The 72089-nt window shown below is 36.4% G+C and overlaps 1 protein-coding gene across 1 annotated transcript; it reads left to right on the top strand.

Moving 5' to 3' along the window:
- Positions 1–26124: 26124 nt before the first annotated feature.
- On the top strand, positions 26125–53846 carry LOC142341636 (uncharacterized). Its single transcript, XM_075392742.1, has 9 exons — positions 26125–26133; positions 31623–31881; positions 31958–32066; positions 32134–32277; positions 37279–37496; positions 44476–44699; positions 44772–44853; positions 45008–45781; positions 53260–53846. The coding sequence occupies exons 2-9, from the start codon at positions 31642–31644 to the stop codon at positions 53701–53703; spliced, it is 2235 nt and encodes a 744-aa protein (XP_075248857.1). The 5' UTR covers positions 26125–26133; positions 31623–31641; the 3' UTR covers positions 53704–53846.
- Positions 53847–72089: the final 18243 nt, after the last annotated feature.

The following is a 72089-nucleotide window of genomic DNA, read 5'->3' as shown; positions in this document are numbered from 1 at the left end:
AGAATGGAAGCTGCTTTGATTGTAACCGATGCATTACTTTCTTAGGGAAGGTAATGCTAGCGAATCAAATAACAGTTTTCTTTTAAAATGCCTTGTGCTAATGACGCGGAAAAAAACATGCAAGAATGTGTATGGATCTGTTATTTTTGTGAAAAAAAAGTATAACAGAAGACAAACAGAAACTGAAGTCGTTCAGCAGGTCTTTGGTTGAAATAGTGATTAATGTTAGGGGGAATACTCAAGAGTTCCTTGAGTATGCGAACTCTCTTCACTCGAACTTACAATTCAATCATAAGATACCCCACGGTAAAGTGAACCTGGCCCTCTTAGATCTGAACATAAACGCAAAAAAGTACAGAAAAATCAGCTTTCATTGGTATCAAAAACAAAATGATTCCCCCATAATTTTATAATTCCGTTGTTGAGCACCATTATAACCTAGGAGAAACGTAATTCAATTGACAATAAATAGGATTTCTAACGGAACCATTGATTGGAGATCTTTTGTTATAGCTCATATTAAAAATCAAGAGGTCCGAAAAAACCAGTGTCCGACTGACCGATTGTCCCATCTTATCGAACGCTGCATTAAAAAATCACAAAAGTGTTCAATACTGAGGAGAAATAACTCAAAACGTTGCAGTCGGACTGAAAAGAATTGGTGTAATATTTAAATCGTTTTCGCAACGAGAAAAACAAGAGCAATCTGAAACCAAAAACTTTTTTGATGAAAACTTAAATCAGATGTGGTATGTAAATATACATGTGATGGATGCAATATAATTGAATATAAATTATTGTGAAATTAATATTAACTGTAATTAATATTTCAAGTCAATTCGTAGAATTAGATGGATATAGTCAATGTCAATTTTTTATACTTTGTAATTTTGTTTCATTCGATTGCGCAGCAAACATTAAGCAAACTTTACAATGAACAAAATTTCAAAACGTTCTTTTTTTTTAAATCAAATTTTGTTTTTAACAAAATTTCCCTTTTTTGCTGCTTTAATCACAGTTAGAATTATAAAGAAAACTCATTTACAGTTTTAAATATTATGAATTGTCCACTTTTTATAAGTGGAACAAGGAATTTTTCCATGAACATCTACAACGGAAAAGGTAATCATGATATATCAAGCTGACCTATTATCCCATTATTCATCTAACAGGCTACGACTGGAACCTCTCAAGAACGTGAAAATGGTCATAATTGAAGTCACAAATGATAGTCAATATAGCGAAAAGCGTATGATGAGGGCCATACAGAGACTCATCTTATGACCGTTCTGACTATGGTGGAGTCCTCTTCAACAGCACGAAATGAATAATTTGTGTTGGCAATTCTCTTAGCTCATTTACTTGTGCGAATTGCATGCTGATAGTCTAGTTAGGCGTAGCCTCTAAAATATTTGCTCGATCACATAATGTGATCAGGGCATTAATTGTTTATCTTTTCGTTGTGGACAAGAAGTCATAAGAATCAGACTACAAATCAGCCCTTCAAGAATTGCATATTAAAAGACCACATGACCAATATAATTGATGCAAAAGTCTTCGGACAGCCACTACAAACCCTCTTTACAAGTAGTTGTGACACTTTACATAATTTCAATATACGAAAGTTCAGTCGTTAAGAAATAGTTTAAGTTTTCACATCTGAGGGAAAAAAATTATTCTTTGAATGTCAAATTTTCTTCAGAAATACACAATCTCCAAATTTTTTAACTTCTGTAAAACAACCCATAAAAAAATTTTTCCAAAAACTTTTTCAAACCAGTTTAAAAAATCTAATCAATATTTTGTTCAATTTTATTCCAGATTTACGTTGGAGCAACACAAAGATTTTAACACATCAGAGGTGACGTTGTAAACTTTATCAACAAGGTCGAGCTGTCTCCTAATCTCTTGATAGCTAGTGAGGACCTCCAACAAATGTCCAACGACGCCCAGTTTTTCAATTCTTTTCTGATCAGGTAAAAATCCTCTGGTGACTTTTGAGAACCCATTTTAGAAAGCTAATAATTAGGAGTTCATGTTCAGATCTAAAACTGCAAAACTTTTTCATGAAAAGCAGCATGTTCATTGGAGCCAGTCACAATTTTGGAAGCTAATCAATCGGAGTTCGTGTGCCGACTGAAAACTGGAAAGTTTTCGTTCATGATAGGTAGAATACCCATCGCAACCAATCAATTTTAGAAAAAATCTAATGAATATACACAAGGCGAATACACAAAGGATCATACAGGCAGTTGCTGACACAGACCACCACTGCTTTGCTGTCTGTGTCCACTACAAGGGTGTTTTGCAATGGTCAATCATGAATAACTCGTTTAAAGTTTTTCATCCGAGGGAAAATATTAACTGTTGAACGTCAAATTTTGTTCAAAATTACATAATCTATAATTTTTTCAAATTTTGCAAAACAACTCATAAAATATGATTCCCAAAAACTTCATCAATTCAGTCAAAAAAAACTTTAATTCAAACTATTAATCGATTTTGTTTCAATTTTCCATTGCAGCGACAAAAATAATCTGTAGCACATCATAAATGACGTTGTCAACCTTATCAACAAAATTGAGTTGTCTCTTATTCTCCAAATAGCTATTGAGAACCTCCAAACAAGTGTGCAATGACGTTCGATTGTCAACTTTCTTCTGATCAAGTAAAAGTCCCCTGGGGGTGTGTGAGAACGCAATTGAGCAATCTTTTAAGTCAGAGTTTTTGTGCCGTTCTAAAAAAGCGCAATTTTCTTTCATGAAAAGAAGGAAGTTTATAGCATGCAATCAATTGAAGACAAAAGCTCTTTAATTGTTTTTCGCAAGGGTTGGAATCCAGTAAAGATGCCATAATTCTGTACATGCAAAGAAAATTTAACTGTAGCTCACGCCTTCCACCGTCCAAAAGGAAAATAGACCCACATGAGACATAATGAACTTCGCAATTCCTTTGCAAATAGTTCGTCTAGCATAATGTCGTGATCAAACCTAATCTTCAGCCGCTGCATTCAACGACAACTGATGATGATGCAAGACTAGATATCAAAAACAACGGACTTCGCAAATCTAGGTTCAGCAGAGTTCTTATTATGTGAAAAATTTCAACTCGCTAGGAAAAAGTTTCCCTGAAAATAGTAGTAGCATAAAAGTATCTTGAATCTATGAAAAAAAGAACAAAAAGGAACAAAGTGTAATTGATGTTGAGAAGGCACCATTTTATCCACTTGATTTTGCAAGCACTGGTGGAGGTCGAGAAGTTGTCTGAACATCCTTAAACAAGAAGATCAGTTTAAAGAATTCAAATGATTAGTTCGATTTTCAAATCCTTCATCCATATCTCCGTCAAAAGCCATTTGCTGACAATTTTGCGTTCACTTTTCAAATCCTTTATCTATTTCTCTGTCCGAAGCCCTTTGCTGACAAAGAAGAGTTGTCTGAACATCCTTAAACATGAAGATCAGTTTAAAGAATTCAAATGATTAGTTCGATTTTCAAATCCTTCATCCATATCTCCGTCCGAAGCCGTTTGCTGACAAATGAGACTTGTCTGAATATCCTTATACCTGAAGATCAGTTTAAAGATTACAAATGATTGGTTCGGTTTGCAAATCCCTTATCCATATCTCTGTCCGAAGCCGTTTGCTGACAAAGGGGAGTTGTCTGAACATCCTTAAACATGAAGATCAGTTTAAAGAATTCAAATGATTAGTTCGATTTTCAAATCCTTCATCCACATCTCCGTCCGAAACCGTTTGCTGACAAATGAGACTTGTCTGAATATCCTTAAACCTGAAGATCAGTTTAAAGATTACAAATGATTGGTTCGGTTTGCAAATCCCTTATCCATATCTCTGTCCGAAGCCGTTTGCTGACAAAGGGGAGTTGTCTGAACATCCTTAAACATGAAGATCAATTTAAAGAATCCAAATGATTGGTTCGATTTTCAAATCCTTTATCCATATCTCTGTCCGGAGACGTTTGCTGACAAATGGGACTTGCCTGAATATCCTTAAACCGGAAGATCAGTTTGAAGAATAAAAAAGATGAGTTCGATTTTCAAATCCCTTATCCATATCTCTGTCCGATGCCGTTTGCTGACAAAGGGGAGTTGTCTGAACATCCTTAAACCTGAAGATCAGTTTAAAAAATACGATTGATTAGTTCAATTTTCAAATCCCTTGTCCATATCTCTGTCAGAAGCCGTTTGCTGACAAAGAGTAGTTGTATGAATATCTCTAAACATGAAGATCAGTTTAAAGATTACAAATGATTGGTTCGGTTTGCAAATCCCTTATCCATATCTCTCTCCGAAGCCCTTTGCTGACAAAGAAGAGTTGTCTGAACATCCTTAAACATGAAGATCAATTTTAAGAATTCAAATGATTAGTTCGATTTTCAAATCCTTTATCCATATCTCCGTCCGGAGCCGTTTGCTGACAAATGGGACTTGCCTGAATATCCTTAAACCGGAAGATCAATTTAAGGAATACGAATGATTAGTTCAATTTTCAAATCCCTTATCCATAACTCTGTCAGAAGCCTTTTGCTGACAAAGAGTAGTTGTCTGAATATCCTTAAACATGAAGATCAGTTTAAAGATTACAAATGATTGGTTCGGTTTACAAATCCCTTATCCATATCTCTCTCCGAAGCCCTTTGCTGACAAAGAAGAGTTGTCTGAACATCCTTAAACATGATGATCAGTTTAAAGAATTCAAATGATTATTTTGATTTTCAAATCCTTCATCCATATCTCAGTCCGAAGCCGTTTGCTGACAAAGGGGACTTGTCTGAATATCCTTAAACCTGAAGATCAGTTTAAAGATTACAAATGATTGGTTCGGTTTGCAAATCCCTTATCCATATCTCTCTCCGAAGCCCTTTGCTGACAAAGAAGAGTTGTCTGAACATCCTTAAACATGAAGATCAATTGTAAGAATTCAAATGATTAGTTCGATTTTCAAATCTTTTATCCATATCTCTGTCCGAAGCCGTTTGCTCACAAATGGGACTTGCCTGAACATCCTTAAACCGGAAGATCAGTTTGAAGAATAAAAATGATGAGTTCGATTTTCAAATCCCTTATCCATATCTCTGTCAGAAGCCGTTTGCTGACAAAGAGTAGTTGTCTGAATATCCTTAAACCTGAAGATCAGTTTAAAGATTACAAATGATTGGTTCGGTTTTCAAATCTTTCATCCATATCTCTGTCCGAAGCCGTTTGCTGACAAATGGGAACTGTCTGAACATCCTTAAACAGGAAGATCAGTTTAAAGAATAAAAATGATGAGTTCGATTTTCAAATCCCTTATCCATATCTCTGTCCGATGCCGTTTGCTGACAAAGGGGAGTTGTCTGAACATCCATAAACCTGAAGATCAGTTTAAGGAATACGAATGATTAGTTCAATTTTCAAATCCCTTATCCATATCTCTGTCAGAAGCCGTTTGCTGACAAAGAGTAGTTGTCTGAATATCCTTAAACCTGAAGATCAGTTTAAAGATTACAAATGATCGGTTCGGTTTTCAAATCCCTTATCAATATCTCTGTCCGAAGCCGTTTGCTGACAAAGGGGAGTTGTCTGAACATCCTTAAACGTGAAGATCAGTTTATAGAATACAAATGATTAGTTCGATTCTCTAATCCCTTATCCATATCTGTCTGAAGCCATACTAAAGCAACCACAAAACATTCATGAAATATAAAAGAAAAAACAGCTTCACATCAAAAAGAGCGAATTGAATAAGAACAAAATTCGCTCACCCAAATAATCTAGTTAAAAAGGAATTTAAAGCTGGTCAAACTCTATGCCGTACTTTGACTTAACGAAAAACACGTTTCGTGGCAGCATTGCGCTTTGCTGTTGTTGGGACCCAGTAAAGATGCCATAATTTTGCCCATGCAATGAAATTCACTGTGCTTTATGCCCTCCACTGATCAAAAGAAGAATATACCAACATGAGACATAAATAACTTCGCAATTCCCTTGCAAATTTGTAAAATAATATCAATCAGGATGTTGTAATAGTACCTTATTTTTGACCGCTGCCATGAACAACAACTGATGATGATGCGAGATGAGATTTCAATGCCAACGGACATCGCAAATCTAGGTTCAGCAAAGTTTGTTTATGTGAAGAATTTCAACTTGCCAGGAAAAAGTTTCCCTGAAAACAGTGGTAGCCTAAAAGTATCTTGAATCTATGAAAAAAAAGAACAAATAGGAACAAAGTGTTATTGATGTTGAGAAAGCAACATTTTATCCACTTGATTTTTCAAGCACTGGTGGTGGTCGATAAGTTGTTTGAACATCCTTAATCATGAAGATCAGTTTAAAGAATTCAAATGATTAGTTCGATTTTCAAATCCTTCATCCATATCTCCGTCAAAAGCCGTTTGCTGACAGTTTTGCGTTCAATTTTCAAATCCCTTATCCATATCTCTGTCCGAAGCCCTTTGCTGACAAAGAAGAGTTGTCTGAACATCCTTAAACATGAAGATCAGTTTAAAGAAATCAAACGATTAGTTCGATTTTCAAATCCTTCATCCATATCTCCGTTGAAAGCCGTTTGCTGACAATTTTGCGTTCAATTTTCAAATCCCTTATCCATATCTCTGTCCGAAGCCGTTTGCTGACAAAGAAGAGTTGTCTGAACATCCTTAAACATGAAGATCAGTTTATAGAATTCAAATGATTAGTTCGATTTTCAAATCGTTCATCCATATCTCTGTCCGATGCCGTTTGCTGACAAAGGGGAGTTGTCTGAACATCCTTAAACCTGAAGATCAGTTGAAATAATACGAATGATCAGTTCAATTTTCAAATCTCTTATTCATATCTCTGTCAGAAGCCGTTTGCTGACAAAGAGTAGTTGTCTGAATATCCTTAAACCTGAAGATCAGTTTAAGGATTACAAACGATTGGTTCGGTTTTCAAATCTCTTATCCATATCTCTGTCCGAAGCCGTTTGCTGACAAAGTGGAGTTGTCTGAACATCCTTAAACGTTAAGATCAGTTTAAAGAATACAAATGATTAGTTCGATTCTCTAATCCCTTATCCATATCTGTCTGAAGTCATACTAAAGCAATAACGAAACAGGTTCTACAAAAATTCCTTAGATAAGAAAATTTTCAACTCGTTGGGAGAAAGTTGCCCTGAAAGCGGTAGCAACGCCTACATTTATCTTGAATCTATCGAAAAAAACAGATATGAACCAAAAGAATTCGATATTGGGAACGCTAAATTTTGTCAACTTGACTTCGTGAGCACTGGTAGAGCTGGCCAATCCACTTCAAAAACGCTTAAAAAGAGGCATCGAAACTCTACGCAAAAAGAGGTCAACTACGCTGACATCATATCATAAATATGGACGAAAATCAGCTTCGCTCTCCTGAGGAGTTCCATCCTCTGAAATCGAGGCTCAAGCAAATTTAAGCGGCGCGAAATTGTTTATGCTTCAAATGGAGCTGTTAATGAAGAAAAACAGGTTGTTTTTTTTTACTCATATTCTGTCACTGTTAGTCGTTGTTGCGCTACTGCTGTCTGTCTGGTTAACCATTTTTGTCAGATGGTGTTCGTTAATAATCTCGTTTTATCGATTTGAACAAAACGAATTGCTTTGATGACGTAGTGCTGAGAGGGTCACGGGGGACTGTATGTTCTATAGGACAAAAAAGTGAATCCGTAGATGAAAAAGGTGAATACATCAGTCAACAAAGTTTTAAAACGCAACCTGTCAGCCCAAAAACCGAATAGAAATTAAAAATCATTGAAAAAATTCGACATCAATGAGGAACACATGAGGCACTTGCAGAGAACGAACCACACTCTTTGATACTGTATCTTATAAAATACTTATAGTCAAACTAAAAGGGTATAGAGTTCGTGGTTCATTACTAAAACTCTGGATCTTTTCCATTTCTGCCCTGCGGTACCTTTTTTGCCACCAGGTATAGAACAGGTGCCATAACACAGTAAACCATCATGTAAAATTATGACACGTGCATCGGGGGGTGCAGACAATATGTTGTGGTGATAAAAAGTCCGCACAGGCATCAGTTGTTGTGTTATAGTAAATTGTGTCGATAAACTTATCAAAATTAATAAATAGTGTGTTTTCATCATTGAAATGATGATAATCCTTATGGTTCCAGCTCCGGAACAAAGAAATGCTGGTGCAATTTTAGAAATAAAAAATTGCCTCTACAAAGAATTTATTATTGGCTGACTGCAAGCAAGAGAGCTGACTTGTGAAAGTTTTAACATTTTCTCTCTGTCTTGGGTCAAAAGTGTGTAATTTTTTCGACCTCTCTAAGATAAACTTAATTTGATAGTTTTTTATTGGTAGTGACGACCTCTAGAATGGAGTTCAGCCATCTCACAAAAATAACAAATTAGTTGCCGATCAAATTGATAGACTTGCCAAACAATTAACAATTTTAGCGAAGCCAGTCCTAGATTCTACTGGGAATGCCAACCAGAATTGGAAACGACGCAAAACTCGAATCAATAAGCAAGCTCAAGCCGGAAAAAAATTACATAAAATCTTGAAATTTTCAAATATCCGACGTGAAATGAAATGAAAACCAAATGTAACGTCAGGGGACAAAATCTACTTGTTTACTGACGGTCTGAGGAACATACAAAACCTCCTCAAGAACAAGGTACTCTTCAAAAAATTCAGTCCAGAAAAACAAGAAGCAAGCAATTTGAATATTATTGCCTGTAACAACAGATGCCTTTGTAAGTTTGGTGCTTTCAACCGGTCGGTGGACCCTTTTAATTAATTTAATATTTTTTGTTGCAGTTTTGTTTTCCGAGAGGACTGTACGGTTCCACGGGAAACAAAGACTCATTCATAACGAAATCGCTCTTTTTTGGCGGCGGGTATTGTAGTTTCTACAAGTCAAGAAGGTGAATCCATAGATAAAGCAAAGAAAAGATTATCCAATTGTAACATTAATAATTCCTTCAAAAAATTTTAACATGCAATCGGTACAAGTCAATGAGAAAAGCATGCAAGACATGCAAAGAACGAATGAAACCCTCCGATAAATTTTTTTTACGAATTGCTGATTGCCAAAGTAAAATGTTTTGAAATTGGTGGTTCATTCCTAAATCTCCGGATCTTTTCCGGTCGTGCGCCCAGTACGTTATGCGCCCCCAATTACTGAACACGAGCCATAAGACAGTAAACCAAGATTTAAAAATATGGCATGTGCGTTGGGGCGTGCAGATAAATTGTTGTGGTGATAAAAAATACCGCACCTGCGTCGGTTGTTTTGTTATAATATATTGCCTGGATAAACTTATTAAACTTAATAAATAGTGTGTTGTCCTGTTTGAAAAGATGATAATCCCTATTGTTCCAGCCCGGAACCAGTGAAAAATGGATGAGATTTTACAACCAAAAGAGTGCCCTTACAATGAATTTACTATTGGCTGAGTGCAATCAAAAGAATTGATTTGTGGAGTTTTTCTTTTTATTACTTTGCCTGGGGCTCCTTTCAGAGGTCTCTACATTTTTCCGCCTCAAAAAAATATTTTGATTTGACGGATTTTTATTGGTGTTAGCAACCTATAGAACGGAGTCCAGCAATCCCACAAAAGTATCAAATCAGGTGCCGATCAAATTGATAGACTTGCCACATACTTAACTACGTTAGCGAAAAAGTCTTAGAATCTACTGGGAATGCCCGCCAGAAATGGAAGTGACAAACAACACGAATCAATAAATATGCTACTGCAAGAAAAAAACAGACAAAAACTGGAAGCTTCAAAGTATCCTAAATAACTTGAAATCGAAACAAAAGGTAAGCTATGGGACCAATACCACATCTTATTATATTTAAAGTCAACATGCTCTAAGGCTAGTCTCAAAGGAATCTTTATAGCTGATCTGGGAATCTGCGGAACTTGTTCAGTTGAGAAATGTTTTTCGAGAGCGATTTCATTTTCTCCTCTGCCGGTACGTTTGTGTACAAAGTTTGACACAGAGGAGTTTTATCTGCTCATCTTCTTCCAGAGTGGTAAATTCTACAGCGTTTCCGACATTTCTTTTATCAAAAAGTACAGCTGGCAAATTTTAATCTTAAAAAGATTCGTAAAATTTCTTTCGATTCGTAAAGAGATTCGTAATTTTCTTGCTCATTCGCGCTTGTTTTTTGTATATTGGTTTGCCCCGACTTATTTGCTCGGGAACAAAAGAACTCATGAAGAATATCTAAAGCAATATATTCATTGGAAATCAACTTTTTTACGCTGCCAAGAAATAAGACAGGATGTAAGTTACCGGCACCCTGATTGAAATCATGTCTGCCACTCTAAAAGATTTTTACGCGGCAATAGCAATTTACGGCTCAACGATGATGCCTCATCACCTTCCGGCAAAAAATCTGAGGATGAATCTTCAAATAGCAAAACCATTTCAAAACCATTGCAAGACCTAATGGAAAACGGTCTGTTGGGGAATTGATAAATACCTGTTAACTGGCTAGATTCCTAATCCCATTCGAATTATCTCTGAAGAAGCGAACGGTGGGATTTTTATTTAAATGGCATATTTGACAAGAAAACAGAACTTGAGGTTTTACGCGATAAAGATCCATAAACACGCAAAGCAAATATAAGTTATCTAATAGGCAATAGGCATCAAAGACTTTGCCATGCCATCAGTCAAAAATTGAAAAACTGAAATTGAAAATGTCTAGTAGCTCTGCCATTAATGTTCATGGAAACCGGGGCCCTTCCAGCTATGAAGCCAACGAAAATTCAATTATTTGTATCATTTGTAAACTTTCTTAACAAATTTGCACAAATTTCGTTAAGAAAGTTTACTGATTTTTAAAAGATTAAAATTTACAAGCTGTAAGATTCAATAAAGTGTGGGTTTTAGTAATGAAAATGACAACAGAATTGAATAAATTAAATGAAACCATGAATGCCAGTCATTTTTTGTCTCAAATGGCGGAAAGTGACAATTTAACAATTAAAACCAACAAACGGATTAATACTAGTTTGCAGCAACTAGTGACACTCGCAAAATTAAAGGAAAAGACTTTTCAGAGGCTCAGGACAGCTTGATCGGCAACCTCCTATTTTATGGACTTGCTAAAGCACATAGAAACAGTAATCTATTTCTGTCAGCTCTGTCGACATCCCATAGCTTCTAAGGAAACCTTAAAAATTATCTGTCCTCCTTTTTCCAGATTTTTCCAGGTGAAACAAAAATGTCGAAATTAAAAACTGCCAGAGCCGTTGTACAATCTACCATTTTGAAGGAATGTGGGCAAATAGTATTCCTCATGGTCGAAATTTGTACACAAACGTACCGGCAGAGGAGACAATGAAATTGCTCTCAAAGAACATTTCTCAACTGAACGAGTTCCGCAGATACCGTTTATACCGAGATCAGCTATAAAGATTCCTTTGAGACTAGCCCCAAAGCATGTTGACTTTAAATATAATAACATGTGGTATCGGCAGTACGGCTTAGTCTTGGGTGCTTCATTGGCAATAATTCTGGCATTTTTCCGGAAAAACACCCTGCGGAAACAGGAGTAAAGAAAAAGAAAGCTCATGAGGAGAATGGAAGCTGCATTGATTGTAACCGATGCATTACTTTCTTAGGGAAGGTGTTGCTAGCGAATCATATAACAGTTTTCTTTTAAGATGCCATGTGCTGATGACGCGGAAAAAAACATGCAAGAATATGTATGGATCTGTTGTTTTTGTGAAAAAAAAAGTACAACAGAAGACAAACAGAAACTGAGGTGTTTCAGCAGTTCTTTGGTTGAAATAGTGATTAATGTTAGGGAAATACTCAAGATTTCCTTGAGTATGCGAACTCTCTTCACAAAAACTTACAATTCAATCATAAGACACCCCGCGGTAAAGTGGACCTGGCCCTCCTAGATCTGAATCTAATCGCAAACAAGGACAGAAAAATCAGCTTTCATTGGTGTCAAAAATAATATGCTACCATCATTTTATAATTCCGTAGTTGAGCACCATTATAACAGAAAAGAAACGTAATTCTTTTGACAATAAATAGGATTTCTAACGCAACCATTAATTGGAGATCTTTTGTTATAGCTCATATGAAAAATCAAGAGGTATGAAAAAACCAGTGTCCAACTGACCGATTTTCCAATCTTTTCAATCGAACGCTGCATTAAATAATCACAAAATTGTTGAATACTGAGGAAATACAACACAAAACGTTGCAGTCGGACTGAAAGGAGCTGGTGTGATATTTAATTTTTTTTAGCAGCGAGAAACAAGAACAAGCTGAAACCAAAAACTTTTTTGATGAAAACTTAAAACAGATGTGGTATGTAAATTTACATGTGATGGATGCAATTCTGGTTATTTAGGCCAAACCAGCTGACATGCTACCATTAGAATGCAAAAACAATAAAAGAAAGATTTTCCGGTGGTACGCGCAACGAATACTTGGGAAAGGAATTGACACCAAAGTATTCATCCAGATGGAAAATATTTACGTTTCAAAATTCAAAACTTTTCTTTGTAAATTCAAAAAAGTTTCAACTTCAACAATGGAAGCATCAGTACGAAGAAGCTTGTGGGTAAAAGCTCACGATAAGGAAATTAAAATAAAATTACTTGAAATTTTAAAAAATTCCGATTCAACAAACTGAATATGGGGTATATTGAATATAAATAAATTATTGTGAAATTAATATTAACTGTAATTGATATTTCAAGTCAATTCGTAGAATTAGATGAATATAGTCAATGTCAATTTTTTATACTTTGTAATTTTGTTTCATTCGATTGCGCAGCAAACATTAAGCAAACTTTACAATGAACAAAATTTCAAAACATTCTTTTTTTTAAAACAAGTTTTGTTTTTAACAAAATTTCCCTTTTTTGCTGCTTTAATCACAGTTAGAATTATAAAAAATCTCATTTACAGTTTTAAATATTATGAATTGTCCGCTTTTTATAAGTGGAACAAGGAATTTTTCCATGAACATCTACAACGGAAAAGGTAATCATGATATATCATTATATCATGCTGACCTATTTTCCCATTATTCATCTAACAGGCTCCGAAGGGAACCTCTCAAGAACGTGAAAATGGTCATAATTGAAGTCACACATGATAGTCAATATAACGAAAAGCGTATGATGAGGGCCATACAGAGACTCATCTTATGACCGTTCTGACTATGGTGGAGTCCTCTTCAACAGCGCGAAATGAATAATTTGAGTTGGCAATTCTCTTTGCTCATTTACTTGTGCGAATTGCATGCTGATAGTCTAGTTAGGCGTAGCCTCTAAAATATTTGCTCGATCACATAATGTGATCAGGGCATTAATTGTTTATCATTTCGTTGTGGACAAGAAGTCATAAGAATCAGACTACAAATCAGCCCTTCAAAAATTGCATAAAAAGACCACATGACCAATATAATTGATGCAAAAGTCTTCGGACAGCCACTGAAAACCCTCTTTACAAGTAGTTGTGACACTTTACATAATTTCAATATACGAATGGTCAGTCGCTAAGAAATAGTTTAAGTTTTCACATCTGAGGGAAAAAATTATTCTTTGAATGTCAAATTTTCTTCAGAAATACACAATCTCCAATTATTTCAACTTCTGTAAAACAACCCATAAAAAATTTTTCCGCAAACTTTTTCAAACCAGTTTAAAAAATCTAATCAAAATTTTGTTCAATTTTATTCTAGATTTACGTTGGAGCAACACAAATATTTTAGCACATCAGAGGTGACGTTGTAAACCTTATCAACAAGGTCGAGCTGTCTCCTTATCTCTTGATAGCTAGTGAGGACCTCCAACAAATGTTCAACGACGCCCAGTTTCTCAATTCTTTTCTGATCAGGTAAAAATCCTCTGGTGACTTTTGAGAACCCATTTTAGAAAGCTAATAATTAGGAGTTCATGTTCAGATCTAAAACTGCAAAACTTTTTCATGAAAGCAGCATGTTCAATGGAACCAGTCACAGTTTAGGAAGGTAATCAATCGGAGTTCGTGTGCCGGTGCGACTGAAAACTGGAAAGTTTTCGTTCATGATAGGTAGAATACCCATCGCAACCAATCAATTTTAGAAAAAAATCTAATGAATATACACAAGGCGAATACACAAGGGATTATACAGACAGGTGCAGACACAGACCACCACTGCTTTGCTGTCTGTGTCCACTACAAGGCTGTTTTGCAATGGTCAATCGCGAATAACTCGTTTGAAGTTTTTCATCCGAGGGAAAATATTAACTGTTGAACGTCAAATTTTGTTCAAAATTATATAATCTATAAATTTTTCAAATTTTGCAAAACCACTCATAAAATATGATTTCCGAAAACGTCATTAATTCAGTAAACAAAAACTCTAATCCAAATTTTAATCGATTTTGTTTCAATTTTCCATTGCAGCGACACAAATAATCTGTAGCACATCATAAATGACGTTGTCAACCTTATCAACAAAATCGAGCTGTCTCTTACTCTCCAAATAGCTATTGAGAACCTCCAAACAATTGTGCAATGACGTTCGATTGTCCCCTTTCTTCTGATCAAGTAAAAAGTCTCCTGGGGGTGTGTGAGAACGCAATTGAGTAATCTTTTAAATCAGAGTTTTTGTGCTGTTCTAAAAAAGCGCAATTTTGTTTCATGAAAGGAAGCAAGTTTATAGCAAGCAATGAATTGAAGACAAAAGCTCTTTAATTGCTTTTCGCAAGGGTTGAAATCCAGTAAAGATGCCATAATTATGTACATGCAAAGAAAATTTAACTGTAGCTCACGCCTTCCACCGTCCAAAAGGAAAATAGACCCACATGAGACATAATGAACTTCGCAATTCCTTTGCAAATAGTTCGGCTAGCATAATGTCGTGATCAAACCTAATCTTCAGCCGCTGCATTCAACGACAACTGATGATGATGCAAGACTAGATATCAATAACAACGGACTTCGCAAATCTAGGTTCAGCAGAGTTCCTATTATGTGAAAAATTTCAACTCGCTAGGAAAAAGTTTCCCTGAAAACAGTAGTAGCATAAAAGTATCTTGAATCTATGAAAAAAGAACAAAAAGGAACAAAGTGTAATTGATGTTGAGAAAGCAACATTTTGTCCACTTGATTTCGCAAGCACTGGTGGAGCTCGCCCATCCGCTTTGAAAACGCTTAAGCAACAGGCATCGAAGCTCGGTGGGCGAAAAGAAGACAACTACGCTGACAACATTTAAAGAGGAGTTGTCTGAACATCCTCAAACATGAAGATCAGTTTAAGGAATAGAAATGATTGGTTCGACTTTCAAATCCCTTATCCATATCTCTGTCCGAAGCCGTTTGATGACAAAGAAGAGTTGTCTGAACATTCTTAAACATGAAGATCAGTTTAGAGAATTCAAATGATTAGTTCGATTTTCAAATCCTTCATCCATATCTCCATCAAAAGCCGTTTGCTGACAAATGAGACTTGTCTGAATATCCTTAAACCTGAAGATCAGTTTAAAGATTACAAGTGATTGGTTCGGTTTGCAAATCCCTTATCCATATCTCTGTCCGAAGCCGTTTGCTGACAAAGGGGAGTTGTCTGAACATCCTTAAACATGAAGATCAGTTTAAAGAATTCAAATGATTAGTTCGATTTTCAAATCCTTCATACATATCTCCGTCAAAAGCCGTTTGCTGACAATTTTGCGTTCAATTTTCAAATCCCTTATCCATATCTCTGTCCGAAACCCTTTGCTGACAAAGAAGAGTTGTCTGAACATCCTTAAACATGAAGATCAGTTTAAAGAATTCAGATGATTAGTTCGATTTTCAAATCCTTCATCCATATCTCCGTCCGAAGCCGTTTGGTGACAAATGGGAGTTGTCTGAACATCCTTCAACCGAAAGATCAGTTTAAAGAATAAAAATGATGAGTTCGATTTTCAAATCCCTTATCCATATCTCTGTCCGATGCCGTTTGCTGACAAAGAGGTGTTGTCTGAACATCCTTAAACCTGAAGATCAGTTTAAAGAATACGAATGATTAGTTCAGTTTTCAAATTCCTTATCGATATCTCTGTCAGAAGCCGTTTGCTGACAAAGAGTAGTTATCAGAATATCCCTAAACATGAAGATCAGTTTAAAGATTACAAATGATTGGTTCGGTTTGCAAATCCCTTATCCATATCTCTCCGATGCCGTTTGCTGACAAAGGCGAATTGTTTGAACATCAAACATGAAGATCAGTTTAAAAAATTCAAATGTTTATTTCGATTTTCAAATCCCTTATCCATATCTCTGTCCGAAGCCGTTTGCTGCAAGGAAGAGTTGTCTGAACATCCTTAAACATGAAGATCAGTATAAAGAATTCAAATGATGAGTTCGATTTTCAAATCCCTTATCCATATCTCTGTCCGATGCCGTTTGCTGACAAAGGGGAGTTGTCTGAACATCTTTAAACCTGAAGATCAGTTTAAAGAATACGAATGATTAGTTCATTTTTCAAATCCCTTATCCATATCTCTGTCAGAAGCCGTTTGCTGACAAAGAGTAGTTGTCTGAATATCCTTAAACCTGACGATCAGTTCAAAGATTACAAATGATTGGTTCGGTTTTCAAATCCTTTATCCATATCTCTGTCCGAAGCCGTTTGCTGCAAAGAAGAGTTGTCTGAACATCCTTAAACATGAAGATCAGTATAAAGAATTCAAATGATGAGTTCGATTTTCATTTCCCTTATCCATATCTCTGTCCGATGCCGTTTGCTGACAAAGGGGAGTTGACTGAACATCCTTAAACCGAAAGATCAGTTTAAAGAATAAAAAGGATGAGTTCGATTTTCAAATCCCTTATCCATATCTCTGTCCGATGCCGTTTGCTGACAAAGAGGAGTTGTCTGAACATCCTTAAACCTGAAGATCAGTTTAAAGACTACGAATGATTAATTCAATTTTCAAATCCCTTATCGATATCTCTGTCAGAAGCCGTTTGCTGACAAAGAGTAGTTGTCTGAATATCCCTAAACATGAAGATCAGTTTAAAGATTACAAATGATTGGTTCGGTTTGCAAATCCCTTATCCATATCTCTCCGAAGCCGTTTGCTGACAAAGGGGAGTTGTCTGAACATCCTTAAACATGAAGATCAGTTTAAAGAATTCAAATGTTTATTTCGATTTTCAAATCCCCTATCCATATCTCTGTCCGAAGCCGTTTGCTGCAAAGAAGAGTTGTCTGAACATCCTTAAACATGAAGATCAGTATAAAAAATTCAAATGATGAGTTCGATTTTCAAATCTCTTATCCATATCTCTGTCCGATGCCGTTTGCTGACAAAGGGGACTTGTCTGAACATCCTTAAACCGAAAGATCAGTTTAAAGAATAAAAATGATGAGTTCGATTTTCAAATCTCTTATCCATATCTCTGTCCGATGCCGTTTGCTGACAAAGGGGAGTTGTCTGAACATCCTTAAACCTGAAGATCAGTTTAAAGAATACGAATGATTAGTTCAATTTTCAAATCCCTTATCGATATCTCTGTCAGAAGCCGTTTGCTGACAAAGAGTAGTTGTTTGAATATCCCTAGACATGAAGATCAGTTTAAAGATTACAATTGATTGGTTCGGTTTGCAAATCCCTTATCCATATCTCTCCAGAGCCGTTTGCTGACAAAGGGGAGTTGTCTGAACATCCTTAAACATGAAGATCAGTTTAAAGAAATCAAATGTTTATTTCGATTTTCAAATCCCTTATCCATATCTCTGTCCGAAGCCGTTTGCTGCAAAGAAGAGTTGTCTGAACATCCTTAAACATGAAGATCAGTATAAAGAATTCAAATGATGAGTTGGATTTTCAAATCCCTTATCCATATCTCTGTCCGATGCCGTTTGCTGACAAAGGGGAGTTGTCTGAACATCCTTAAACCTGAAGTTTAGTTTAAAGAATACGAATGATTAGTTCAATTTTCAAATCCCTTATCCATATCTCTGTCAGAAGCCGTTTGCTGACAAAAAGTAGTTGTCTGAATATCCTTAAACCTGAAGATCAGTTCAAAGATTACAAATGATTGGTTCGGTTTTCAAATCTTTTATCCATATCTCTGTCCGAAGCCGTTTGCTGACAAAGGGGAGTTGTCTGAACATCCTTAAACATGAAGATCAGTTTAAAGAATTCAAATGTTTATTTCGATTTTCAAATCCCTTATCCATATCTCTGTCCGAAGCCGTTTGCTGCAAAGAAGAGTTGTGTGAACATCCTTAAACATGAAGATCAGTATAAAGAATTCAAATGATGAGTTCGATTTTCCAATCCCTTATCCATATCTCTGTCCGATGCCGTTTGCTGACAAAGGGGAGTTGTCTGAACATCCTTAAACCGAAATATCAGTTTAAAGAATAAAAATGATGAGTTCAATTTTCAAATCCCTTATCCATATCTCTGTACGATGCCGTTTGCTGACAAAGGGGAGTTGTCTGAACATCCTTAAACCTGAAGATCAGTGTAAAGAATACGAATGATTAGTTCAATTTTCGAATCCCTTATCGATATCTCTGTCAGAAGCCGTTTGCTGACAAAGAGTAGTTGTCTGAATATCCCTAAACATGAAGATCAGTTTAAAGATTACAAATGATTGGTTCGGTTTGCAAATCCCTTATCCATATCTCTCCGAAGCCGTTTGCTGACAAAGGGGAGTTGTCTGAACATCCTTAAACATGAAGATCAGTTTAAAGAATTCAAATGTTTTTTTTTTCTATTTTCAAATCCCTTATCCATATCTCTGTCCGATGCCGTTTGCTGCAAAGAAGAGTTGTCTGAACATCCTTAAACATGAAGATCAGTATAAAGAATTCAATTGATGAGTTCGATTTTCAAATCCCTTATCCATATCTCTGTCCGATGCCGTTTGCTGACAAAGGGGAATTGTCTGACCACCCTTAAACCTGAAGATCAGTTTAAAGAATACGAATGATTAGTTCAATTTTCAAATCCCTTATACATATCTCTGTCAGAAGCCGTTTGCTGACAAAGAGTAGTTGTCTGAATATCCTTAAACCTGAAGATCAGTTCAAAGATTACAAATGATTGGTTCGGTTTTCAAATCCTTTATCCATATCTCTGTACGAAGCCGTTTGCTGACAAAGGGGAGTTGTCTGAACATCCTTAAACGTGAAGATCAGTATAAAGAATTCAAATGATGAGTTCGATTTTCAAATCTCTTATCCATATCTCTGTCCGATGCCGTTTGCTGACAAAGGGGACTTGTCTGAACATCCTTAAACCGAAAGATCAGTTTAAAGAATAAAAATGATGAGTTCGATTTTCAAATCTCTTATCCATATCTCTGTCCGATGCCGTTTGCTGACAAAGGGGAGTTGTCTGAACATCCTTAAACCTGAAGATCAGTTTAAAGAATACGAATGATTAGTTCAATATTCAAATCCCTTATCCATATCTCTGTCCGATGCCGTTTGCTGACAAAGGGGAGTTGTCTGAACATCCTTAAACCTGAAGATCAGTTTAAAGAATACGAATGATTAGTTCAATTTTCAAATCCCTTATCGATATCTCTGTCAGAAGCCGTTTGCTGACAAAGAGTAGTTGTTTGAATATCCCTAGACATGAAGATCAGTTTAAAGATTACAATTGATTGGTTCGGTTTGCAAATCCCTTATCCATATCTCTCCAAAGCCGTTTGCTGACAAAGCGGAGTTGTCTGAACATCCTTAAACATGAAGATCAGTTTAAAGAATTCAAATGTTTATTTCGATTTTCAAATCCCTTATCCATATCTCTGTCCGATGCCGTTTGCTGCAAAGAAGAGTTGTCTGAACATCCTTAAACATGAAGATCAGTATAAAGAATTCAAATGATGAGTTGGATTTTCAATTCCCTTATCCATATCTCTGTCCGATGCCGTTTGCTGACAAAGGGGAGTTGTCTGAACATCCTTAAACCTGAAGATTAGTTTAAAGAATACGAATGATTAGTTCAATTTCCAAATCCCTTATCCATATCTCTGTCAGAAGCCGTTTCCTGACAAAGAGTAGTTGTCTGAATATCCTTAAACCTGAAGATCAGTTCAAAGACTACAAATGATTGGTTCGGTTTTCAAATCTTTTATCCATATCTCTGTCCGAAGCCGTTTGCTGACAAAGGGGAGTTGTCTGAACATCCTTAAACATGAAGATCAGTTTAAAGAATTCAAATGTTCATTTCGATTTTCAAATCCCTTATCCATATCTCTGTCCGAAGCCGTTTGCTGCAAAGAAGAGTAGTCTGAACATCCTTAAACATGAAGATCAGTATAAAGAATTCAAATGATGAGTTCGATTTTCAAATCCCTTATCCATATCTCTGTCCGATGCCGTTTGCTGACAAAGGGGAGTTGTCTGAATATCCTTAAACCTGAAGATCAGTGTAAAGAATACGAATGATTAGTTCAATTTTCGAATCCCTTATCGATATCTCTGTCAGAAGCCGTTTGCTGACAAAGAGTAGTTGTCTGAATATCCCTAAACATGAAGATCAGTTTAAAGATTACAAATGATTGGTTCGGTTTGCAAATCCCTTATCCATATCTCTCCGAAGCCGTTTGCTGACAAAGGGGAGTTGTCTGAACATCCTTAAACATGAAGATCAGTTTAAAGAATTCAAATGTTTTTTTTTCTATTTTCAAATCCCTTATCCATATCTCTGTCCGATGCCGTTTGCTGCAAAGAAGAGTTGTCTGAACATCCTTAAACATGAAGATCAGTATAAAGAATTCAAATGATGAGTTCGATTTTCAAAACCCTTATCCATATCTCTCTCCGATGCCGTTTGCTGACAAAGGGGAATTGTCTGAACATCCTTAAACCTGAAGATCAGTTTAAAGAATACGAATGATTAGTTCAATTTTCAAATCTCTTATCCATATCTCTGTCAGAAGCCGTTTGCTGACAAAGAGTAGTTGTCTGAATATCCTTAAACCTGAAGATCAGTTCAAAGATTACAAATGATTGGTTCGGTTTTCAAATCCTTTATCCATATCTCTGTCCGAAGCCGTTTGCTGACAAAGGGGAGTTGTCTGAACATCCTTAAACGTGAAGATCAGTTTAAAGAAAACAAATGATTAGTTCGATTCTCTAATCCCTTATCCATATCTGTCTGAAGCCATACTAAAGCAACCACAAAACTTTCATGAAATATAAAAGAAAAAACAGCTTCACATCAAATCGAACGAGACGGTATTTAAGAGCGAATTGAATAAGGGCAAAATTCGCTCACCCAAATAATCTAGTTAAAAAGGAATATAAAGCTGGTCAAATTCTATGCCGTACTTTGACCTAACGAAAAACACGTTTCGTGGCAGCATTGCATTTTGCTGTTGTTGGGACCCAGTAAAGATGCCATAATTTTGCCCATGCAATGAAATTCACTGTGCTTTATGCCCTCCACTGACCAAAAGAAGAATATACCAACATGAGACATAAATAACTTCGCGATTCCCTTGCAAATTTGTAAATTGATATCAATCAGGATGTTGTAAAAGTACCTCATTTTTGGCCGCTGCCATGAACAACAACTGATGATGATGCGAGATGAGATTTCAATGCCAACGGACTTCGCAAATCTAGGTTCAGCTAAGTTTTTTTTATGTGAAGAATTTCCACTTGCTAGGAAAAAAGTTTCCCTGAAAACAGTAGTAGCCTAAAAGTAACTTGAATCTATGAAAAAAAGAACAAATAGGAAAAAAGTGTAATTGATGCTGAGAAAGCAACATTTTATCGACTTGATTTTGCAAGCACTGGTGGAGGTCGGGAAGTTGTCTGAACATCTTTAAACATGAAGATCAGTATAAAGAATTCAAATGATGAGTTCGATTTTCAAATCCCTTATCCATATCTCTGTCCGATGCCGTTTGCTGACAAAGGGGAATTGTCTGAACATCCTTAAACATGAAGATCAGTTTAAAGAATTCAAATGTTTTTTTTCTATTTTCAAATCCCTTATCCATATCTCTGTCCGATGCCGTTTGCTGCAAAGAAGAGTTGTCTGAACACCCTTAAACATGAAGATCAGTATAAAGAATTCAAATGATGAGTTCGATTTTCAAATCCCTTATCCATATCTCTGTCCGATGCCGTTTGCTGACAAAGGGGAATTGTCTGAACATCCTTAAACCTGAAGATCAGTTTAAAGAATACGAATGATTAGTTCAATTTTCAAATCCCTTATCCATATCTCTGTCAGAAGCCGTTTGCTGACAAAGAGTAGTTGTCTGAATATCCTTAAACCTGAAGATCAGTTCAAAGATTACAAATGATTGGTTCGGTTTTCAAATCCTTTATCCATATCTCTGTCCGAAGCCGTTTGCTGACAAAGGGGAGTTGTCTGAACATCCTTAAACGTGAAGATCAGTTTAAAGAAAACAAATGATTAGTTCGATTCTCTAATCCCTTATCCATATCTGTCTGAAGCCATACTAAAGCAACCACAAAACTTTCATGAAATATAAAAGAAAAAACAGCTTCACATCAAATCGAACGAGACGGTAATTAAGAGCGAATTGAATAAGGGCAAAATTCGCTCACCCAAATAATCTAGTTAAAAAGGAATATAAAGCTGGTCAAATTCTATGCCGTACTTTGACTTAACGAAAAACACGTTTCGTGGCAGCATTGCGCTTTGCTGTTGTTGGGACCCAGTAAAGATGCCATAATTTTGCCCATGCAATGAAATTCACTGTGCTTTATGCCCTCCACTGACCAAAAGAAGAATATACCAACATGAGACATAAATAACTTCGCGATTCCCTTGCAAATTTGTAAATTGATATCAATCAGGATGTTGTAAAAGTACCTCATTTTTGGCCGCTGCCATGAACAACAACTGATGATGATGCGAGATGAGATTTCAATGCCAACGGACTTCGCAAATCTAGGTTCAGCTAAGTTTTTTTTATGTGAAGAATTTCCACTTGCTAGGAAAAAAGTTTCCCTGAAAACAGTAGTAGCCTAAAAGTAACTTGAATCTATGAAAAAAAGAACAAATAGGAAAAAAGTGTAATTGATGTTGAGAAAGCAACATTTTATCCACTTGATTTTGCAAGCACTGGTGGAGGTCGGGAAGTTGTCTGAACATCCTTAAACATGAACATCAGTTTAAAGAATTCAAATGATTAGTTCGATTTTCAAATCCTTCATCCATATCTCCGTCGAAAGCCGTTTGCTGACAATTTTGCGTTCAATTTTCAAATCTTTTATCCATATCTCTGTTCGAAGCCGTTTGCTGACAAAGAAGAGTTGTCTGAACATCCTTAAACATAAAAATCAGTTTAAAGAATTCAAATGATTAGTTCTATTTTCAAATCCTTCATCCATATCTCAATCCGAAACCGTTTGCTGACAAATGGGATTTGTCTGACCATCCTTAAACCGGAAGATCAGTTTAAAGAATACAAATGATTAGTTCGATTCTCTAATCCCTCATCCATATCTGTCTGAAGCCATACTAAAGCAACCACGAAACTTTCATGAAATATAAAGGAAAAAACAGCTTCACATCAAATCAAAAAAGACGGTAATTAAGAGCGAATTGAATGAGAACAAAACTCGCTCACCACACTAATCTAGTTAAAAAGGAATATTAAGCTGGTCAAACTCTATGCCGTTGAGTTGATATCACTTTGACGCAACAAAAAACGCGTTTCTTGGCGGCATAGCGCTTTGTTTTTGTTGGGACCAAGTAAAGATACCATAATTTTGCTCATGCAATAAAAACTCCACTGTGGTTTATGCCCTGCCTTGTCCAAAAGGAGAATATACCAACACGAGACATGATTAACTTCGCGATTCCTTGTAAAATTTTGCAAAATGATATCAGTCATAATGTTGTATTAGTACCTCGTCTTCGGCCGCTGCAATTGACAACAACTGATGATAATGCAAGATTAGATTTCAATGCCAACAGACTTCGCAGATCCAGGTTCTACAAAAAATTTCCTCCTGAAAGCGGTAGCAACGCCTACATTTATCTTGAATCTATTGAAAAAAAAACAGATATGAACCAAAAGAATTTGATATTGGGAACGCTAAATTTTGTCAGCTTGACTTCGTGAGCACTGGTAGAGCTGGCCAATCCGCTTCAAAAACGCTTAAAAATGAGGCATCGAAACTCTTTACGCAAAAAGAGGTCAACTACGCTGACTTCATATCATAAATAGGAACGAAAATCAGCTTTGCTCTCCTAAGGAGTTCCATCCTCTGAAATCGAGGCTCAAGCACATTTAAGCGGCGCGAAATTGTGTATGCTTCAAATGGGGCTGTTAATGAAGAAAAACAATTTGTTTTTTTACTCATAAACTGTCACTGTTAGTTATTGTTGCGCTACTGCTGTCTGTCTGGTTAAAAAATATTGTCAGATGATGTTCGTTAATAATCTTGTTTTATCGATTTGAACAAAACGAATTGCTTTGATGACGTAGTGGTGAGAGGGTCACGGGGGACTGTATGTTCTATAGGACAAAAAAATGAATCCGTAGATGAAAAAGGTGAACACATCAATCAACAAAGTTTTAACACGCAACCTGTCAGCACAAAAACCGAAAAGAAATTAAAAATCATACAGAAATTCCACATCAATGAGGAACACATGAGGCACTTGCAGAGAACGAACCACACTCTTTGATACTGTATCTTATAAAATACTTATAGTCGAACTAAAAGGGTATAGGGTTCGTGGTTCATTACTGAAACTCTGGATCTTTTCCATTTCTGCCCTGCGGTACCTTTTTTGCCACCAAGTATAGAACAGGTACCATAACACAGTAAACCATCATGTAAAATTATGACACGTGCATCTGGGGGTGCAGATAATACGTTGTGGTGATAAAAAGGCCGCACATGCATCGGTTGTTGTGTTATAGTAAATTGTGTCGATAAAATTATCAAAATTAGTAAATAGTATGTTTTCATGATTGAAATGATGATAATCCTTATGGTTCCAGCTCCGGAACAACGAAATGCTGGTGCGATTTTAAAAATAAAGAATTGCTCTACAAAGAATTTATTATTGGCTGACTGCAAGCAAGAGAGCTGACTTGTGAAAGTTTCAACATTTTCTCTCTGCCTTGGGTCAAAGGTGTGTAATTTTTTTGACCTCCATGAGATAAAATTAATTTGATAGTTTTTTATTGGTAGTGACGACCTCTAGAATGGAGTTCTGCCATCTCACAAAAATAACAAATCAGTTGCCGATCAAATTGATAGACTTGCCAAACAGTTAACAATTTTAGCGAAGACAGTCCTAGATTCTACTGGGAATGCCCACCAAAACTAGAAACGACGCAAAACTCGAATCAATAAGTAAGCTCCAGCTGGAAAAAAATTACACAAAATCTGTCAAAATTTTCAAATATCCGACGTGAAATGAAGTGAAAACCAAGTGTAACGTCAGGGGACAAAATCTACTTGAGTACTGACGGTCTGAGGAACATATAAAACCTCCACAAGAACAAGGTACTCTTCAAAAAATTCAGTGAAGAAAAACAAGAAGCAAGCAGTTTGAACATCTTCGCCTGTAACAACAGATGCCTTTGTAAGTTTGGTGCTTTCAACCGGTCGGTGGACCCCCTTAATTTAATAGTTTTTGTTGCAATTTTGTTTTCCGAGAGGACTGTACGGTTCCACGGGGAAACAGAGACTGATTCATAACGGAATCGCACTTTTTTGGCGGCGGGTATTGTAGTTTCTACAAGTCAAGAAGGTGAATCAATGGATAAAGCAAAAAAACGATTATCCAATTGTAACATTAATAAATCCACCAAAAAATTTGAACATGCAATCTGTACAAGTCAATGAGAAAAACATGCAAGAAATGCAAAGAACGAGTGAAAACCTGCAATAATTTTTTTACGAATTGCTGATTGCCAAGCTAAAATGTTTTGAAATTGGTGGTTCATTCCTAAAACTCCCCGATCTTTTCCGGTCGTGTGCTCAGTACGTTATGCGCCCCCAATTACTGAATTTGAGCCATAAGACAGTAAACCATGATGTAAAAATATGGCATGTTGGTGGGGCGTGCAGATAAATTGTTGTGGTGATAAAAAATACCGCATGTGCGTCGGTTGTTTTGTTATAATATATTGCCTGGATAAACTTATTAAACTTAATAAATAGTGTGTTGTCATGTTTGATAAGATGATAATCCCTATTGTTCCAGCCCGGAACCAGTGAAAAAGGGATGAGATTTTACAACTAAAAGAGTGCCCTTACAATAATTTTACTATTGGCTGACTGCAAGCAAAAGAATTGATTTGTGGAGTTTTTCTTTTTATTTCTTTGCCTGGGGCTCCTTTCAGAGGTCTCTACATTTTTCCGCTTCAAAAAATATTTTGATTTGACGGATTTTTATTGGTGGTCGCAACCTCTAGAACGGAGTCCAGCAATCTCACAAAAGTATCAAATCAGGTGCCGATCAAATTGATAGACTTGCCACACACTTAACTACGTTAGCGAAAAAGTCTTAGAATCTACTGGGAATGCCCGCCAGAAATCGAATTGACGAACAGCACGAATCAATAAATATGCTACTGCAAGAAAAAAACAGACAAAAACTGGAAGTTTCAAAGTATCCTAAATAAAACTAAAGGTACAAAAGGTAAGCTATGGGACAAAGTCTACTTGTGTACTGACTTTCTGAGCAACATCAAAAACCTTTTCAAGAACAAGGTACTGTACAAAATATTCAGTCAAGAAGTACAAGAAGCAGGCAATTTGAACGTTTTCACTTGTAACAACAGGTGCCCTTGTAATTTTGAAGCTTTTGAAGCGGTCCGTGGAACCCACTAATTAAAAAAATCCGTTTTGTTGCAGTTTTGTTTTCCGAGAGAACTGAAGGGTTCTACAGGGAAACAGAGACTGATTCAAAATGTAGTTTCAGTTTTTTACCCTCGGGGATTATAGGTTCTGTAGGTCAAAAAGGCAAATTCGTAGATAAGGCGTGAAAACGATTATCTGTTTCCGATCTTAATAATTCAATCAACAAATTTTAACAAGCAACATGAACCAAATTAATGAGAAAAGCCTGCAACACATGCAAAGAATGATTGAAACCCTCTTACACTTTATCCCATGAGAGGCTGATTGTCAAACTGAAAGGGTTAGGAATTGGTGTTTTATTATTAAAACTCCAGATCCCTTCCGCTTGTGCCCCCAGTACATTATGCGCCCCCAATTATAGAACAGGTTCCACTACAGATTAAATGATCTTGTTAAAATAAGGCACGTTCGTCGGGGAGGGGGTTTGCAAGTAATATGCACCTACTGAGCGGGGGCGCAAACAGTAAAGTTCCAAAACTCCTAGCGTTTTATCTGACGGGTAGATGTCTATAAAATAGAGTAAACCAGCATCTTTTAGATACCAGGGAATTCAATAGCGGTTTCACCTAAGGATCTATCTTAGGGCCGCTGACGTTCTTGGTTTTTTTATGATCTGCCGGAAACACTAAACAAAGTATTTTGGTTCTGCTGACGATATGATTTTGCTTACCCTCAGTAAAAGCATACTTGATCAATCAAGCGCAAAATTATCAACATTTTGTTCGCAAAAGAAAATAGGATCTATTCTGTTTCGCCCCCCCCCCCAGTTTTCTGAGCATATATCTTTTGACCCCCAGCAAAAAATTGGACCGAAAATTTTAGCTGCAAAAGGTGTTCACCGCAGCTACTGAAACAGCAATCGCAACGCCGGCACCACACACTGGTTTGACCGTTCCCGACACTGCACTCATAGATCCTGCAACATCGCACGCGCCCGAAAGTTCCGTCGCCGCACCATCGGATAATTTTTTCCTCTGTATGATTTTTCCGTACCTGACTCTCAGTCGAACAAAAAACACGGACGATGTATCAAACAATAAGACCATCAAGCGTAGAGTGAGTGCATGGCACAGCTGCAACATCTCAGAACTGTTCCGTGAAGCGATTGCAATCCAAAAGAGAATTAATTCAAGGATCAAAAAACAGCACTCTGACCTCAAGATGTTCAATGATTTCATGTCTCGTGGTAAGATCAGTATTGCTATTTGCGTTCTTTTGGATGAGCATAAAGTCAGCGTGCTCGCACCTACCTATCTCAAAGACGGTAGACCAGTCCTCGAGATTTTACGGGACAAACTTCCTGAAGGGCAACCCTTTGAGACCAACTGCATTCAGAGCGAACATCCACGCACGCTTCACTACCACCCCACTGTTTTCGACAAAAATTGAGGCCAGGCTTGTCCAAAAGCATGCAATAAGACTATGGCAGTGCCGGGCCTTCAGGCCTCGATGCCGATGACTGGCGTAGACTATTTTCTGCTTTCGGGCAAACCTCCACGAACCTGTGCAAGCTTGTTGCCAAGTTTGCTAAGAGGCTGGCCACGTCCATAATACCACCGGATGATTTGATTGCATACAATGGTTGTTGACTAGTGGCTCTGGATAAATGTCCAGGTGTGAGACTTTTTGGTAATGGTGAAGTAATGCGTCGCATCACCGGACGCATAATCGCCGACTGCATCAGGCAGGATCTTACATCCCTCGGTGAAAACTTGCCGCTGTGCTTCGGCCAGCAATGCGGCATAGAACCTGCCATACATTCGCTGCGCCATAGTTTTGATGATCCCGAAAACGAAGCAATTCTTCTAATTGATGCCGAAAACCCATTTAACGTGCTCGATAGACGAACAGCATTAGAGAACGTGAAAGCCTTGTTCCCATCTTTGCATGTTGCCTTACAGAATTCCTATAGCCACCCGTCTCATCTCTACATCGGTAAGTCGACCATTCTGTCTCAGGAAGGTACAACACAAGGCGATCCCCTTGCGATTGCACGATGTGGAATTGCAATCCAACCCTTAATAACAAGACTTCAAAATGACTCCTTGACACAAAAATGGTATGCTGATGATGGTAGCGTCGTCAGTAAGTTGAAGGATATCAGGGCACTCTCCGACAAGCTCACTCAGCTTGGTCCCAAGTGCGGATATTTTATCAATTCTCCAAAGTGTCAGTTGATAATTAAGAAAGGAGGCGAGCGCCAGGCGTCACCTGTGTTTGCCGACACAAATGTGGACAACACGCAGGGTGCTCGAGTCCTGGGATTAGTTATCGAAATCTATGAGGCCACTACAATTTTCCTGAAAGATACAGAAATTAAAAACACAAAAAGTTTGGACAGACTTGGTCAATTTGCTCTCACCTCTCCCCCGAATGCCAATACATGTTTGGCGAAGGGGGTTCAACAGAAGTTGAGCCTCCTCTCGCGTACTACACCTTCCACGGACGATGTTTTGGACGAGGTGGAGGAGCAACTTGGCCAAGTCATAGCAAACATTGTCGGCAAGGAAATGATCCAAGAGGGAAGAGAACTTTTTCTCTCCCACTCAGAATGGGTGAGCTTAACATCGCCCTCCCACAAGATCTTCATAAAAATTTTGAGCATTTAATTGAGCTCCCAAGCCCATTGGCGTTCGTCGATAATGATTTATTCGAAATTCAACAATGTGAATTAGAACAAACCAAGATCAGTCTCAGACAGAAAGCAGAAATGCAACGTGAACTCATCTCGAAAAAATCCAGAATTGAAACAATCCACAAGAAATAAAGTATACCAGCCAGCTGGCCTCGGAAAAATGAGCATCTAGCTGGCTTAACGCGCTTCCGTTATCAAAACGTAGTTTTGATCTAACGAAGACTGAGTTCCAGGATGGAATAGCACTTCGCTACACCTGGGAAGTGAAGAACAAGCCAGCCATATGCCCTTGCGAGAAAGAATTTAGCCTCACCCATGCCCTACATTGCGCGAAAGTTGGGTATACGCACCTACGACAAAACGAATCCAGAGACATGTTTGTAAACCCGATGGATGACGTTTGCCACGATGTCCAGATAGAGTCAAAACTTCAGTCGCTCAATGGAGAAAATTTCTCGAATAATTCCACCACTACTGATGATGATGCTCGACTGTACAACAAGGCAAACGGTCTGTGGGGCTCCCGCTTTAATCGCACTTCCTTCGATGTAAAGATTTTCAAACCTCATGTGAAGAGCTGCCCTAAGACCATTAAAGATGCATACAAATATCACGAGAGCATCAAGCGAAATAAGTACGAAAAGTAAATCCCCGAAACTGAATACAGCAGCTTCAGCGCACTGGGTTTTGCTTGCTCGGGCGGTGTTGGGCCATCAGAATCGCGCGTTACGAAACAACTCGCAACCAGCGAAAAACGCGGAGAACCGTACGCCGTTACTATTAGCTACATTCAAACGAAAATCAGCTTCGCATTTCTCAGGAGCTGTGCTTAAGGGGATGTCGCGTCCTGAAGCCTCGTGTTCTTAGTTAGACTTCCATTAGCGCCGTCGTGGAGGAGGGAAGGCTGCACTGAGTACTGACTGTTATATATATTTTATATCCTCTCCACTTGTTAGTTATTTTGTGATTAGGCCGTCTTTACACTGCCTGGAGGGGAACAGCTTGGAGTGCAGCATCCGGCCAATTGCTACTCATCATCCATATTGTCCGACCTACATCCATCGTTGCCGGATGGTGTAAACAGGCCCTTATATATTTTTTTAAAAGTATAGAGTGAATTAAAGAAAGTGTAAATTATGTTGCTCTAACTGGAATTGGTGTGCAGCGTGACTTGGGACTTCTTGTGAGGCATTTTTCAAATCGAAGCGAAATGTGCCAAAAGAATGTCATTGGAAAGCCAAACTAAATGCGTATAAAGGCTACGTCGTACCAATAGCAAACTTTTGCTCCCAAGCCTCGATGCCAAGCATAAAAAATATGCAAGACCTAGAGAAATTCTAGCACACAGCAACAAAATGGGTTTTAGGGGGTTCAAAAGCTACAAAGAACGAACAGTCCAACTCAAGATTCTGCCACTGACTTTGTATTTTGAAATGCATGACCTTGCTGTTCCTTGCGATAACTAGTGGTTGATGCTACATACAGTCCAAACATCTTGAAAACGCACAAATTGCAACCAGACAATGCGGTAGCTGCGAACTTCAAATTAAGAAAATAAGATTAACCCGTGCAGGTGACAATAGAACACAACAATTTCAAATTTTTCACAAAAATCTTCGAGATATGGCCCTAAAGTGAACAAACGAACAATAGGAGAAATATACTGGGAAATTTTCGCGAGCAATTACTCATAACTAAACAATTGCACTTGGAGATTACTATGCAGATGTGGAAATTGCAAATTAATGAGCAAATAGACTAAAACTTATTCAATTTTCAATGGACGAAAAGTGGGTACAAAAGAACCCTAGAGATGAACTAAATTCTTATCTACTGCTACTAAAGTGAAGTGACTACTACTGCTACTCAATAGGAACGAAGAGAAAGTAAAGTGATGGGCTTAAGTAGGCTTATTTCGTGTTTCTGGTACCTTTCACATTTGTGTCGTCAGCTCGGGTCTTTTCCAATGAGAATATAGTCACCTCAGTAGTTGCGGGAATTGGTTTTAAGTTGCAGCCACACCAAGAGTGGGGAAAATTTTAAACGATTCTTCAATTGTTATTGTTTCACACACGTTTTTGCTGGTACATAAATTTATCATCAAAAGTATTTGATGGGTTAATGTTTACACTCAGCATTCTAGATTAAATTTGCACATAATGGTAACTTCTGTCAATCCCAATGCGCCCGTTTCGCGCGCTCAAAACGGCGAAAAGGCGACAGAACCCTCCTTGAATGGAGAACTGACTCCGAACGAGATTGGCATGGAATTCGTCAGGCAGTATTACACATTGATGAATGAGGCACCACAATACTTATATCGACTGTACTCGAAAGAGAGCAAGTTTGTTCACGGCAATATAACTGGCAAACACCAAGTTCCTATTATTGGACAAGAGGTGAGGGCATTCGATTGACGAGGGTGATTTTTAGTGTGCATTCAGGTATTCAAAATTCAATATTTGCTTGTTCTAGAATATCAAAGTTGAAATCGAGCGCCTCAACTTCCAGCATGTCTACACAAAAATACGCCAAGTTGACTGCTACTCGACACTCTATGACCTGCTGATTGTCCTCATCTGTGGTTAGTGTTGAGAAAATTGAAGCGTTTTCACTGCCTGTTATTGGTTGTTAAAGTATCACATTTTTAGGCGATATCTCAATTCTGAAGACTCCTGCCCGACGATTTGCTCAACAAATTGTGTTGGCGCCACAGGGACCTTTAAAGTACTATGTTGTTAACGACATATTCCGATATATTGACGAGGGTGACGATCACGTCGAAAATGAAATGGGTGAGAGATTGGGCTTTTGTGGGTTTTCTTCCGAAACAGAATAGAACGTTACTTTGGAACAGCTGATTGACTCGCAATCAGCACACATTTTTTGCAAAAATTTCAAGATTCAGATTCCCAATTTTCATTCCGATATATCATTGTGTGGACATTTTCTGCACATTTGTGAGGAAACGTCTCGTTCTAGTTAGTCTTGTTTGCAACGGGCGCAGTTTTTAAGAAAGCAGCTGTTGTCTCAAGTATTCCTGTTTTTTGTTAGTTTTGAGGTTCGAATATGGAAATCTCGAGCTTAAGACTTTAGACTCGCCTTCTCTTTTGCCAGGCTGTGATAAATTTTCAAGAACGCGTATTAAAGTATTATTATAGTAAAATTCTCTGTTTAATTTTGTTATGATAATGATTAGTGTTATTATGTAAAATTCTCTGTTAAACTTGCGTACCGGTTTTCAATCGTTTTTCTAATTACTGTCGATGTTCATGCCTTTAGTTGCAATACTGGCAAGACTGATAACGGACTGATCAAAAGTTTTTTGATCATGCGGTGTGTTCAGTGAATGACTTTTTGACTTTAGAAAAATGTTTTGAAAGAACGGTGCATATAGATTGCCGTTTTCAGACGTTTTTTCGTCCATTTGGTTCAATTTTTTAAGTTGTAATTTAGTTTATTTCTAGAAATAGTTGCCAGAGCGTTTCGTAGAGCCTAATAATTCTTTTCAAGTGTAAAATTTGCAAATATTTTTCAATTTTACAGTTGAATTTTGGATTTTTTTCATTGATTTCTTCATTTTTGGATCCTTGAGCGGACTTTTTTCTGGGAAATCAAAGTGTGGCGACGTTCGTTCGACAATACGTGCTTTGAACAACTCTTTTGAATGCGAGGACTTTGTTTTTTAAAATTATACACATACTCATCCCTTTTTCCAATTTTTGTCTTATTTTTCTTTGTTTTTGGTTATAATTAGAAGGAATCGTTTTCGTGTGCACATCATCAAGTGGTTTAATTTCGTGTTATTAAACATTCATTTGTTTTTTGACGTTTGATGTTTAAAAATTCAATGAAAATTTGTTTCTTAATTAGATTTTTAATTTGTTTTAAATAATTTTTTAATGTTTTGACATTTTTTGCAAAGTATTTTAGTTTATCGAGTCACTTATCTTTTTTCAAATTTTTGTTTAGTTAGTAGAATGACTGCGTAAAGTTTTTATAACGCTAACGCATAAAGCTAATATTATACTTATAGATTCAATTTTCACCTATTTTTTTCATTTTGCCTTGTTTTAAGTTTTTATAGTAAATTTTGTGTTCTTCTTGATTAATTGCCTTTGCTAATTTGTGAAGCTGATATTATTTGTACCAGCACTTTTTTTGCTGTTTCGTTTTGATCGACAAATCGGACAAATTTGGCTAAACTCGAGCAACTTTTTGCCGGTTTTTGTATGCTATTTATGGTTTTTGCTGATTTGTTCTGATCTTACGGTTCTCGCTGTAGTTTTTCTTGACTAATGCTTAAGCAATATTTTATAGGTTCTGCTACTATGAGGTGACTCTTCAGGTCTAGACTTGGCAGTTTTCACCAGAATAAGTTTCACAAATTTTTATTTAAGGGTTTTTTGTTCTTGGCAGTTTCCAATAATCTTTTGATATTTCTCTCCTGTGTTTTGGATGAGCGACTGATCTAGCAAACATTTATTAAAATTTTGCGCCGAATAATAGTTGTGAAGAATCTTGAAAGGTAAACATCCTGAATTCTAAATATAAAGTTTAACAATTTTCTTAATTTCTTACAGATCAGTTTTGTTTTCATTTTATTTGTTGTTTATTATTTCTACTTCAAACATTGGGTGGGTGACTGATGTACAAGATAATGTAATTAACATCTTCGCGTTTTAATGCTTTGAAAATTGCATTTAGATTTTGTAGAGTTTTTTTAGAGAATCCATCATCTTTCACTTTCCTCGAGTTTCTCGGTGAACCCATTTTATGAAGTTGTCCGACAACTGCTATTTTTTTGTTGCTAGCTACTTGTATTAGAGGGTTTTTACCAATCGTTTGTTTCGGAGTCTAATCTAAAATTAAATTTTATCAGATGCTGTATCAGTTTTTGTCAGTTAGTTTTCCCATATTTTTCTTCTTTTTTCTAAAATGCTTATTTAGTTATGATTAATGCGCTTTAGGTAAGTACAGATGATCACTTTTCTACTTCGAGTCGTTTCCGGAATTCTTCCGGCTATGTTTTTTAATTCTTCGTCTCCATCGATTTTTCTTTAGACCTGACTTCTTGAGTTGGACTTCTCGATTTCAGTGACTTTTCTGCTTTGCGTCATTTGTTCTGATTTTAGGTAAATTGCGTGACTTACCTCACTCAAAAATTGACCTCTGAAAACACTTAATGAACTTTACTAGTTCATTACTTAATTCATTACTTTGTTCTTTACTTAATGAAAGTTTACTAGTTAAAGAACAATAGTGTGCATCTAAGTAGTGCGAAACGTATATGCCCTAATTCTTGAGTATTAGAGTCCTGAGTTTTTGATTTCTAATTTTAATTTTGGAAAAGTGCTATTAGGGCATTTTCCTTACAGAGCGCATGTGTCTCTGAAAAATGACAGTCCAAATCTAACCAAAAGTTCTAGTGGTCTATTAAAGGACTGGTGGTCAATCTGTCTATCTTATTTCTTTAGTTGTTTCAATTCATGGAAGGCCACACGCGTCTATCGCGGCTATTTTCCGGCAATCTGCCGGCTATTTTTTATCAATGCTTGGTGTGAAAGAAAGTATGTATTCGCTGTGCTATTTAAAAAATGTGTTTACACATTTGAAATTCATTTTTTGTTACACCGGAACAGTAAAGGGAGCGAGGAAGCGATTGGTTTTTGGAAGTGTCTAGCCTCTCTTCCCGCACAACAACACTGTAAGTATTAGCAACCTGATTTACACGTTTAGTTTGGCCAATAGTTTTAACAATTTTTCCAATAGCAAGATGAGCTCTTACAAGTAGAACGTGCTGGAAACGAAATACTTGGCTACATTATCCCGCTGAGGTAAGCGCAGCTCAGAAATGACGTGCCTTGTCCTACTTGAGAGCAAAGGTGTTCTCAAACATGCTGCATTGCTTAAAAATTTTACTTCTCCAAATGATCTATTGCCTGCTTATGTGTTTAAGGACTTCGTTATGCTTTCATCTAATCTTTGCCGGGATCTATTAATGTTTTAACTCCTGGTGTTTTGTCTAATGTTTTTAAAAATTGCGTCATAAGGCCTCTTCTTAAACAAGGCCTAGATTCTGAATCTCTGAAACGTTACCGCCCTTTTACAAATACGCATATTTTTTTCGAAATGGATTGAGAATGTTGTACTTTGTCAGCTTCTGTTTTTCTGAGTTAACCTGAAAAATGGCCTTTTTACCAATATCGGCTTACCGTTTTACTCTGTATTGAAACGTTGCTACTGCTTTACTCGTTATTACGTTCATGAGAAGCTGAAGATAAATGAGGACATTCTTTTATTATAATTGGACCTCAGTAGTGCTTTTGTTACCGTTGAACATCAGCTGCTCCCAGCATTTCCCAGCTGCTCCCAGAAAAAATCTTTTTAAACGGGGACCGTACTTGACTTCTTCCGGAGTTACTTGTTGATTCGGACTGTTTCTGTGGGCATTAATGAAGTCCTCTGGGAAAATAGGTAACTAAAATGCGGTGTACCCCAAGGTTCAATTCTGGGACCTGTTTTGTTCTCCTTTTACCTAACCCCTCTGTATGAATTACTTAGTCCTTTGATGTTCGTTATCATTTTTATTCTGATGACACTCAGTTGTTTCTGGATTTCAATTAAAACAACCCAAAGAGAGACCTTATTTATCGAGAAGTTAGTTATGTTTGAAGAGGTTGAACCTGGTTCTGAATAATGACAAAACAAGCTTCTATTTTTTCAGAGCTAAAATTTATAAATCGGCTGGCTCTTTAATGATAGTACTTTTCTATTGCTGACTGAGGCAAAATTGCTTGGCGCTACGGTCAATTCGAATTGGTCTTTAAAATTTTCTGGAAGTGTTTTTCATCGAGAAGACTCATCTCCGTGAAACAATTTCTCAGATTTGAACAGGGAAAGCAGTTTGTTGTTATCAGAGTGGTGTTGAATTTCGATTATTGTAACTCACTGTGCTATATTGATCAATAAATTGCAGATGTTACAAATTATGGCTGCCCGTTTCATCTTTGGAAACTCCAAATTTACCAGGTAGACAGAATTGCTGAAGAGCCTGCATTGGTTGCCAGTTCGATTCAGGATCAAATAAAGTTTTGGGCTAATTTTCAAGTTTTTGCACGGCAATACACCATTCACCTGATGCAGTTATTCCGTTGGAAATGTTCTCCAAGGATTGGACAAAAATCTTTCAGCTATTATGGAGCCAAGTGCTGGAATAGTCTGCCACAGTGTTTACGAAATGAAAAAGCTAATTTTCAAAAAAAAATACTTGAAAACGCTTTACTTCTGTCAGGCGTTTTGAGTTTATTGCCCACTTTTGAGTTGCTAAAAAGTGGTAAAGCTTTTTATTATTATTAGTATTATTAAAGCTCTGAGTATATTGTTTTGCACTCAATTTAGCGAATTTCTTATTAATTGATCTCAAGTGAACTTTAGCAATTATATTAGTCCTGTTCGTCTTTCCTAATGCAATTTTTTTTCTACCGACTTTTCGACAGATGTTTTTTGTTTGGCCATTTGAGTTTTCTTCAGAAACGGGACAGACAGGTAGAGCCCGGAGAGCATTAAGTCGCTGAACATCTAGCTCTCTTGAGAGCTGTTCTAGTCTCATACAATTCATCCCCCCACATCCGCCAACAAAAAAACTAATGCATTTGACAAAATTTTCAACTATCAACCCATCGCTTGAGATCAATTTGTCCGATCTCATTGTCATGTTTTCGTGGCTGTTGGGCCACAATTGAGCGTCTGTGTGTCACTGTTATTGTTGACTATACGTTAATTGATTGTTTTAGAAACGGAGTCTTCGTCAGAAGGCCCCGAGGAGGACATCAGTCAACAAGTGCAGCAGCCAGCACACAGTCTTGGTGGAACTTCGGAAGGACAGAAGCAATTGCCGCCATCTCATGTCATAAATGACCAGGCACACCACCCACCCACCACCATTATGGAGCATCCATCCGCTTCGGGAGACATTATGCGAACCGATATGATGACCGCAAACTCAACTGAGGTCAGAAAGATTTGTTTTGGAGAATTCCTTTATAAGCTCTACCAATAAAGCACGGCCAGCCACGTAGGACTTAATTCATACCTGATTGTCGTAAGCATACCTTAATTGGGATCTATGTTGTCAAAAGGGCTGATATGGAAAAGAACATAATCATCGCGGCAGTATTACCTCAATTTTTTGGCGGACGAACTTTTTTGCAATGAAGAGCCAATGAAGGCTAATAGTGATTAGCCAGGTAAAATGGGAATAGCTGAATCTGCATGTAGTAGTAGTAGTAGTAGTAGTAGAGGGTCTTGTTTCTCCACCTCTTCTGGACACAGAGGTAGGTTGTATTCATGATCTCAGGATGCATGAACCTGATTGATTTCCAAAGTTCATAAAAGATTTTTCTCGTTACATATTGACACATGTACATCAATTTTGGTACAACTATTTATAGTTTAGGTTAGTTGGAATGATACATTTATAAATAAGATCTTGTCTAACAGATAAAACGACATCGATGTAAGGAACAGCTGAGATGGAATTTAAAAAGGTGTAATAAGGTGTAAAAGGATGGAATAAAAGTGCTTTTCAACTATCCCGATAATCGTGAAAAAACAAAATAGTAAAACATAGCTGTAAAAGTCCCGAGTACATTACAAATACAAGAAAAAAAATATTGAACTGATTTTAAGTATCTTTCCAGCAACAACAAGTTTTGATAGTCAACAAAACATAACCGTACATTCACAAAAATAAGCAAATAATCAGCGAAAATAAAATGAAAATTTTCCCCCAAAATAGTGTTTCAAGCATTAAACCAAAATCAGTATTATAACTGTTAACACTGTGTTAGTTACAAAACACGAGAAAAATTGAGAAATTTGGAAGACATTAGAACCTTTTTAATAATTCGTGGCAACAAAGTAAAAAAATCTCAAAACTACGTGTTTAAAATTTTCACCAGAGCCTGATGCTTAATGTTAGAATTCATAAAACAATAAAACATTTTATCTTAATTCCATTTGGAGAAAAGGTGACATAAACAATAATTTGAGGAACGATTTAAAAAATATTTAATTAAAAAAATATATGGCTATGTCAATACAAATTTCAACTAAAACAAACCATTAAATGGATTGATGTTTGCCGAATTAGAACGCCGATGAGATCCGTTATTGTTGATACCAATTGGTTGACTACAAAAAGTAGCAAAAACTCTAACCTCCGAAATTTGTCATGTACCTAGTTCCGGCCCTGCTGATCCACAATCTTGTCTCAATTGTCTACCAAATGAAGCAGAAATAGTTTTATTCAAAGAAGTAGTTCATATTTTGTTTAATAGCCGCACAGCGATAGCTGGGGTTTTGATTGGCCTTCTCTTGGTTTTTTTTATTTCGTCATGTTTTTTGTTACGACCATATGACGTCACAGCCACTTTTGTTCATTCGTTCATGCAATTTCAACTAAATTGCATATGTGACGTCATTTTTCGCTCTTAGTGAAGCGAATTTTTTGTTCATGCGCGTGATTAAATTTTTGGTCACACTTGACTTACCTCACTCTCAAAAATGACTTCCTCACTTTGAAAATGACTTTTATTACTTTAATTCAAAGAGATAAGGTCAAATGGGTGTGTGTCACTCTAAATGAAGGTTATTTGAGATCAGCTAATAGAGGCAGCAATAACTTATACAGATTTTTAATCAAAATTTAACAGATCAGCCTTCAATGAAAAGACGAATTTTTTTGTTCTGTCTTACTGTTTTTTTAGACGGCCGATATACGAATCTATTGCGGCTATTTTCTGGCAATCTGCGAGCTATGTTATTAATTGCTCTCAAACGAAGTTTGTAGCAATTATATTAGTCCTGTTGGTCTTTTTTAATAGCCGCAAAGCGATAGCTGAGGCTATTCTTGGTTTTTTACAATTCAAAGAATTTGAATTGTATTTTTTTTAAGATCTGTTCACACATTTTCATGATTTTTGAAGTCAAATTGGAGTAGTGATTTTGGTCACGCCGAAACAGGAAGTGGAGCGAAAAAGCGAGTGGTTTTGCGGCGTGAAATTTTTTCGCTCTAAATTTAAAGTAGAGTGAGAAAACGGTGTTTGAACAAAATTTCGCTTTCTCGCTAGTGGTTTTTCGTTCACATGCGGCAATTTCATTTTGATTTTTACAGTTTTTTCAATTTTTTGGATCAGATTTTTTTCTAAATGGTTTTCCCAATCCATTCATAGTCCGTTCTTGGTCTAGTTTTCTGTTTAGTCAATAGAAATTCTTTGAATTGTACGCCAGGACTTGTCCTGCTATGTTTTTTTCATTTATTTCGTCGTCAAGATTTTTGTTGCGACCGTATGATGTCACAACCACTTTAAATCTGCTTTTTGTTCATTTGTTCATGCAATTTCAACTGAATTGCGTGCTTGACCTTTCTCACTCTTAGTGGAGCTAGTTTTGTTCATTCGCGTGATTAAAATTTTAGTCACACGTGACTTACCTCATTCTTAAAAGTGACTTCCTCACTCTGAAATCGACTTTTCTTTGCCTTAATTCAAAGAGATGAGGTCAAATGAGTGCTTGTCACTCTTATTGAAGGTTTTTTAAGAGCAGCTAATAGAAACATCAATAAGTTATACAGTTTCTTCAAAATTTAATCAAAATTTAACATCTCTGCCCTTTATGAAAAGAGTAAGTTTATTTTTTGGTCTGTTTTTTTACCTTCTCTTTGAGACTACAGATCTATGAAGCTATTGCGGCTATTTTCTGGTAATTTACCAGCTGTTTTTGCGATTCTTCGCTTGACCGACTTTTCGTCTGACCCATTTGACTTTTTGTCCTCAAAATTGAATAAACAAGTTGCGCCCAGGGGGCACTAGGTTCTCCTAGAGCCTCTCAGCTCAATAGTCTCAAAGTATGCGATTCATAGAAACTGTTTTGGAGACTTATACTTATGGTGTGAAGGTGGGTTCTTATAGGTTGACCCCCATACCCTCCCCCACCCACAACTATGCTCCTACCGCTGCGCTCACCTGACACCTGTTCAATTAAGCTAAAGCTAGCATCGCTAAATTGTAGCTAGCTACTGACGAAGCCAACGGCTCGCTGGTCGTTTGAAAGAAATTCCCTCCGACGTTAGTCGGTTTTGTTTTACAGTTTGACAGGTTCTTAAAAAAAGTATAGACGTCTATACAAAATAGGGTTTACACCAGTGAGATCAAATTGCTTTTAGCACAGGAATACACACTCGAAAAAGCCAACAGAAAAAATGAAATCAACTCTAAGAAGCAATTTTTTCAAGTGAATAACTAATTTTAACCAAAAAGAGGGAAATCTAAAAACCGATAACCAAATTTAAGTATCTTTCAATTAAAATTGGCCTCTATTTAATTTCGATTAGATTCTAAATTTTCAAATAGGACAATTAAGTGATTTCAGAAATTTTTTTATAAACGTTCAAAAAAATGACTTCTTACCTCAAATTCAAATTAAGAATGCACAACTCAAAGAGAAGTTACGCAAGCTATGTAAGTCACGATTGAGGTAAGTTTTATTTGCCCTTGGAACCGAATAAACGATTGTTCTGCCAAAATAGTTATCAATGAACATTAACACACATGTGAAAAAATACTGAATAAAATTGTAAGTTACTGAATGAAACTGCATAATGCAATATCTTTGAAATGTTTTCTGGAAGAACCAAACACAATTTCAGTAAATTTCTAAAAAATATCCACAAAATCTGTGACAAGCAATTAATTGAAGAAATTAAGATTCAGATATGTCTCATTTTTGAATTATAAAAGAAATTGGATAGATTGAAGGGCAAGATAACACATAAAAAACAACGAAATCGGTCTAAACTAAAAAATTTTTTAGTTTTGAAAAAAATATTCATTAAAACTATAATCAATGAAATCCTGACTGTTCATAAAATTTTTGATTACTCATTACCCAGACTGCAACAAAGTTGCCGATGTGACGACTAAAGTGAATAATAAGATGTTCACTAAAACAAGTGGTTTCAATGTAATCAGTTCCATGTTTGTCAACATTTGGAAAAGAAACAATTACAGCCTCACGAATAATTTTTGAAAATTTGAAACTAAGGATAAGCAGAGATGTTTGAGTATGAAGCAGCAAGGACGTCTTGTTAATATAAAGAATCTACAATTCGACAAAACAACTTTGGGCAAATTTTCAATAATATTATTGGAACAATGTTTAAAGTATTTTGCTGTGAAATGTGAAGATTCAGAAATTTCAATTATGCTTCATGAGAAAAACAGTTGGTCTTGTAGGCAATCAGATTAATTGATAAGTTCAATTGGTTAAACAACCAATTTTAATCAAAAAACCACTTTTGTGAAAAATTCAATATAGACGAAGCTGAAAATTTCTCCCTTTGCAAAATTAGCTGGCGACATTTTAATATCTATGATAAGCAATCAATTGAAAAGGAAACTTAGATTCAGATGCGCCTCGTTATTGACTTATCAAGGCTTTAATAAATGATAATGAAGGTCAGGACAAAAATAACGGAACAGATCAGAACTCAAATCTGACTCACACTTTTTGAAAATACTACAAAGTGTTCCGTCATGAAAACCATTAGAAATAAACTCAGGGTATTGAACGAACTTCTTTTATTCTTAAATGAAATCGGGGAGACCTTTCATTACTCAGACTCGGACAAAACTACAAAAAGATCGAGATTCAAAACTCAAAAATTCACAGAAACTGTAAACTGAAAACATTTTTTCAATGAGCTTCAATGAGACCTGGCAGTATTGGGGCTCAATAAGAAAACGACATAGAAGACAAAGAAAGGGCAAAAATTGCAGAATTTAATTGGAAACTTTTTATTGCCCACAGACCACTTCAGACGATAGCAAATATTCAACATGAGAACAAATACATGGTAATTAGTGTACTTCGCCAGAAAGTCTCAAATCCGAAATCTCGAAGTTCGCGTATAATTTTGTAAAAGGTCAAAAGTGGAAACCAAATCAGTATTAAGAGTGAAGTATTCAACAAGTTTTTGACGTTGAAAACTACTCGAAAAAGACAAACTTTTGAATAAACTTTTTAATTTCACACTCTACACTTGAAGAGCTTTCCTTTGAGGCCACTCATAGACAATTATATCGATCGGCCAAAATTGACAGCAAAGCAATAGGACAAGCTCTGAACTACAGTATCCAGAACTGAATTAACTAGTGACTCGACAATTGTTAGCAACGTGAAACTAAGAAACTAAAATCCCGGACTCCAAATGCCCAAAATGATCAGAAATCTGAAATCAATTACAACATTTTTTCTCCGAGATTTGTTGTTTTAAAACTCCCTAAAAATAGCAAAAATGCTTGAAAATATTCACGGTGCGTCCCTTCATTAAGTACATAATGCAACAACCTCGTGGGAATCAATGACAAACAGAGCAAAAAAGAGGAAAAAATTGAAGAAAATGTGCAAAAATCAGAAGCTCAGAAAACCAGTGGCGCCAAAGTGAGGTAACCTCATAACAATGAGTCAAAACGATTAACCACAACATATCATAAAAATAGAAAAGTAATAAAATACTCTTTAGCAGTTCTAATGAGCTGAAAAAGGACAATGGAACTACAAATGAAGGCATGATTCACAAACTCCAACCTTTTACAATCAAAAAGTATCTCAGTGGATTAAATTGCTAGCTAAAAAGTAAAACCAATAAACTGACTGAATTAACGCCAAACTGCAAGTATTTTTTGTTGTTTTTCAGACAGCGATTAAGACCACAAGAAAAAACACGTAACATCAACAAATCAACTTTTTCCGAAAATTAGGTGTCAAAATCTCAAAAACGATTGCTATGAACTAATAAGCTAAGCCACTAATTAGATTAACTTGTTTTAGAAACCAAATGAACCTGCCGCAAATGAGATTAATTGATGAAACATAATAAGTACAATGAATGCTAACAAGTCTAGAAAAATCTATAAAATTTCAATTTAGTTATCTTTAAAAACCGAAGTGACTTGTCATTAGGGAGGTTGAAAGATAAGACCACAAATTGAGCAATAAAAACTCAAAAATTTGGTAATATTTCCTGGAAACAATGAAAGTCAAAGCCATGAAGAATTGGCTTTGAACTGAAGCAATTAATTCAATAAAATTAATTATTTTCAGCAACCTTTGAGACCTGGCCCCGATCAGATTAAACAAATCAACAAAAAGTGCAACAAATACTCTCAAAACGCAAACAAATTGACACCGTTTATCATTTCTAAGGTCATGAAAACCACTAGCCTAAAACTCAAACACTTAATTAGGTCCATTTATGCTTTATTCGCAACCATTTATACTGTCATTCAAGATACTAGGTGAGAAGACAACAGAAATAATAAAGATGCGGAAACCAGGTTTTCAATATTTTTTTTGACAAATAGCGTGGAAGCAAAAAAAGCATTAGCTGCATGTCGATAAGTTCAATGAGCTGCCAATAGGCGCCATTAGAGCACAAACTTATCACATTAAAAGAACGCAAGAGAAGAAAGACTGAGAACCGCGGTCAAATTGCTTCACCTCGAAAAATTCGGCTTTCAAAAACATAAAATTTTTATCAAATGCCAATCTCTTTAATGCTCCATCGTGATTGAAATCACCACTCTATTCTCTAAGTTGACTTCTCAATATCATGAAAAAACCGAAAAGTGTGAAAAGAAAAGACAGCACAACATTACAATCCAAATACTTTGGATTGTAAAAAAAGACGGTTGAGCATATAGTTCCTCCCAAAAGTGGGATCGGAACGATAAAACAAAAACTATACTCAAACATTATGTGCGAACGCAGATTAGCTATCCTGCTTGTTAACAGAAAATCTATTGGATGGCCATGTCTGCAGATGCTGTGTCTGAATTTTCATTCGGAGTTGTTGATGAGGTACTCCTCATTTGGACTTTCCTGAGATGATTTAATTCTGACCCATACAATCTTTACACAAATTGTTGTAGGTGCTGCCTCTGGATCCCAACGTTGCGTCGGCTGGCATGCGAGTTGTTGCTCAGGAACCGGGATCCCTCAGTAGCACTCCTCAACTGGACGAGAATGTGATGCAGTCCATGGGAACAGGAGCAACTGGACCGCAAGTGCCTATGATGCCGGGAGGCCAGATTCATCACGTGGGACAATCAGGGGGAGAATCTGTCATGAACAGCTTTGGAAATGTTGCTCATCCGTGAGTCACCTGTAGATACCGTTTTGATTTCAATTAAGAAATTGACTTTCTTCGACATGACTTAATGTTTAGTGATGCACATATGCAACCTGCTATGCATGGATCTGCTGACTCGAATGGTGTTGTCGAGCAAACTTCCTTCATGCCACAGAAGGTAGCTATTTTATAATGCCAAAAACCGACGGTAAAGCAACATTTCCTCCTCTTGGTCTAAGCAACTATTTCAAATGTACTCTGCTTTTCTTTAGCGTTTAGCAGTTTCTCGAATAGTTAATGTGTTTGCCATTACTGATTGATTCCATGTTTAGAAGCCTCAGCAAACGGAAGAGTTGTTTGACCAAGCTTCTACTGAGGTACAACTCTCAACCTCAGATACTGCCGGTCAGCCAGACGAATCAGCAGCACACTTTAATTCTGCTGAAAACTCCTCGGATGTTGGTGCTTCTTACCAGCACCAGCCTGTTAATGATACGGGTATCAAAACCTGGGCAAGTATCACTGGAGCTGTGGGTGCTTCTCCAGTGAAAAAGCCTCAGTCTGATTCCAGAGCAGGGAACAATCAACATGCAGCACCTCCCCAGCAACAGTTCCAAGTTCAACATGCCTCCAATGAAAGCTTTGGTCCTTCCTCGCACCCAAAACCACCGCGAAATCCAGGTGGTGGGAAGAACTTTCACGCTCATGGGGATGTCAACTTGATATCGCCTCCAAACGAGCCTCGGGGATCCAGTGATCGAAGATCTGGAGGACGGAGCTCTGGACCACAGTTCGGTGCAGGACATTCTGGAAGTCAGCAGTCTTCATCGCAACAGATGAACATAGGTACTTTCCCTCCTAAAAGCGAATCACCTGGCGCAAAATTTCAAGGCTACGGAAATAGTGGAGGAAATCAGTCATTTAACCGAGGTGGTCCACCGATGAGTGGGAGTTTCGGTGGTCCTGGCAGTTTCCAAGGGATTCCAGACGAGTGGCAGATTTTTGTTGGGAACCTTCCGCCTGATGTGAGCAACGAGGAGCTAAGGAGACGTTTTGGAGAATTTGGAACTGTGATTGATGTGAGGATAAGCAGAGGAGGAGCAGTGGTGAGTAAATTATCTGATCTGGGCTAAACAAGTAATTAGAAGCAGTCGATCTTCCCGAAACATATCTGAACAAAAATCAGCTCTTTATTTCTGGAATTATTGTTCCGACCCTCTTGAGGGTGGAGGAACTATATACTCAACTGGGTTTTTTTTGTTCCGTGAATTTTCGCCGCTCGATATATTCATCGTAGAGAGTTGAGACTGGTATCATTAGAAAGCTCGTCCAGCGTAGAATATGGAATTAAAAAGATTTTTTTAATTTTCGTTTTCTACAGGGAGTTATCGAGGTTTAAACTTCTGAGAAAAGAAGAGTGAATTCACGTTGTTTTTATTCACATTTTCCGAAATTTTTGTCTAAATTTTCGTCAATTTTGCTAAAGTTTGTTATATTTTTTAAGAATAGTGTCGTTGATTTTATTTTTGAAGACGAACAAGCATTGTTGATTGTTTTGATTTAATTTTTTTGGTCAAAAAATCTGGATAAACATTTCAAAATTTAGACTTTTTCATCAAAAACAGCACGAAATAAGCTAATTTAGTCCACTTTGATTAAATTTGCCGACAGTACATCCCCAAACAACACTCAAAAAATCTTTGTAGACTCAGAGGGGGGCTATTTCTACTTCAGAGTCCGCTGAGAGTGCACTGTAGTTAAAACCTTTCCGTTTTTTGCCAACTTTACTCGTTGATTATCAAAAATGCAGAATTTATTTTGAGTTTTCAACTAACAAATTATCTATATCTACAACATTCGAAAAATCAGTTATTCCTAAGGGACAATAAGTATTATTAGGGCTTGTTTTTGGCCATTCTAGGACTGTTACAATCCAAAAAAAATCGGGTTTTAATCAGTCGGCCTTTTAAAAAAAAAGACTTTTTTTTAATAATAAAAAACAGAACATATCAAATCAAAGCTCAGGAGTGATAGGTCCAACCGATTTGCTTGTTAAGCAGCTCCAAGTTAATGCATTAAGTTTTTTAATTGAAAATTTATGGTAGTTTCTTTAAAAATAATTGACCTTTTAATAAATAATGGCTTAATTAACTTTTTCTCTACTTTTTTTCTTAATTTGTACAACCTCCAGCTTAATGTCAGCAAAAAACGACCGCTTCTTCTTTCTACTTATTTAACATTTATTCTCAGTTGCAGTTTTAAGCCTGAAATTATTGTTTTCTGGCTTTGATACCACAAGATTTCAGATTTTTTTGTTTTGATATTTGCCAGTTTTTCACGTTTTCTAATTTTGTCACATTATCACATTTTTGACGGTTCTCATGTCACCTCATTAGCATTCAGAATAAGGAACAATTGAACATATTAAAATTCTGAAAGATATACATCATTGTTTTAACGGCCTCGACTACTCTTTCTTGAAGAAATCAATTGAATTTTTTAGTTTTGTCTCTAACTGTCATTTATACTTTGTCATTCCGGTCGTATGAAATTTCCTGTATAGTGATAGCTTTCATTGGCTTTTCATAGAAGAGTAGAAGAACCGATATTCTGATATTAGTAGATAGCTGATGGCTTTCATGACGATCCAAACAATCGTTTTCCAAAATTTAAAAAAAAATTTTTCAACTTCGCAATTTTGTTCTTTTTATGTTTAATTGCTCTCAAACGAAGTTTGTAGCAATTATATTAGTCCTGTTGGTCTTTTTTTTATGCCATTTTTCGCTTGACCGATTTTTCGTCTGACGCTCTTGACTTTTCGTCCTCAAAAACGGGATAAACAGGTAGCGCCCAGCGGGCATTAAGTGCTCTTAGAGCCTTTCAGCTCTGTTTGAGCTCACTGTTTTGGAGACTTAAACTTATACTTATGGTGTGAAGGGCGGTTCTGAGAGGTTGAGAACCCCCCCCCCCGTTGACCCCCATCCCCACCGCGCTGTTGCCCCCCCCCCCCAACCCAGTGTTGCCCCCAGCGCACCCCCCCCCCCCCCCCCCGTGGCTACTGACGAAGCCAACCGCTCGCCGGTCGTTTGAGAGCAATTCGCCCGACGTTAGTCGGTTATGTTTCTTTTTGTTACCTAATCTCGTTAGTTAACTACAGGTCAGATATAACATTATGGGTGTCAAAGGAATAAGAGGGATTGGTGTCCCAAAATCTTTTAAAGAATTTGTTATGACCTTACTGTCTTCGACACCGGTTTTTCACAAAAAAAAAGTAAACTAATGTGATTTTTGTCATATTTGACGTTCTTTTTGTAGATGCAAGGAATATTCTGGATAATTACAGGTCTCGAGGGCTTTTTTTTGAATAAACGACCCTATTTAAATAGCTCTTTTTGTTATTAATGCCTTTCATGACATTAAATGTAATTTTGTTTCGAAAAAAATTACAAACTTTAGCACTTCGCTTTTTTGTTTGCTTGTTACCTAGTCTTACTAATGAATAGCCACGTACTAAATAATAGCTGTTTGAAGAAGGCGCAATCAAATGTATTTTGAGTGCCAAAAATTGGCTTGACGGTTTTGACAGCGTTTTCTGGCAAGTTTCAATTGAAATTTTGTTTATTCTTTGTTGTTCTTTTTAGCCGCTTTAAAAAATGAATAAGGACAGGTCCTAACGCCCTTCTATAGAAGTAGTGGAAATCGTAAATTTGTGGTAATATTAATTGATTCATAATGGTATTTATTACTTTGAAGTTAACTGTTTCAAAAAAATAAGTTAATTTTTTTACTTTACTGTTTTTGTTCTTTCTTGTATAATTGTTACCAAACCTTTTTATGGACTGGTCGCATATGTTTTCTGGGGATTTATAAGTTATTTTTGTTTAGTTTTGGGTTTATCTGACGGTATTCTGATTTTGTTATTAAATTTAGTTTTTAAGAGGGACATAAATTTTTTGATGTAATTAATGTTTGTTGTTGTTGTTGTTTGATTTTGCTTTTCGTCTTGACTCGCTTTCTTAATATTGACATATTACAGCAATCTAATGCATCAACTTTTACTCCACTGAGTTATTTGCTTTGGAGGCTATCTTATCGTTGATACAGAATTTTTTGAAAAAGACTTGGGCTTTTTTGGGAATCGCAAAAAATAATTTTTGGGTTCTTCTATCTGTTCCTCATTTGGTAGACAATTATGCCAAATTTGTGGTTGGGCGGGGTCGGAACCTTATGTGCCATCGCACATTACCGAGCCGCCTTGTTATCTCAGTACCTTTAAACCTGATGGAAAATTGGGTGAGAATTTGGAATCAACCAGAATTTTATCTTCATATTTTATTACAATTCATAACTTATTAATTGCTCTCGAACGAAGTTTGTAACAATTATTAAAAGCCGCTGTCAGCTTATCAACGACTATTATTTAGGCTCTCTCCTTTTTACAATTCAAAGAATATGAATTGCAATGGGGCGCTATCTTTTATAATTGCCCTCAAACGAAGTTCGTAGCAATTATATTTGTCCTGTGGTCTTTTTAATGCAATTTTTGCGTCCCCGATTCTTCGTCTGAGCCATTTGACTTTTTGTCCTCAAAAATGGGATAAACGGAGGGCATTAAGCTCTCTTGTAGCCATAAGCCTCACTATACTTTAAGAATGCGATTCACCAAAACCGTCTTAAGGAGACAATTTTTAAGGAGACAATTCGTAATCTTAAAACCCTTAATCCCACCCCCTCACGCCATTAGCCCCCCCCCCCAGCACTACCATTGTCCACCCTAGTGCACCTGTCGATATTAACCCCCTCTCATCTAGCCTTGGCCGCCCTACCTTTTATAAAAGGGGCCCTTCCCCCTCATGCTAGCATCCAAAGCCCCAACTGGCTACTATCGAGGCCCAAATATCATTTGAGAGCAATTCGCCCGACGTTAGTCGGTTATGCTTTTAAGATCTGTTCATACAATTTCTTGATTTTTGAAGTCAAATTGAAGTAATTAGTTTGGTGATGCCGAAATGAAGCCAAAACGCAAGCAAGTAGTCTTGCAGCGTCCATTTTTTTCTGCTCTACTTTCAAATTGGAGTGGGAAAACTGTGTTTTATGGTTTTTGCTTACATTCGGCATTTTGACACTGATTTTTACTGTTTTGTTTTGATTTTTTGAATATGATTTTATTTCTAAATGGTGTTCCTAGTCCTTTCATGGTTATCCTCTAGGTATAATTTTTTGTCTAGTTGAAATGTTTTTGAATTGTGTCAGGATCTGTCCTGCAATGTTTCGATTTTTTAACAGCTCAGCTTCTCAGCCGGCTATTATAATGCTCCTATTTTTTTTAACATACTTAACCTCATTTTACCGCCTTTTCGAATCTATTATAGTTTTGTAGGCTCGTTTCATTCTTTACTCCTGCTAAAAGTGTTTTTAAACAGCAGTTACTCGGCAAAGCAATCTAAAATGGAAGGACTCAAAACGAAATCCGAAATAGAAAAAAGATGAACCCATAAAGCCCAATTTTAGATGCCCACTACTTGAACTTTGTTGTAAGTCTTAGTTGACTTCCTTTATAGTTGCGTGATGATTTCCTTAAATGAAGTATTAAATATCCTTAAATAATTGATATAATTTGGTTCATATTTGAATAGTTCTCAAGGGCAGTTTTGGCCCGTTTTTCCACCTAGGACAGTAACCTCTAGTTTGTTTGTTTTAAAAACAACCGCAGAATGAGAGATTTGTGATAAACATTACGTACCACAAAGTCTTATAGTTTCCTCAGGTTTGAATTTACCTTTTGAAGATGAATTTGCATAATTGGTAAATACTGTAAAAAGAAGTTACTTACTTGGTGAAATAATTATGTTGATGAAGTAGGTGCTAATACGAAGTTGTAATTGTACTCAACCAACATCAAGAAACGCACAGAAGCCAGAAATTGCCCAACTTGAGGATCAGTAAACATATACAATAGACTTGAGGTACGAAACTGCGGAATTAGCGATCACCAGAACACCGGAGAACCAGTCTGATAGCCAGTTGAAAATTTCTTAATATCTTGTAAAACTTCTTATTCTTTCTCGGAATTCTTTTATAAAAGGGGCCCTTCCCCCCTAATGCTAGCATCCAAAGCCCCAACTGGCTACTACCGAGGCCCAAATATCATTTGAGAGCAATTCACCCGACGTTAGTCGGTTATGCTTTTAGGATCTGTTCATACAATTTTACGATTTTTGAAGTCAAATTAAAGTAATTAGTTTGGTGATGCGGAAATGAAGCCAAAGACCAAGCACGTAGTTTTGCAGCGTCAGTTTTTTTCTGCTCCACTTTCAAAATGGAGTCGGAAAACTGTATTTTAGGGTTTTTGCTGACATGCGGCATTTTGACATTGTTTTTTACTGTTTTGTTTTGATTTTTTGAATCTGATTTTCTAAATGGTGTTTCTAATCCTTTCATAGTTATTCTCTAGGTATAATTTTGTTGTTTAGTTGAAAGTTATAGCAGTGCAAAAAGCTATTAAACCACAAGTTGACCAGTGGATATATCATGCATTCGGACCGCTCATATAAAGGCTATTACTCTATAACAACCATAATGTCTTTGAAATCGCGATTTCTAGCTAAATACTCTGAATATAACACTAATGAATTTTGGCATTGATTTTAATCCCCTGCATCCTCTCATTAATAAACAGGAGTGTGCATAACCACGAAATCGAATCCAAGTAGTTCGCACTTCAAAATTGTTTTCTATAAAACAATCAATTTTATCATGGTTTTTCTGTTCCTTCAATCCCCATTGGTGTTTTGGGAATCAAAGGCGGTTATTTTCCAGCGATCTGCTGGGTATGTTTTGTAAATTCTTTCTACCAGGTTTTTCGTTTTACAATCACAATTTTCACGTTTGACTCTTGACTTACCTGCATGGATTTTAATTGCAACTGCATGGATTTTTATTTCGTTCACTCATTGAATTACGCAATGTAGTGATCACGGTCATTGTCAAAAGAGCAAAATCAATAGAAACGATAATGCCATGTAACAGTGCAGTAGGTTATCAAAGTTCATTAGAGCTGACGTTAGTGTTAAGCTTAATAGCCTTAATTTAGAAGCTGAATTAAGTTTTCGAATCTAGCTGAAACTACTCAACGAATTGCAATACTCTCTGAGACTGAGGAGAAATATTGTCAATTTTTATCACTTCTTTTTTCTGTTTATTTGTTTTCAAACGAAGTTTGTAGCAATTATGTTAGTCCTGTGGGTCTTTTTTAGGCGTTTTTTCGCTGGACCAATTTTTTGTCTGACCCATTTGACTTTTTCGTCCTCAGAACGGGATAAACAGGTGACGCCCACCTCACTTCAATCCCCCATCCCTGCCATTGTTCAGAACGGAAAGGCCCGTGAAGCCAAACGCCCCCTTCCCACTGACCCCCCCCCCCCCCCCCCCGCCCCGTGGCGCTCACCTCACGCCCCATCACTTGAGCTAAAGCTAGCCTCACAAAACCGTGGCTAGCTACTGACGAAGCCAACTGCTCGCTGGTTTTATGAGAGCATTTCGCCCGACGTTAGTCAGTTAGTACGTGTTTTAATCCCGATATGCTCTTTATATATTTATCCCGATATGGCTCTTTATTTCATTAGCCCTGTTGTTTTTATGCGACTTTTCGCTTGACAGATTTTTCATCTCACGCTTTTGACTGACTCTTCGTCCTCTAAAACGGGATAAACAGATAACGCACGGAGGTTTTTTTGATCTTTTACAGCCGTACGGCCTAGCAGTCTCTAAGAATGCGATTCATCAAAACTTTTTTAAGGGGACAATTTCTGGTGTTAAGGGCGGTTCTTAGTCTTAAAAAGTTTGACATCACTTCAGTCAAAGCTTTCAACACCCAAACCTTTCACCCCTCCCCCTCTGTCCTCTAACACCCCCCCCCGCCCGTCCACCCTACTCAACCTACCGATTTGGTCCCCCTCTCTCGTCCATCCCTCCCAACGCCCCACGTCGCTTGACCGCTCACCCACATCTAAGCTCTAGCTGAGTACTACCGAAGGCAACCGCTCGCCGATCGTTTGAGAGCAATTCGCCCGACGTTAGACGGTTGTTTTTTTTAATTCGTAACGTTTTACAATAAGCCCTAAATAATTCTTCTTGAACGAAGTTTAAAGCAGTTATGGTAAACTTGTGTCTTTTTTATGCAAAATTTTCGATTCATCATTTTGAGTTTTTGTCTAGACTTGTCTATGACTTCATGAGTGAATTTTTTAGACTTAAGTTCTTCTTTTTGAGAACTTCACTGGTTGGTAGAAGGGATTGTGAACGAACGGAAATCTAAGCCTTTGTAACTCAGGTGCAAAGATAGCAGGCTGCGAACCTGGAGGTACGGGTTCGAGACCCACTGTAGAAATTTTGCACCCATATAACATTTCTAAGCTACGCCCCCTCTAAATTAAGTTGCCCTTGTCTGTCGTTCGAGAGCAATGCATCCCACGTGAGTCGATTTATATTTGGTTTTAACTGCAGTGGCAAATGTCACATTTGCCTGTTAAGGTCGACTATAACTGAAAAGAACGCAACCAACTGAATATACTTATTGTTTTAGCCGTTTGGTTTTGTTGCGTTCGATGGTCCCGCGCCAGTCCAAAAAATACTCGAAAAGACTCAAGGTCCAGATCGACAGACTCTGTTCTTGAGAAATGAGAAGCACCGGATCAACATCGAGGAAAAGAAACCGCGTGGAGTCGGAGGTGGCAGTGGAGGCGGACGTTCCGGTGGTGGGAGGTTTCCATCTGGGGGTGGCGGACCTTCTGGTAAATCCTCCGGACCTCGGGAAGGTGGCGGTGGAAGCAACAGCAAGTTTTTTAAATCTGGTCCTGGACCTTCGAGTGGCGGTGGATCTGGAAAAGGGGGACCCGGGGGTGCACCAGGAAACAAAGGAGGTGCACAGAACTCGAACAACAACAGCAATGCTAATTATATCAATAACAGTCACCAAATGCAGAACAGTTTTCAACAAGGTTCCGGAAACCCTGGCGGGAGGCGATAACAGTGAATTGAATGTTGTTTGTTCACTCCATCATTGAAAATGAAAAACTATCTCAAACCTTTTTTCAGTCGTTTAAAACTGTAAAAAGTAACAATTTTTGGCTAACACTACTACAGCATTGTAGTTTCTATCGATCTTCTGTTTTTTCATATTTTCGTTTCATCAATTTTTGAAAATTATCTGTCACGAACACGTTAAATTACTAAAATGAATCAACTAGCAGTCGATGTGAGATAGCGGCTTGAAGTTAGCCAAAAATTGTACCAGTAATGAAGATAATTGTGATGAAGCCTGACCATGAACCTTGACCTGTAGCTTAGACCTGACAAGTCGTAACGGCTGGTGGTGTATTTCTCCTATCTCTCTCTCTCGCTCTGTTAGTTACATATACATACATACTTACGTAAGTAGATACAGTGTAGATGTTAAGTTGTCTGATGTGAGATGATGATGATGATGATTAAGGCACGTGTGACCTCTTCTGTTATTAAGTGCTGTTCGCCGGCCTCAAGGTCAGCTAAGGTCGCTTCCTGCTGCTATTTCATAATGGAAAAAAACTGGTTCCTTTCCAACCCTTCATTTAATTTTTTTGAGCTCAAACTAATAACAATTTCTATTTGATTATCTGATTATTATTACAGCAATTAGATAGCGTACATATCAGGCGTACAAATGAATTATCAGTATTTATCCTAGCCAAAGCGTCTATAAGAACATGATAGTCAGTTTACAGCTTAAAACTATTGTTTTGTCTACCTGGATTATTGGGCTGTGCTTAATGTTCTCTATAAGAAGGTATCTTCATTTTCAACTGCATGTTGCATAAAGTTTTTGATCATACTGACAAATATCATTCGAAAAGGAAGAAAAGGAATCAGTTTGACAACCATTGTTGTGTTTGTTCACCCTTCCTTTTTTGCCCATTCATCCGACCTCCATCCAACATTGTTTCTGTTGTTTACTTAAGTCATTATTTCCTCTTTTGGAATAGTCTACCACCACCATACCACAACACACATTCATACACACCCAATCATACGCTCACAAATGAGTTATGAAGTGCTATGCCTCCTGCTCCTTCTCTTACTATGATTATGATATAGTGATACCAAACATCTACTTGTTAATAATGCTGTCCTCTCAGTTACCCTTCCACTCAGCCGCCCTAATTCATTCAAAACTAAACTTCCTCCTTTTAGCAACACATTTTTTGTAGTTTTTAGCTTCAAAAAAAGTGCTTCATTTTATCGTTGAGAAGATTTCTTTGTTTTGCACAAATTTTTGGTCAATGATTATCAAAATAAAAAGCAGAAATGATCGATTTATCGGTAAAATACGTCGTCTGTGTGTAAACTTAGTGGTTTATGGGATTCCTTGTTCTTTATGGAACAATGACAAATTTTGGCTATTTCATAACATTATTTTAAATCGGACATTTGATCTTGTTGGCGACTGAGTGGTAAAACATGCTAAGATATGATACGGTGCAAGAAATAACGCAGTTCTTTTAATGTTCCCGAGGACTGAATAGTTTGATAATTTAATAATTCCTCCAATTCTTTATTTATAACATCTACGTTCAAATGAAGTTTATTATGAACAAAAGTAAGATGGTAAAGAACTTGGAGCTGAACATTCTTCTCATTGAGATAAGTTTAATTGAGTTTTAAGAACGTAAAAAGTTGATAAATATTAGATGTTGGATTTTTGATATCTTTAGATCATGTGATAATTTATGATCAGTTTTGATCCTTTTTTCCAGAAAGTAGCCTTTGTCATTTTGAGAAACCTGAGTCTCGTGAAAAATCTTGCGTATAATGTGGATGTGACTACAATGTGAAAATAAATTGTCAGGTTGATCTGGGGTGTTATTGTTGTGAAGCGCGGCGCTTTTTGGATTCGTCCATAAGACCTCGGGTGCGATATCGCATTGACATTTCAGTACGTGCTTAACCGTTTATTCGTCCTTTTTTGCATCATTTGGTGTTGCTTTGATTCTGCACAGCTAGTCGTTGAGCTTAAGACAGAATTTACCTCTTAGTTGTGATAGTCTGAGTTGGTGTTCTCGTTCTAGGCCTTTCTTCAAATTGACTGCATCGTGGCCTTCCAGAGGTTCAGTCCCAAGGGCACAATTCGGTTGTAAGAATCCACGGTTTTGGTGACATGAGCTGTGTGAATTTCTTTAATCGACTCATCTTTTGAGAGTTGATGTCCCCTTCCAGTTCGGACGCTCTGCACTCTCTAAGGGAGTTGTAATATTTCTCGGCTGGTTCTCTTTCAGGAAAACAGTTTTGTGGCATGGATGTTGAGGATTTCTAGCTTCTGACGAGAATTGCGTAATGAGCATCTTCGAGTGTTCCCGGACGGGAAGGCACTTCGTCTCCCGTCTAAAATGGTGTGGGGCTGACATCCTGTCGCAGTTCTCAAGTCGATCTATGGTGTAACGTTGTGATCATCATAATTAGGTAACCAAATCTATCAGCAAAGTTTCCGGTGTCATTGAGTTGCTTGTCAGTATTTATCTGGGCTTCACTTATTCAAAAATTTGATTCTTAAAAACTCCCAAACGGAGTTGTAACAATTGTATTTGTCATGTGGTACTTTTAGGCGACTTTTTGCCTGACAGATTTTTCGTCTGAAGCATTTTACTTTTTTGTCCTCAAAAACAGGGTAAAGAGGTTAAGTCCGGAGGTCATTAAGTGGCTGAGCAGCTCTCTTAGAGCCTTACGCTTTACTAGTCTCTAATTGAAAGATTCACTGAAACTGTTTAGGGGACATAAAATGATTGCGTGAAGGGCTTAGTAGTTTGACCACCTCTCTCAACCTCACCCGGCTCATCGGTAACACACTCCCCACGTCCACCCTGATAACTGTCGATTTGTACGCCCTCCTCGTCCAGTAGTCAACACCCACCTGTCGTACAGCTCCTTTGGATCATTCCATCCCTGACCCCACACGAATGAGATCCCATCCCCTAATGCTAGCAGCCCAAAGCCCCTGGTGGCTACTACCGAAAGCAACTGCTCAAGGTCGTTTGAGATTATTTCAACGACATTAGTGCGTTTATTCAATTAAATAGATAGGTGATATTCATTTATTAGGTCAGCAAAATTAATTGGTCGCAGAAAATTGTGGTTTGTAACCCTTAATTGTTCTGTAATACGTTAACGATTTCTCGGAAAAAATGAAAGGTTACTTTGAGCTTGTACAATTTGCAGATTATAATAGTATATGTCTATGTGGTCCAGGAGAAAAAATTGCCGACCAAATTGAAACTCATTTATATACACCTTGCTGTGAATATGTGAACGGTCAATTTTTCCGTCGCGCAGATTTTGCTGAGCTTACAGCGTTGTGTTATTAACTATTTGAGCATAAATTAGTTCACTTAAATGGTGAATGACACCAAGGTAAGGTAATAACAACGTCTCTGCTAGTGAAGTGAAATAAAGTTTTGGATTAAAAAATTTATTGAAAAAGGATTTATTGAAAAAACAATTAGAAACCGAACATTTAATTGACTGTTCTAATCTTTATGTCCGTTCTGTAATCTGCCAGTGTTTGTTTTGCAGTTCTTTGACAATGCGGTATACTCGCTTTTGTTTTCAGTTGTAACTGAACTGTCGATTAAAAGTTACAACAAGAACAGACGCAAAATTAAAACTCACTGGCACTATAAGATGCTGTAATATCGAAAACCCAAACAGATAAATTTGCTTTGGCGAAGCCAGTGTATCCCATTTTGTTGAAATTTTTTGCAGTGAAATGTTGAACTTATTCTGACAAAACTACTTTTCACATGTAACGCCGACAAGTATGAGAACAAATTCAGCTTTGCGAGGTTTTAAAAAAGCAACTGATTCTTAATTGGATGTAAAGTAGAAATTACTTAAAGAAGAAAATAGTTGGGCCTACTCTAATAAAAGCTGGTTTTCTTTTAAAGCACCATGTTTATTTCCATGAGAATTCTATCCATTCAAAATTCTTTGATAACAAAGTTTAAGAAGCCTGATTGTGGAATGAAAAATGTAAAATTTAGCAAAAACCTCCTTTTTGTTTATTCAGTTTGAAGTTTCTAAATTGGTCGTTCAATTGTCTAAAAGCGCTTTATGACAATTTTGCTCTTGTGCAGAAAAGTTACATCACTGGAAAAAGAAACAAACCCAAAGCTGAAAAGTAAAGAAAAACAAAGCACTTAGAGAAAAAAGGCAACGTCGTCAAAAGCTATTACTAAGGGATGAGAACTGCCTTTTAAATACAATGAAATTACAACATTGTTCGGAAGAGGGGTTGGCTTCAAATGGTCTTCAAAACTTCAGTGGAAAAGGTAGCGTTATTGTTGGAACTTCCGTAAGGAGGAAGAGCGCACACAATTTTAAGCAATAAATAAAAGTTCTAATCAGGTACACAATATGCCTCATTGTTCGTCCATGATTTTGTATCGCGGAAAGCGATATTACATGATAATTAAGCTTGAATTTAATTTTCCAGTTTCTCGGTTGTATCTAAATTGAATTCACTTAAAGGCTGAGGAACAGAGAAAGGGTAATTTTTGTTCGTGGTTTGTTCGAAACAGAATAAAATCATATGACTGATCTACTAAATTCTTGAAAACTCTGTGATCAAACTTTTTAAGAAAATATCTAGATCTAATTAATGACACGTTTGTAATCCCAGTAAATATAGATCAACACTCAATTAGGACCCGCAAAATGTAAATAACAAAACTACATATCACATACCACTTGTATTAATCTTGAAATTAGTCAGAGTCAACCTATAAAACGCAAATTTTCTGCCAACGCGGTTGTCATGGTTTTCGTAGCAACTGAAATTTCAGTTTAGGTTTAAAATAAAAAAGACGCCAAACAAACTCACTGACACTATAAGATGCATTAACATCAAAAAATATAACGAATGAATTTGCTTTGGCAAAAATTTAGACAATTAATTACATTTTTTGGAAATTCACAAGCTATAGGCTGACGCGTACTTCAGAAGGAATTCAGCTTAGCAGGGCTTATAAAAAGCAAATGATTCTTCATTGGTTTTAAAGTGGAAACGAAGTTGGGCCTACTCTAACAAAATCTGCTTTTCCTGTGAAGCCCCATGTTTTATTATTAACAAATCTATCCAGAAGCAAAAATCTGTCATAAAAAAGAAGTATAAACCAAAACAAATCAAAATCGAAAAGTCTTCGCAAACAGTAAATTTAGGAAACCTGACAAAAGAATTAAACATCTATTTCATAGTGAAAACCTCCTTTTGTTGATTCTGTTTCAAGCTTCTAAAGGAGGAGAGGACAAGATTTTCAGCATTAAATAAATGTACTAATCACGTAAACAATGTGCCCGAGAGAAAATGGTATATGATAATTAAGCGTGAAATTGTATTTCCAAACTCCCGACTGACTCTGTAAAAATGATTTCACTAAAAAGCCGAGGAACACAGAATGGAAGTCTTTGTGCGTGGTTGGTTCGAAATAGAATAATATATGATTGTTCTGCTTAGTTCTTGAAAACTCTGTAATCTAACTTTTTTTAATGATACTTAAATCTAATTAACGACATTTTTGTCATTACAATAATTAGTTGTTTGTTATTCAAATAAATACAGATCAACGCTCATTTAGGACCGTAAACCGAAAGTAACAATGCAAGAGATCGCATAACAATTGTATTAAATTAAAAATCAGTCAGGGTCAACTTACAAAACGCAATTTTCTGGTGTTTTCTGAATCAAAATTTTAACGTATTTTTTGCCACAGAGCAACACATACTTTGAAAACAGTTTTATTAAACTACAGGCAAATATTTTAAATTTCATGTAAAAAGCACTTTATTCACTTTTTTATCGCAATTTGCAAGTCTAAATTGCAGTTTGCGGACAATTGATTGCTTTGTATTTTCAGGTCGTGTTGTAAATTGCTGGAATTTACGGAAAGTTTTGTGCATAAAAGATGTCTGTATTGATTGGCCACAATTAACTCAGCAAAAAAATCCTTTCTCTATATAACGTCTAACGCAAAAAGACTGAAAGACTGCTGAAACAGTTTTTGCAGAGTTATTATTTGCGTACTTAATATGAAATCAGCAAATGGATGGTGTTTTTATGTATAGCTATTTCTAAATTGTGATTATTCCTTTACCTTATTCTTCGTCAGATATGTAATTACATGTAATTACGGTAAACGAATTTCTGAGCTGTCATTCGGTTTTTCTCAGAGTGAACAGAGAAGTCTTTCGTCATATATAGTTAAAATTTCTTGAATGACAGTTCCTCAGACTGTTTCAACTTTCCACAACAGCGAATTAGGAATCTTTAAACAGCGGGCGTTTTTGCTTAAGCAGATTCTGGTCAAAATTCTGTAAGAAAAGATGTAAGAGTAATAGAACAGAAAAATCGCAATGAACTATATCATACCGGTTAAGAGGGGAGTCTTCTTTGAAAAATATGTCACTCATTGAACTGGGACAATACTGATGAGTTTTCGATGTCTCACCCAATTGTATGCCTTATCTCACCCAAATTTTATGCCTTATTGGATGGGTTGTAAATTAGTGGCGGGTAAAATTTGGGATTGAGAACAGTTGAAAGACCACTAAATTTTATTCCACGAAGGTAGCGATAGTGATGATGCGAACTGAACATGATTCCACATGATTCGAACTGAACTCATAATAATATCAGTCATCGGTTATCAAACAAGATGACATTAATTTAAATAGTTCTCTTTAACAAAAATTAGAACTTGGTGAATGTAAAAAACTATATCCTTTGTTTAAGAGATATTCCTTTTTCGGGGAAATTATTAGGTTCAAAAATTTGGCGTTGTTTTTTCTTTTTATACCACTAAAATAATTCCCAAATATGTGTTTTAACTCGTCAAATAAGAATTTTTCAACATAACTTTTCAACATTTTATCGTCTTGCGACAAATCTGACCAAGTGAGTATATATTTCTTCTCTAAAAAGTTGATTTCCTCTATTTATCATCTCAATCTGAGACCTGACTGAAGAAAGTTGTACCCCGCCCGACTCCTTTCGTAAAGTCGCCGTTTTTTATATTGACAATACGCTATGCCAGTCTGTATGCTAAAACATCCTTTTTGCCGATGACACCGAAATCACATTCCCATGCAAATCTGACTATCAGGAAGAAGTTATCTTGTTCATCAATTAGCATGGAAACAAAAGCCTTGAGTTCAATGACAATAGTCATTCCCTAGTTCATATCTGTAAAAAAAATCTTGGAACTTCTGTCATTGACAACCGTGTAACAAGATCCGTTGAAAATTTGTTGCATAAGTATGCCCGTTCATCTTAAATAAAATGTTTATATTTGTATAAAGTTTGTAAAATGTAGTCAGCATTTTAACTACCTAGGACATGGTGTACCTTAAATCAACAAAACATTGAAATTTTTTGCAAAATTGTTTTTGATATCCGCTTTACTATATGGATCTCCAACTTGGTTTATAGATGTCACAAGTCTACTTTTACTGAAAATATTCTTACATAGGTTTGACGTGGTGTTGGGGAAAAATGATCAAAGCCTTTTAGCGAGACAAGCCAAAACTCGTCATCAGCTTATAGCGATTACTATTAGTTTTTCTTGCAAAATGTTGTAACGCAGCAGCTGAGGTTTTTATCATCTTATCAAAAATTATAGAAAAATAGATCCTGGGTAAATAAGGATGCGGTGAGGGAGAATATTATTATATGTAACCGGGGTGTAAATAAGAGGCTAAAGTGGAAAAGGCGGATTGGTGAAGCGAATGAGAAAACTTGTTAAGTTGATATAGACTGCTTGACAAAGCACATATGCTAGGTGTGTAAAGAGGTTGTCTTATATGCAGTTTGCTGAAAAGAAAATTGTTGTCTCTACAATAACAGTTAATGCATTTGTATTTCAGGTCTTTGGATGTCCTATCGCTATAGTGGATGTCTAAGTGATTACACCATTTAATTTTAATCAAAACATATTGCACTACAAATTTCAATTAGCCTTCCCTCTCTGTACTGTCTTTCTTTTCTATGTAAGAAAGCTTAAAAATTTCAACCAGTCATATCAATGCAGACTATTATTCAGGATTTTGTAAAACAATTATTCCTGGATTATTTTCATTGGATAAAATTTGTCCATGACACTCAGCATCTACATAAAATTGCATACTCTAATTAAGAATATCTATTAAAACTTTGAGTACTCGGCCAATGCATAAAAAGTGTCTTCATGCGTTAGTAAGATTAGTTGTTTTTCAATTGGAGAGCGATTTGTTAACAGAGTGAACTGACCATGTTGGTACTGGGTGCGTCATATTTGTGTGCCATTCTCATAATTCTCTCATTAAACATCTACTCGCCCAAATCAAATTTCGGCGCATAAAATCGTGATCATTTTTGAGTTTCAAATTCTGCATTTCTGCATCCGTTACTACCAATACTGGTCTCGCCATTACTTTCTTTCTTCCAAAAATTATCAGCATTTGGTATAGATAATTTTGTATTTAAAGCAGAAATAGCCAAGAAGAAATTGCACTCCGTTGGAAAACAGAAAGGAAAAGAATCCAATTAAAATTGTCATATGCCATGTAGAGCTTGCTGTAAATATGTTACGGTGTTACGGAGACTTGGCCGACTAATTGTCATGTCAAGAGCAATGGGCTTTGTTAGTTCGTCAGTTTCTGAAAGGATTTTCGACAATAAGCATGTACTGTTGCAAGATTAGATGGGATTTCCTCAATCATTTGTTCATGTGCTTGAGTTGTAGTCAAAATATGTGGCATATCATTAAGAGATGGAAATTTTGAAAGCAAATGCTGCACGCAATCTGTTAAGTTAAAATCATATCGGATCTCTGTATCGTTACAACAGGAGATCATATCGGCGCGGATTTCTATAGAGCGTGTTTCTATCTCAGTACCACATTCCGATTCATTAACACAGGTTTTGCAACCTGGCAAACGTTTCTCTTTCAATGGATTAATTTTACGCATTTTACTCATGAACATATTGTTTTGATCCGACGCTGACGTTATCAGCCACTTTCCGTTTTCTAAGTTCTTTCACTGGAAGCTTAACCGAATTGACATCGCAATTTTGCAATTCAGTAAACTGGTTTCCAAAAAGTAGAGCACCTGAGCAAGTGTCTTCAGCGGTCTCCAAGGAAAACCCATTTGTACATACGGAAAAACTGCTCGATCCTATGCACGCATCAATCTCTGTTTGAGAGACTAAAGCAATTCTTCGCATCCACTCAGCTATCGCTACCTACTCAGCTTCTGTTTCGTGCTGAGACACGTACCCGTTAGTATCATTGGTTGCCCTTGAAATAGTTTTCGCTTTCTGTAAATTTAGTGCTGTAGATCCTGATGCAAATGGTGTCGAGCGTCGGAAAATCTTTCCATAACAATAACATTTGTGAAATGTCTGGTTTCGTAGTAAGTTATTACTTGGGATGGTGGATTTACCAGTGTTAGTCTGCCAATTTTGTAATCTGTTGGGTTGCAACTGATTTCAAAACATTGTTTAATACACCTTTCGTAACAATAGTCATAGGTACAAGTTTATCAATCATTGTCATGACTGAATCCAGAATTTTCAACCTATAGACATATGTTACTATTCTGTAGCTTTTTTGTTTCACCGTTGAGTGCTAACAATGTAATTGCCGCGTTGATTTGTAGTTTAAGTTTTTGGCGACGTAATTGAGAAGAATGAGCACAAGCCATAAGCTTATGAGAGTTTGATTGGGTTACCTTGATGACGTTGTTCAGTGATTTAGCGTCTTTTTCCTGTGTTTTTATCATCTGTTTTCCCGTACTTTAATGTCTTTTAATTGCGATGTGACAATGAAGAACTTGTCTTCTTTATCGGTTTTACTTCCATCCATTGGTAGTCATTATGTTCAATCTTTTCTAAGGCGTAATTGATGGCATCTCCATTACGACTGCTGCCTCCTCTTCCAACAGAGATAAAACCAATAGAGCAAGGTCTTCCGCACTTGAATTCAAAGCTGTCAGCGGGCCAAATGCTAAAAGAGGAGCTGCTCGTCCCTCTCTTCTGTCGTTCTCATTCATTAACAATGTGTCGGAGATTGCTTTTCGTAAGTTTGCCAATTCAAAAGAAGCAGGTTGAAATTGCATTCTTATGTAAAATTTAATAAATGTTGAATGTCCAATAGTTTTTATTTGCGTTTATAAATGTCAATTTAAATCCAAATTGATATTTTTTCCACGATTTGTCCAAAACATCGGAAATATTCTGCAATTTGATTTCTAGTTTTTCAGTCAATTTATGAAATGGTACCAGAAGTTCCCATTTGACTAACTTTTCTGCTGAAAGCAGTTTTTGTTGATACAAAAATTATATTTCCTTTAGAGTTACTTCCTCATCATGTGCAATTTTTAAGCTTGACAACATAAGCCAAATCCTAAGGTAATTTGTACTTAAAAGCTGCACGATAAAAATTTTTTGGAATCTCCCACAAAATATTAAAAGATTGAGGATGGCAGGAATTTTTTTGTCGCTTCAGTAGGCCAGAAGAAAACAATTGCGAAGCCTGCAGAAAAACAAGGAGAAGTTTAACGCAGTATTTTGATCATAAGTCTTGAAAGGATATTGCTCTCAGAACTCTTGGGATTCCTAATGATCTTTATTGAACTCATTTTATTTTAGGTGAAGTTTGAGGGCTCAAATTTTTTTTTAGAAATTCGAGGTTTGTTTTTTTCAACGTAATGAAAAATCAATCACACTAGCTAAATTTGTTTAACCATTTTTTTATGTCTAATAGTTAGAAGCGTTATTGTTGACGTCAGTGGTAAATTTTGTAATAATTTAGTGTATTTTACTTTTCGGGTTTATTTTTTGGCTCTTCAGCCAAGTTCAAAAATAATTTCAAAATCTGCAATTAAAGGACTAATTGTTTTTTAAGTCAACATCATAATCAATATCATAACTAATTAACATCATAATCATTTCTAATCGGGTGTTGTAGCAGACGTTATAATATCAGTTATAATTTGGCTACTGAGGCCCTCTGCTGTGAATGAAAATAATCCTAATTGTGCAAAATTGTTTAATGTCTTACGAGTCACAAAATTTTGGCTATCCCTCTAGAGATAATGATATTATGGAGTTAGTAAATGAAGTAAAAGAAAATATTTCAGCTCTTTTCTGGCGCCTTGTGTTATGCAAAAGTTTTTCTATGGGTTTTATTTGTTACCCATTGGTTATTCCTCTAATAACTATGTTTTTATTAACAATTAAGTTTGTCTAATTTGCACTACTTTAAGTTAAACATGTCAAAAACGCGTGCAAAAATTTCCAAAAGTAATATCAACTGTGATATAAAAATTTTAATCACGAAAAAATAAGGAGTTTGGTCTGGTTTCTGGTTCCAGTAATTGACGTTGAAAAATCTGATAACTGGCTTACCGCTACGAGTACATAAATATCAGCTGGATATTCAGATTATGTAGAAAGCGGGATCTAAAGCCGATAGCGTACCGAAAGTTAAATTTATTTTGAGAATTTGTTCAACTTTGCGATCGTTGCTTCAGTCTGCCCTCGTCCTTGGTCAAAGGTGGACAACAAACCCATATAAATGAAAATGAAAAACAGTTCTGTACCAGTAAAGCAGTCCCAGTTCTGTACCAGTACCAGTCGTATTGTTGTTCTTTCAATGAAAGAATTAGTTACTTGTATCATACCATCATGAGGAAAACAAAGTTAGACACATTAAGTCAATTTAAAAGCTAGTCGACTAACGGTCACATGAAAACCGGAGGCGAGGAATTAATGTCAGTGAGTGTCTCCTATTGGTATTAGTGAGCAGATAAAATTTTTCTATTCATCATGAAAGAGTTATGGGTCACGAATGCGATTTTATGAATTGAATCAAATCTGGATCTTCTAATAAAAACAAGCAAAACAAAGTCAGATATTAAATTCCACAGCTTGATTGCATTTTAGGTCAACATGGGCCCTCTGCGCATTGTTTTAACTGCATCGCAAGAGATTTCGGTTAGGAAGCTGAAATTTAGCTGGCCACAACATTTCAGATGAAACTCTGCGATACTATTCTTGTGGCATTCCTCATCTGGAATATAAGCAGCTGTTAAATGTTAAAGACATACAGTGTATCGGGTGCTTCAAAATGGAGTACTGACAATGACTCAAGGCGAAAACTTAACAATGGATTTTCAGAACACTTAACAGCATTCATACAACCAGGCAAAAAATTTTATATAGTTCAAAATCCCAAGGAAAAGCGTGGAAAAAAGCGGGATTAAAGGGACCAAAATCGAAAAGGAAACTTAATTTCAATTTGTTTACAGCAACGTGAATGATATACAGCAAAACGGGTTAAAACACAAGATTTTTACGCGTAGCTTTTGTAATCAAATATTAAACATGACCACGTTTTGAATATTCATTATTTGGTGTACAATTAAATCCATTTTCTATTTAGAACGGTATTAAAAGTATATATAGAACTGAACACTGAGGAAAAAGAATCAAGTAAAAGTGCAATGAATGCTATGCAAGGAAACGTGTCTGAAAGTGAGAGAAAAATGGGAAATTAAAATGGCGGAGGCAAAATAAAGAAAGAATTACCTCAAAATTGGTGAGTTTTAATTGTTACAATTAGTAAATAATTTCTTTCTGTACTGTGCTAATGATTTATTATTGGTTTTTGTGTCATTTTAATCAATAACGGTTGTGCGTTACGTTAGCTGAATTTTGTTTTCGATTTAATCTAAAAGATATTAGCATTTTTTGGGAAATTTTATTCCAAAGCAGATTATTTTGGTAGTTTCTTTATGTAGAAAGGAGTCGCTCTATGTGGTGTCGCGCTATGACTCTGGCATTATTGGAATGCGGATGAAACAGCATGCAATGTGTAAGTTAGGTCTGAATTAAATTAAAGTTTTCATTGGATGAATATGACTGCTACTATATGAGAAAAAAAAATGATCATTTTTGCTTGATCCCAATTTAATAAAAAAAAGGAAAATTAGAGGATTGAAGTAATAAGTGATAAATGATAAGAAGTAATCACAGAAGTTGCATCTACTGTACTGAAATTGAATGTATTCGTTCCTGTATTAATACGGATGGTAAGATGATCAAATTCTTTACCTGAAGCGTTGAATGTATCTGTAGATTGAATATTGTATTTCAGGAGAAAAAAAGTTGTCAAGTGCAGCTGGTAAGGAACTGGGTATGCTTTCGCTGTCCCTCAACGGAGTGATGTTTTGTTTTGGACTTGAGGTCCAGTCATTCTTTTATTGATCGGTTTAGGAATATTTGTTTTAGAGGCCGTTCTTGTTTTCTATGTTTCTTCTGCTGTAAAAGTTTAGCCAGATTCGATGGTATTGATAGAGTTAGTTCCTGTATTTTTGTTGAGGTTGTTCTCTCTGTGATGCTTGTTGTTCCTTTGTGTATATTGATCTGGGGAACTTTTTTTCTGGAGATTGAAATATCTGTTTTTTTCTTCTTGAAGGCTCAGGTGTTTCCTCTCGTGGTGAAGCATTTAAGTCGGAGGTTCTTTCACGTGAAGGCGGAAGGCCGTTACTTTCGGTTTTTGGTTTTACTTCGTCTGGATGAGGATTTGTTGAATTGAAATTAACACTACGATTATCTACTGAAAGGTAAACTGTGTTTTCGATTTATGAGTAATTAGCTTTGGTTTTTTTTTACTCTGGTTTTAAAACTAATCTTCAAAATGTGATTAACCTATTTCCTCTATATCTTTTGGAGTAGTTTGTGGTTTAAATGGTTTTGAACGTACTCTGTGTACAATTTGAGTACAATTTGTATTCCCTTTTCGTACAAGATATTTAATTGAGGTCAAAACTTCCTCAATTCTGTTTACTCAAAACAATTTGCACTGAAGTTTTCCTAATTTGACGGGGTCACTTTAAGTCTGTGGATGTAATAACAAAAAAAATTCGTGTTCTTTCAAAGGTGCTGCACTTGATTTTTTGTCGTAATAGTCGCAATATTTTTTTAATGAGGCAATCAAGTTTCCCTTTGTTTCATCGAAAATGCTCAACACTTTAGATTTAATTTCACTTATATTCTCTTCTAGCTATTAAAACTGGGCAGCGTTGTTCTTAATACCGGGCAGCGCAGATGAGTTGGATGAATTGCCCGTGTGATCGTTCAAGAATTTCCATTGTTTGAGAATGTTTTAATGTTGCGTGGTTGATTTTGATTTCTAACATCTTTGCTATATTAGACAATAGTTGCGAAGTAATGGCAGATCCAGAGTGTCTGAGAAGAAACCATTGCATTAAAATTTTAGCTGTCACTTCAGCCGCGAAATCAGTCACCTAAAGTCACAAAATTAATCTGGAATTCGCCAAGCGAATTCAGCATTCAAACTAATTGCCTTGACGGTAACGACAGCTTTGTTGACATTGAAGAGAACAATTAAATGTATCTCTAATCAATTATCTTAGCCACGCTTTCTGCGATAGCAAAAATCATCCCCAACCACCTGGGTATGCTGTTTAGAGCAACTCTAATACGCAGTCGCTGTGTGGAATACGCAGTGTGGAATTGGGACACGGGTGCTAACGCACAGAAATCTGATATTTAATACAAGTCCCACCTTAAGCGGTGCTTAAATGGGTTGATCTTCTTGCATTGCGCCTCATCATTGGATCTCCAAAATATCACTGCAACTCGAATATTTTTTAGAACGGCGTCTTTCAATAATACTATTTCCATGAAAAGTTGGTTTTTGAAAGTAGCTGATATATAAATATTTTGAAAATCGTCTCACGGGACAACATGACTTTCGTTTATTCATTTGAGTATGGGGAAGAATCAGTTATCATTAATGAAATTTCTGCTAAGTAAGATGAAAAATATCGGAACGTCACTCCTCAGGTTCTTATTGTTGAGTTTGTTTTAGCGTTTGACAATTTGGAGTATTTTGATTTGAATTAGCGGGAAAGAGTTTATTCGAGCAAATGATATGCAGATTGGTTAACAGTATAAGGCACGTCTATATACGCTAGCTTTTAATTACGACAAGATTGAGTGTAAATTGTTTGATAGGATCCAATCTTTCGCATTTATGCCCTAGTATGTAATGAAGGTCTTAGCGTGTTATTTAGTGATGGCATCTCCATTACGACTGCTGCCTCCTCTTCCAACAGAGATAAAACCAATAGAGCAAGGTCTTCCGCACTTGAATTCAAAGCTGTCAGCGGGCCAAATGCTAAAAGAGGAGCTGCTCGTCCCTCTCTTCTGTCGTTCTCATTCATTAACAATGTGTCGGAGATTGCTTTTCGTAAGTTTGCCAATTCAAAAGAAGCAGGTTGAAATTGCATTCTTATGTAAAATTTAATAAATGTTGAATGTCCAATAGTTTTTATTTGCGTTTATAAATGTCAATTTAAATCCAAATTGATATTTTTTCCACGATTTGTCCAAAACATCGGAAATATTCTGCAATTTGATTTCTAGTTTTTCAGTCAATTTATGAAATGGTACCAGAAGTTCCCATTTGACTAACTTTTCTGCTGAAAGCAGTTTTTGTTGATACAAAAATTATATTTCCTTTAGAGTTACTTCCTCATCATGTGCAATTTTTAAGCTTGACAACATAAGCCAAATCCTAAGGTAATTTGTACTTAAAAGCTGCACGATAAAAATTTTTTGGAATCTCCCACAAAATATTAAAAGATTGAGGATGGCAGGAATTTTTTTGTCGCTTCAGTAGGCCAGAAGAAAACAATTGCGAAGCCTGCAGAAAAACAAGGAGAAGTTTAACGCAGTATTTTGATCATAAGTCTTGAAAGGATATTGCTCTCAGAACTCTTGGGATTCCTAATGATCTTTATTGAACTCATTTTATTTTAGGTGAAGTTTGAGGGCTCAAATTTTTTTTTAGAAATTCGAGGTTTGTTTTTTTCAACGTAATGAAAAATCAATCACACTAGCTAAATTTGTTTAACCATTTTTTTATGTCTAATAGTTAGAAGCGTTATTGTTGACGTCAGTGGTAAATTTTGTAATAATTTAGTGTATTTTACTTTTCGGGTTTATTTTTTTGGCTCTTCAGCCAAGTTCAAAAATAATTTCAAAATCTGCAATTAAAGGACTAATTGTTTTTTAAGTCAACATCATAATCAATATCATAACTAATTAACATCATAATCATTTCTAATCGGGTGTTGTAGCAGACGTTATAATATCAGTTATAATTTGGCTACTGAGGCCCTCTGCTGTGAATGAAAATAATCCTAATTGTGCAAAATTGTTTAATGTCTTACGAGTCACAAAATTTTGGCTATCCCTCTAGAGATAATGATATTATGGAGTTAGTAAATGAAGTAAAAGAAAATATTTCAGCTCTTTTCTGGCGCCTTGTGTTATGCAAAAGTTTTTCTATGGGTTTTATTTGTTACCCATTGGTTATTCCTCTAATAACTATGTTTTTATTAACAATTAAGTTTGTCTAATTTGCACTACTTTAAGTTAAACATGTCAAAAACGCGTGCAAAAATTTCCAAAAGTAATATCAACTGTGATATAAAAATTTTAATCACGAAAAAATAAGGAGTTTGGTCTGGTTTCTGGTTCCAGTAATTGACGTTGAAAAATCTGATAACTGGCTTACCGCTACGAGTACATAAATATCAGCTGGATATTCAGATTATGTAGAAAGCGGGATCTAAAGCCGATAGCGTACCGAAAGTTAAATTTATTTTGAGAATTTGTTCAACTTTGCGATCGTTGCTTCAGTCTGCCCTCGTCCTTGGTCAAAGGTGGACAACAAACCCATATAAATGAAAATGAAAAACAGTTCTGTACCAGTAAAGCAGTCCCAGTTCTGTACCAGTACCAGTCGTATTGTTGTTCTTTCAATGAAAGAATTAGTTACTTGTATCATACCATCATGAGGAAAACAAAGTTAGACACATTAAGTCAATTTAAAAGCTAGTCGACTAACGGTCACATGAAAACCGGAGGCGAGGAATTAATGTCAGTGAGTGTCTCCTATTGGTATTAGTGAGCAGATAAAATTTTTCTATTCATCATGAAAGAGTTATGGGTCACGAATGCGATTTTATGAATTGAATCAAATCTGGATCTTCTAATAAAAACAAGCAAAACAAAGTCAGATATTAAATTCCACAGCTTGATTGCATTTTAGGTCAACATGGGCCCTCTGCGCATTGTTTTAACTGCATCGCAAGAGATTTCGGTTAGGAAGCTGAAATTTAGCTGGCCACAACATTTCAGATGAAACTCTGCGATACTATTCTTGTGGCATTCCTCATCTGGAATATAAGCAGCTGTTAAATGTTAAAGACATACAGTGTATCGGGTGCTTCAAAATGGAGTACTGACAATGACTCAAGGCGAAAACTTAACAATGGATTTTCAGAACACTTAACAGCATTCATACAACCAGGCAAAAAATTTTATATAGTTCAAAATCCCAAGGAAAAGCGTGGAAAAAAGCGGGATTAAAGGGACCAAAATCGAAAAGGAAACTTAATTTCAATTTGTTTACAGCAACGTGAATGATATACAGCAAAACGGGTTAAAACACAAGATTTTTACGCGTAGCTTTTGTAATCAAATATTAAACATGACCACGTTTTGAATATTCATTATTTGGTGTACAATTAAATCCATTTTCTATTTAGAACGGTATTAAAAGTATATATAGAACTGAACACTGAGGAAAAAGAATCAAGTAAAAGTGCAATGAATGCTATGCAAGGAAACGTGTCTGAAAGTGAGAGAAAAATGGGAAATTAAAATGGCGGAGGCAAAATAAAGAAAGAATTACCTCAAAATTGGTGAGTTTTAATTGTTACAATTAGTAAATAATTTCTTTCTGTACTGTGCTAACGATTTATTATTGGTTTTTGTGTCATTTTAATCAATAACGGTTGTGCGTTACGTTAGCTGAATTTTGTTTTCGATTTAATCTAAAAGATATTAGCATTTTTTGGGAAATTTTATTCCAAAGCAGATTATTTTGGTAGTTTCTTTATGTAGAAAGGAGTCGCTCTATGTGGTGTCGCGCTATGACTCTGGCATTATTGGAATGCGGATGAAACAGCATGCAATGTGTAAGTTAGGTCTGAATTAAATTAAAGTTTTCATTGGATGAATATGACTGCTACTATATGAGAAAAAAAAATGATCATTTTTGCTTGATCCCAATTTAATAAAAAAAAGGAAAATTAGAGGATTGAAGTAATAAGTGATAAATGATAAGAAGTAATCACAGAAGTTGCATCTACTGTACTGAAATTGAATGTATTCGTTCCTGTATTAATACGGATGGTAAGATGATCAAATTCTTTACCTGAAGCGTTGAATGTATCTGTAGATTGAATATTGTA

The sequence above is a fragment of the Convolutriloba macropyga genome, chromosome 6, assembly GCF_964194025.1.
Source record: "Convolutriloba macropyga chromosome 6, txConMacr16.3, whole genome shotgun sequence".
Classification (NCBI taxonomy): Eukaryota; Metazoa; Xenacoelomorpha; order Acoela; family Convolutidae; genus Convolutriloba; species Convolutriloba macropyga.
The sequence above is the reverse complement of the archived record's forward strand: the minus strand, read 5'-3'. Positions and strand labels throughout refer to the sequence as shown.

Coding starts and splice junctions, on each gene's coding strand:
- LOC142341636 (XM_075392742.1), top strand. CDS start 31,642: ATGGTAACTTCTGTCAATCCCAATGCGCCCGTTTCGCGCGCTCAAAAC. Junction 44,854..45,007: donor CTTCCTTCATGCCACAGAAG/GTAGCTATTTTA, acceptor TTCCATGTTTAG/AAGCCTCAGCAAACGGAAGA. Junction 45,782..53,259: donor TAAGCAGAGGAGGAGCAGTG/GTGAGTAAATTA, acceptor TTATTGTTTTAG/CCGTTTGGTTTTGTTGCGTT.